General features: G+C 44.3%; 1 protein-coding gene across 3 annotated transcripts; it reads left to right on the top strand.

Moving 5' to 3' along the window:
• The first annotated feature begins 46,694 nt into the window (after positions 1-46,694).
• On the top strand, positions 46,695-64,575 carry PITX2 (paired like homeodomain 2). 3 transcript variants are annotated; one of them, XM_030948148.1, is made up of 5 exons: positions 50,024-50,152; positions 52,407-52,462; positions 59,980-60,243; positions 60,943-61,148; positions 62,991-64,573. In XM_030948148.1, exons 2-5 carry the CDS (start codon positions 52,417-52,419, stop codon positions 63,552-63,554), a joined length of 1,080 nt encoding a protein of 359 aa, XP_030804008.1. In that variant the 5' UTR covers positions 50,024-50,152; positions 52,407-52,416; the 3' UTR covers positions 63,555-64,573. The 3 variants fall into 3 exon arrangements, with proteins under 3 accessions (XP_030804011.1, XP_030804008.1, XP_030804009.1); XM_030948151.1 differs by lacking the exons at positions 50,024-50,152; positions 59,980-60,243 and adding an exon at positions 46,695-46,716 and having other exon boundaries at positions 62,991-64,575; XM_030948149.1 differs by lacking the exon at positions 59,980-60,243 and having other exon boundaries at positions 62,991-64,575.
• Positions 64,576-72,089: the final 7,514 nt, after the last annotated feature.

The raw sequence follows: 72,089 nt of genomic DNA, 5'->3' as shown, positions 1-72,089 counted from the left end.
CCTAACTTATTTTTCACACATAAATAAGATGACACTTAAATTATTTTTCACACATAAACCCCACTTAGCTTGTTTAAGCACTCAAGACAGAGAGAAAAGCCAGATAGACATATTTTGCTTTTGGAAGCAGCCTTAACAATGTATAACTTCATGGGAGTAGGGGGATATGGTTTCAATTCTAACCTGGATCAGACTCTAAATATTCTGACATGTATCAAGCAGAATTGCCAAAACATATTCTTCCCTTTCAAAACATTCCATTGGCTCTGGCTTCATTAGGCGGTTTAAATGCTATTTCATTTTTAAAAATTAAAAATACAATGTTAAAAGGTTACACTGAAATTAAAAAAAATATGTGGAACCATGGTACTTCATTTATTCTGCTTTTGCAGTCTTTGCAGTACCATAGTGTTAGCTATTAGATTAAATTTAGGCATTGCTCAAATGAATAGCCTTTACATTAACTAAGTCCATTTCTACCCGCTATTCTGGAACAACTAAAATTAAAGCCATTGTTTCTCTCTTATGTGACACATTAAGCATCTTGCTATAAGCACAGCTATGAGAAACACTTCAAGAACCACAGCTGGCTCTGCTTCAGAGTAGGATTGGACCACGTGACTTTCAGAGATCCTTTTCAACCTAGATTGCTCTACAACATCCTTAAACGTCTTTCTCCGTTTATTTTTCAAATTAATTTCTCAAGCATTTTCTTGGTTGCACTAACAAGCAGATTAGATTACATCACACAGCATTTCTGCTGGTGACATAATATGCTCATTCAATGTTTAGTGTCACCATGGTATCTCACTGTCCCATCTTACCTTTCCATTTGGTACTGAAGAAAGAAATCCAAATGTTATGTTTTAAAAAAGGTATATTATGTCTATAATTCCTTTAAACAAAGGTGCTAGAATGTTCTGGGGTAATAATACAACATAAGTGTCATCATAACCACATCTTCATCCACTTTCCTGTAATAATTTTTTAGATATACCAATTTCACATTTGCCTTTTTTGCAGACCTAAAAAGGAAAAATGTCCTTAAGGTCAATACCACCATGAACCCACCACATTGCTAATCTACATTTCTCTACCATGTGAAGGAACAGATTCCTGTCTGAATCAGCAGAGTCCTGTCCTCAATATCTTGTTATTCCACAATCTCACTATTAAATCCTAAGTTTACCTGTGTTTGCAATTTACCTCAATTAGAGCAGCTGTATCACGCTGAAGTGATTTAGACTGAAGAATGTAGCTAAAAGAGCACAGATTGATTGAAACAAAAAAAAATCTAAAACAAAACCAAAAAAACTTATCAGTGGCAGATTAACCTACTCACACATCTGCAGGTTAATTGTTCATATGCCACTCATACCCCGATTGTAACACCTGTTACATGATGCTCTGAAGAAGTCACCACACCTCACAGTCTGGATTTTTTTCTTTTCAAAAAATCAGGGGTAAGTAGTTTACTAATCAGCTTTTACTGTGGAATCCTAGAAGAATTTGTATAAAATGTTATGCACATTATATTAGTAAATAGCCCAAAAAACACTAAGCAGCAAAGTGGCAAAATAACATAGCTACTTCAAAACAAACTTTGCATTCATTATAATGATAATTATAATTATATTCAGAAAACTATATTCAGAAAGATCTGGGGGAACTTGTAGAACATTCACCCAAACATCAGCTGAAGAGTGAGAGCATGAGCTTAACTGGACAAATTATTAGCAAATTATTAGGAAACAAACAGAAGACTGTGGTATGTGCTCAAGGTACAGTTGCTGAGAAAGCAGGCAGGGTATATTTAATATTTATACTGTTACTTATGATTCTGCCTATCTACAGCTCAATAGGCTCAGAGACATCATAAAGTCCCAAATGTGGCTTTCATCTAGGCTACAGTGCCCATCCTTAAATCCCTGAAGAGTTCAACTACTAGCAGAATAAGATACTCGTCTGACTTATTTTAGCCAAGCCATATTGCAAATTGTAATGATGACCTTGATAAACTGCAGAAGTTATGTTTCCTTTTCCTTATAGCTGAACACATCAAACTAATCCCACAGTTACGTAATATTCAGTCACAACAGAAGCCACAGAGGTATGTTGAGAGATAAATGCAAAGGTATTAAATGAACAGATTGAAAGTTGTGACCAAAAAAGCCATCAAAATTTCACCCTTTTAATAAAAACACAGGCTTAAAATAAGAAAATAAGATGCAAAGAAAAACTCTTAGCTTAGAAAAATTTATTATACTTTAAATGGCTACTACATGAGCTTAAAAAAAAATCCAGTAGAGTAGTATAGGCTGGCAGAACTAATTCATCTAGTTAAATGACACCAAGATATGCCATTCATACAACTAATGAGGATTAGCATGCTGATGATATTCTAAAGATAGCATTGTTAAATAAGCCAAATATATCCCAGGAATCAAGCCTAATATATAATGCCAATCTATGTCCATCAATTAGGATGACACAGAGTGCTAAAAATATACAAATCTGTAACAACCATTGGTCCTCTGATCACAGTCCAGCTCACTAAACCTACGGGCTATGGACGCAGGCTGATAGAGGGGCCTGTAAAGTCCAGTAGCCTCTGTAGAAAGTAGGGCTCGGTTAGCACAATCTGCCTGAAGAACAATATTCTTTCATTATCTGTTTCTCTGTAAGGCACCTTGATCTACTAAACCACTGTACATAACTGTGTTAGTAGTTTTTCAAAGGCAATGATTTTACTTAACTTAGAATTCATAATGGCTAAAAAAAAATAGACATATCAACCCTCTAAATCAGCTTTTCACAAGAAAAAAAATCTGGGAAACTAGATGAACAAGCCTCTCATGAGAAGCCATTTGCAACAGGATGTTTCCTACAAGGAAACACATCCTGAGCTGCACAAGCAGTGCAAGTTCAACAACCTTGAACTGCATGTGTCCAAAATTGTCTATAATGGATGCAACCTGATGAGCTCCCTATCAAAGACATAGGAGACAGAGAATGAAAAGAAGTTAGGGGAGAGGAAAATCAAGCAAAACAACTCAGAAAAAAGCACCCCACATACTAGTTCAATACTTTCTAATACATTTTGTTTTCAGTCATTACACATGCAGAGGTGGACAGAGAGAGGAGAGGAAATGAATGCAACACACAATTTGTGTTTATAGAAGTCTGACTGACTTTGTTAGCGATGAGAGTACCATGGAGAGCCAATAGTAAAGATGGAAACATGCTGTTAAAAACTTCCTCATAGCTATTACTAGTATTGCTCTTCCTTCCAAAATCCAGCAAAGTGACCAATTCTAGTGAGAACAACATAAAAGAGATAAGCCATGAGCCACAGCTGAGTAGGAATACCTGGCGTGCTCCCACTTCTGGCATGGGAGGAATTTCCTTCTGGTTTCCATGAATCACAATGCTGTGGCAACCTTGACAACAGCTCATAAGGGAGTGCAAATGAGTGTTCTCCAGATCCTTTTTCACCCTTGCAAGGTTTGAGTAGGGATGCCAAGTGTATCTCTAGCAAATCCATTCTTTCTCTGACAGGCTGCAAAAACTTTGTTCTGCCATCCTCATTTGCAGAATAGAAGCCTCTAAAAAGTGTGCTCTCAAGAAATAAGCAAAAGGCTAAACATCCAGACATACGTGGTTTTTTCTTCTTTTCTAGCCTTGTAAGCAAATACAGCTCCAAAGAAATTGCTCCTCAAAGAATAATGTGTTTCAAAGAAAACTAATCTAGAGTTTCAGCTAAACAATTTATCAATCATCTCTAGCTGGTCACACACTCATTTTTATCACTTTGGGATCAGATAATACAGCATTCATCACTGAAAAAGCAGCGTTGTGCTCCTTCATAAGAAAATCAAGAAAATAGCTGTGCATAAAACTATCAAGATCTAGGGTGAGTAACAATTCTAAATACATATTTTGGACATCTATTGAGTATTTTGCTCCTCTTCTCCTTTTTGTGAGCTTTTTTCCTAATTTTCAAAGTGTTTCTCTAACATATCACTGGGTAAGATTTAAGTTTACCTTGGGCCCACAAATATATCACATCTTGCAATCTCTTGTTATAAAGACAAAAAAAAGAGAAGCAAAAACCTGGACTTTGTGGCTTCAGCCATCTGTGGAGCCAGCATTAGTCTTTTATCCAAGCCAATTATAAGCATACTGATGCAAATATGAGAAAGCAAGAGCAAATCAAATAAAGGCCTAGCAAGGCTTATAAAGAGGTGTATGACCAAGTAAAAAAAATTTTAAAAATGTTAATCTAATTTTCAAAAAAAAGCAACCTTTACCGCACATATCCCAGTGCCTTCAATGTTTTCAGGAGTATACAACACCTTTCATTCTAGCCACTGCATCCAATAGTTACCCAAGTTTCTAATTTTTATTGATGCATCAAATCTCTCTGAAGGCATCTCTCTTTCATAGTCCCATGACACAGAACTCCACAACTAAGTCATGTGCTGCCTTGCAGGACTGATCCGTCCTGTTACCTTTTCAGCCTGGTACTCCGTAATTCTACATTTTTTTGCTGTGAAAATTACATGGCCAAAACTAAAGGCTCTAATGTTAAAGTACATTTTTGGAAAAAAAGTGATTGCAAACACGAGGTATAGACTTGCCTGAATACAGCTGAACTCCAAAATCACTGAGACACTTCTGAAAACATTTTTACATGTACAGAGGATAACTAAGAATTGTTCTGGAAAATCCATGTGCCTCATGAAGTGATAGACAGAAGATGCCATAACTGAAACAGTCCTGTACACCCAAGTAGTGAAACTATTTGCTATGACAAGTACATATTTAACACATTCAGATTAAACTGTGATGCATATTTCCTTGCATACAACTCAAAAAAGAAATCTTGACCACCTGATTTTATTGTAATTCAAAAGCAGAATTTCTAAAGAGAACATTATCCCAACGCCCTCTCAAAAAAAAGAAATAAATACTCTGCTGCATTTATAGTCTGTAAAAGCTCTGAAGAACAAGTAACATTACTCCCTGTGTGTTCTGTAAATACTCTGATATTCAAAAAGCAAGAAGCAAGCAGACACCTCACAATGAAGGGGATGCCACCTGCACTTTGACATTTCTTTGGAAATAAGTCTTTGCATCTGCTTTGTTCTGCAGGAAGTTGTTTGGTTTTTTAATTTGTTGTACAGAAGTATTTAAATACACATCAATGCAACTCTGTAGCAGGGATCATGTTTGATATTTAAAAATGGAAGTCTAAAAATAAACTGAGATGATATAACTTCAGGTTCTGGGACAAGCACATGATTAAATAACTTCTCATCTGAGAGTTTTCTTCGTGATAGGAAAGAATGAGACTGCATACATTCTCATTTGCATTAATTCCTTAGATCCTGCTCACTTTTTCTTATATAACATATAAATGGTGTAGCTACCCTACTTGCTAATTTCAAGTTTGCTCACTAATTCTCAGTGCAAAAATCTTGTATGAAGAATGCTTAGTGCTTCTATATCTGCCTGTGGTGAGTGGTGGGACCTGAACCCCCATAGGAGTCGAGATTCTGTTTAGAAAGCCAGAATATCCATTGCCTCAAGCCAGCTCAAAAATACTTAAGGAAAAAGGGAGAATACTTTCAGCAGTAGAATTTTTAATTCTAAGAAAGGTTATTTTGAAATGAATGACTTACAAATTTTGATTTTTAGTGTTTGAAAATTAAGCAGGCTGCAGTTCTGCTCAGCTTTTTCTTAAAAGAAAGACTTCAGGCTGGAAGAATTCAGTAATTTTCTTCAATGTGCAGGCCTGAGAAGTGACAGAAAAAAAATTAGAATGTGCTAGAGATGTTGTGAGAAAGTGCCAAAACAAAAAAAAAGCCCTCAGCTTCTTTTGGAAATAACTTAATGTCTAGTAAACAAGCACAGAGAAATCTCCAATACTGGTTGCAAAGGTAAGGATGCCATTTTTCAGCTATTAAGATATGGAGTAGGCACACAATTCTGTAAGACCATTTAATTATGTAGAGACATACTACTTTAATACTTTATACAGGGGAAAAAAGTAAAGATTTGAGGCTATACCATAAGGCTCATGAAAAGCACATTGGAGAAGATACAGTCAAAACACAGAAATAAAGTGCTTTCTGAACATTTGCTGCAAATGTGTATCAGATTTAAAACCAGCAATCCATTCCTGCTCCTTCGTGGTGTATAGCTTTGCTGTGGACTGCTGAGTAGCTGTCATGCTATGCAGCCTGGCTGCTTTCCAGTCCTGGGTGAAGCAATCCCCACAGTATTTGCATGAAAGAAATGATGGGTTCCTTTGATGTGAATGATCTTGAGTGAATAAAAGGTGGGCTTGGGTTTTTCTGGCCTTTATAAGCATTTTTTGTCAATGCCTCTTGCTCACAAGTAAAAACCTGTGCCAGGTGTCCTAGAAAGTCATGTCAAAGGATTCTCTCTGAAGCCCCATGTAGAAAATATCCATTCCTCGCACCTTATGTTATAACTAGCCTTCACAGAAGGGATTGCCCTCAGCTTTTTCAATCACTGGGGTTTTTTTATATTTAGGAATTGTCATCTGCAGGTATGCTGCGAAAAAGACAATTCCTTTGATAGAACACAAGTGGTTTTTATCTAAATGCATTTGTTGGTTTAACTTTACAGCTTTATACAGTTTCTGCAAATAATTTCAGATAATTACTTAAATGTTTTTTCATATGAAAGTCATTACTACTAAAATCTACAGTATCCCACCAGCAAGAAAAAAAAAAGAAATGGGCAAAGTTGCAAGCACAGCTCTTCTATTGTTTCTGACTCAAGCAGGGTTGCAAATCCTGGAGACTGTTGGCATTTTGAACTGTCTGGAGACTCCTGCAGATTTCTAGAATTACATGTTATGGTTCTTGGTGTTCCACAGATACCACAGCTGATTTACTAAAGAAAAATTAAAAATGCATTTCTCAATAATATGTGTATGCTCCATGCCTTACTGAAAACAGGAAATCCATACACCCGTGGCTGCATAGTCCAGCCTGCAGAGCCACACAGTCACAGTGAGTTTAGATGAGGTATGAATTTTACACCCTAAACACCATATGGTGTTTAGGTGTGATGCATGATAAGATGCAAATGTTCTCTGGTCTACTCAAGTCCATCTCTACTCTGAAATTTACTTGTCTGTAACAGAAGTCCAATAGCATTAGCAGGTTTTAGAAGGAGAGGAATAGTATGCCTACCAGGAAAAGCAAGAAGAAAAACAGAATTCAAATCAATAATCTAGGAAATCATTAACCTGACTGGGAAGAATTCCCATCCTGTCAGTATATGTCCCCCACTAATTTCCTCCTCCCTGTAAGTGATGCTGGCAAACCCATACAGAAGTTTTTGAAAACAGAGGACCTTGAATGAATTACGTGTAGAAAGGTTTGGTAGTAAATCAAAATCAGTAAAGATTCTTATATCTGCGCAAGGCCCTTGGCCCTCACCACTGAGGTGGGAGGTAACAACAGCCCTATCCCTCCTTCATGCTGCCTAATGATTATACCAGCCTGTTTGTATCCTGACACCATTAGATTCACTTTGGGACTTCAAGACTTGCTCAATAACAACTTTAGTGTACTTTTGGCCTCCTCAGCCTTGGTCTTCTCTTCCATAGCTTGTTTTCTGCCCTCCCACTTTTTTGTCCCACCTCCATCTGCATCCAAGCTGTGTCAAGGTGTGCACCACACCATCTGCCCAAGTGGAAGGGATAGCAACAGCTGAAGCTGGTTGAAAGCTTCCTCTGCTTCTGTGCAGAGACCAAGCAGCCACAAGGTAATGCAACATTTAGGGAAGGCCTGGATTGCCATCATTATATCTAAGGTACTTTTCTAAATTTTTTTGCAGTGAGATGAAAAATAACCAGTGTAACTATGATGTTATTCTGGCAACAACTAGAAAACAAGCATGAACCCAAAGTATTAGAAAAATCCAGAAAAGGTGTTTCTCCCAGTTTCGGATCATGTGATTATTTTATAAGATGAGAAAAATACATTAGTTCCTAAGCCTTTCCCAGAAGTTTAGATCCAAACCCAGCAAAATATTTTGTCTAAGAACCAAGCATTATTTCAATAAAATTAATCTTCTGGTAGATACAGTAATTTCTTAAGACACAAAAATAAAACATTTGAACATAGATCTAATATTTGATATCTTGCAGTGATTGGAAAAATACATGATGGAAAGCAGATTGAATACTTTAAAGTTACGAACACTAAAGCTATATATAAGCTTGAAAATTCCCATCAAAGATAACAAACCTTTCTTTAGAGCAACCACCAAAAACTGGGAAACTTCAGACTTCCAGTTGTGTGACCAACACAAATATCCATCTCTTCAACAGGATCTACAGAGAAAACAGCGCTGATTACTCAGACATCGTAACAATTTTGGACTCTTCTGTCTTTAACAAGCTCATTTTAGTACAGGTTAAATCAACTGAGTTACTTTTAACTGCTACAAAATTATGAATTGGATGCCCAAGCAGAGCTTGCCTCGACTAATCTTCTTCTCAAACAACTTCAAATTTAACCAGGATACACTTTTGTTTAAACAAGACATACACACATTTCTGGGATAGCTTAACCATTCTCCATTATTTAACCTTTATGTTTTTAAATGCTGTAGTATAAAAAGTCTTCTTAAAACACAATGGGGCTGTTAAGTTCCTGTAAAGTGTTCACAGTATCTTGGCTCTTCCTTACTCCAAATAGAAAAGGCAGAAAGTCATTAGGAAATTTTTTGGGGGGTGGTCTTTTTGATTTTTTTCCACCATTTAAAATATATATTTACATAGCCTTACACTAGTACTCTGAGTCAGTTTTCTACAATATTGTTGCTAATACTCAGCCACAAATTACTTTCCAGTGTAGAAAAAATTACTACATACAAGTGCATTTTTGAAGCAAGCAAATACAGGGAAAAAAATGGTTTTCCACACTTATTCCTTCACACTGTTTACCTACATTACTCTTCTGAAATGCTACTGGGGACACAGAAGTGTTCTGTTGTATGAAACTTACATTCAAATGTTCTCAAACCTTCACCAATTTTCCCCTCCAAATCCCTTTCTAAAGCTCTCCTGTACCAAAACCTTAGCCAAAAAAAAAAATAACCAAAAAAAAACCCCAAAAAAACCCACACCCCAACTTTGAGGCCACCAGAAGTACAAATTTTACATTGGTGTCCGCTGTGGTCATTCACTGTATTTTCCTCGCAACCACTGAGACCTTTTTTTAAAACATATCTGTGAAGCATCTTGTGTAATAGAATCCATGGCTTCATAAAGTGCCATGACTGTGATGAAAAATATATTTAACCAATGATACTGTAACCAGTAGGAAAGAATCCAAAAAGGGGAAAATAAGGGAGACTGGAGGTAGAAATCAGCCAGATACTTCCACAAGAGGGTTGAAGGATTTCATGCACCAAGACTGTACTGTAAGTACCATTTCAGTGCTGAAGTCATCAAAAGGTTTTTCCTAATAAGCTCGGTTTTTATCGGCACCAAGCTATATCCTGGTCTTTAAATTATAAATTCAGTCAATTTTAATACTTTGTACAATGTATTCAATTTAATTGCTGGATAAAGAATGTGGTATTTCATTATGTACAGAGACAGCCTGGGTTTAACAAAACATCAAGTGTAATCCAGAAACTGGGAATGGTAGGTGACCAGTAGCATTTACATTTTCAATAATCATGGTCAAGTTTTCTTCCTGTAGAGCTCTAGGATAAATTCAAGAGATGATTACTGTAATTAAGGAATTTACAGATCTCTGTCTTCAGAGACAATCTATTTGGCAGAGATTTGCAGTCTCTTGAATGAATTCCCTCCAATCCTCTGACGTCATTATCTTGCGCTCATTAAGTTCCCAACTAGCAAGCCCATGCAGCTGATACTGGTGTCAGCCAAAGCCCTTTCTCAGTCAAATGGTTCTTGCAAATAGAGATATTTTCTGGCATCTGACTTCTCAAGGTACATGAGGGCATTTCCAGTCCCAGGGGAGGAGGCATACTCCAGTAAGAACCAACCCACCAGACGCTCTAACATTACACAGCCAATGGCTCCAGTTACAGTCCAATTACATCCAGAATCATACTAAGTAATATCTTTGAGAACAGAGGAGAAGAATCCAGACTTACACAGATATAACTGAAATCAGACTATTGCTTGTCACCAAAGAGGTTCCATCACTCCAGTTAGAGTCTGTGATTTATATGACACAACCAGATATACCACAGACATACAAAAGCAGGTTATCCACTCCTAGGAAAGATAGGTTAGAGACAGCACACAAACTTGCTTGATAAAATACCTCACTTGCTGGCAACTAAATCTAAGATTTCACCTGGGAATAAGAGCATCTAATCACAAGCCATAGACTTTAAAGCAATCTAAATATACAGCCCACTTATCCATCCATGACTGTTCCAAACAAGTATTAAAAATATCTGTTTTTGTTGTAATATAGCATCCAAGTCTAAAATAAAATTATATTCTGATTAAACCAATTCTCACTAGAGAAGTCACAGAAACTATGTGAAGTTTGCAAATTGGTTTGGGGTGCCAAATTTGAAATACTCAAGAAACAGGATCTTGAGAAGATGGGTGTGAGCCTCTCAAACTGTATGTACAGTCAGTAGTTAGGTAGCACCATATGTTGACTAATCTCAGTGAGAAAACATGGAGATAGTAGCTACCTTCTACATTGTTATTTACTTTGCAAACCACAATGTGGTGTGCAATACATTTGAGAAGACTGGTTCAAGAGGAAAGGGGACATTCTATTACATTCTATTACATGAGAAGAATTTATCTGATTTTATCACCATTCATGCCATTTATGCCACAAGTTTAAAAAAAACATAAACCCAAACACTACTATCCAAAGGCAAATCAGATCTGGACACAAATAAGAATATTTAGAGGAGTTAGAGTCACCAACCTAAAAAGACTGCTGGAAAGGATAAAAGCTTCTGCTTCAGTTTCAGCTCAATTTCTCATTAGAAGGGATTAGAAAGAAATTTTCATAGAAGCCTCTAATTCCTATGGGGTCTACCATCCTCATCTCAAGCATCTGGTATGGTCATCAGAGAAATGGTAGTACATTAGGCAGACCACAAGCACAATCCAATATGGCAATTACTACATGTTTTCTTCTGCTTGATAAAAAGTTAAACAGTCCATCTGATGCCGCTGTCAAAATGCAATCTTGGAAGAAAATAAAGCACCAAGTAAACACTTCTTTATGGACAAAAAAAAGACCAAATATGCCCACTAGCAATTTAAATTCAATTCCAGAGATGCAAGATTACCTGCCTAGACTACAGTCTATCCCACCAAACCCTTTGAATGCTCTTTTGAAAAGCTTCTATGTAAAATATTTCTTTAGATTGCAGAGAAAACGGGTATCATCATTGGGTTGGGAAAAGCCAGAGTTCACTGTTCTATTTTTTTAGATCAATGCGGGCATCTCAGTAGGATTTTGCTTCTCAGTGAGAAAGGGCAAAAGAACAGATTGTCTTCTAAATAGCTTTTCTGCTCCTTTTGGGGCAAGTGGTACAGTAACCATCTCTCAGAATTAAAAGAGAGAGACAAAGAATATAAATATCTTTAAGTTACTTGGAATATGTTACACTTAAACTCTCCATTAACCAAATACAGAAAAAGAGAAGGGAAGAAACTTATTTCTCACTGCTTTATCCAAAATCACTTTTAGTGATATCCTAATAAAGCAAAAAATACTATTCACATGACCTCTAATTTCTTTACAGGCCTGCACAACTGTGTAGGGATTACATCTTTTATTACCTTTTCTATCATTTTCATATAATTTAGCAAAAATACGAGAGAGGTCAAATACATTGTTCTTAGAATTTAAGCTTAAATTCATTCTCATACCCTGAGAAATACAGCCCAGCATCCTGTATCAACCCTCAGCAAATTCTCTTAAATGCAGATGCTGAAGTCACGATGACTTTGTCAGGTAAAAATATCACACATTTACTGACGTTAACACACAATACTACATTGTTGAAGTAGTCATAACAATAAACCAATTTTACAAAAGAAAATTAAAGAGAAAGCCTCTACACATACTGATTGCATATCATTCCTGACTGTACTTAGAGATTGAAATGAAATCACACTGAAAAAACAAAGAATGGGGTAAAATCCTATCAGTTGTCTTGGACAAGAAAACATGAGAGCCTTCTCTAGCTCCTTTTTACTGAGGACATGCTAAACCATGGAAAATGTAATGGCAGGAAGAACAATGTGAAGACACTATTTGCCAAGCAGATGAACTAACATTAATGGCTTAAACAGTACAAGCCAGTACCTATAAATGTGAAAAAGTCTCTCTGGATTTTGATACATGTGAAACAGGGACCATCATGCAAGAAAACACATTTGTAAATATTCTTTAATATTTCAAGTCAGTAAGAAGCAAAAACCAAAAGTGAAACACAGTCTTTCACAGCATCTTCCCTAATCAGAGTTTAGAGAATGGGACTCTACAATGAGAGCTCTAAAACAATCTCTTTAGTTTTATGCCTTCACTCCTCAGTCTAGCCATGAAAATTATACTTGCCCATCCTTAAGAAATTATTTGAAATCTACAGTTAAGAGGCAACTTTGAAATGTTGTTCTACAAGAATTGCCTTATTAGGTATAATACCTACAGAATTAATAAAAGATGTTATTTTCCTCTCACTTGGTTAATGGCTGTTTTCCCCTGATTTCTTTCTACCTATTCAGTGACCAATAATATTTCCCATCATTTTGCTTGTGTGTCTTATCTTCTGTTACTTGATAAGAAAAAAAGTCTTTTTTCTCCTGGCTCTCACCTCTGATCCTTTCCAGATACAGAGAGTTCAGTGCTTGGTAAAAGGAGACCTCAGCAGTAGGATGTCAGCATCCTACTGAAGCAGAACTAAAAGCAGAAACTTCCCCAACCCCGAACACACTGGAAAAGCACCTTCTGCACTGTTAATACCCTGCAATTTAGAAGGTGGTAACTCTGGTGGTAATGAAGGTACTTTAGAAACAATTTCAATCAGATTAACAGTTTTACTCTAAACAAAATAGGCAGGTAAGCTTGAAGACAGGGTTATGAAAAACTTAATACGTAGAATAATATAAAGCTAAAAGCACACTGGATATTTGCTTAGTCTTCCCTACAACAGATTCACTTCTACATCTGCCTGAAGTACTCTTGGAGGAAAAAACAAAACAAAATGAAAAAAAATTGTCTGGACAAGTTAAAAACACATTCCTACACTCCAGAAAGCATTCAGCTCTGAGAAGAGCTGGGAGAAACTAAAAATGGATAGCCTTTAGGAAAATATAGAGGAGCTGGAAGGAATATGATTAGTTCCATTTCTTGAAGAAAGGATTCAGCTTTCTAACATACGGGGAGAAATGGCTTGTGTCAGGGGAGGAAAAAGAACAGAAATCAGAGCTTCAGTCAATAGTCTGGTTCTTGATCTAAGGCTACCTTTTACGTGCATATTCTGTGGTAATCACCTAAAACTTTAATGTAACATAGACTTTACAAACCTAAAATGTAATTTATGTTTTTTATCTAGGATGATCCACAGGAATGAAATTGATAGCTAACACCATTATTTTTGATATCCATGAAATACTTAAACTGAAAGAAGTGAAAAGGGAGATTTTGTACCCACTAAGCTGATGGAGCTCTCCCTGAGAAATGTGAAATTATGTAAATGCGGACTTTAAGAGCAACAGAGGAACTTTCATCTATGCACGCACAATCATGAACAAGAGGTCACTCAGTGGTTAGCTAAGCTTCACAGCAAACAGCTTATTTAAGAACCATACATGGATATAATAAAAATTTGACATAAGTTATCAACAGCTACAGTAGTGATATAAATTTGTGACTTGTAGAGCTATGGGTAATTTTAGCTGATTTTAATAGAAATAAGCTGCTGTGTTGCCTGGATTAAGATGAGATAGGAAAAAGCAGCACAACCTGGACAAACCATGTGTAGCTCTAAAAAGACTATTTGTTTTTCAGGTTCAATGCAGGCATAAACATAGCACACATTTAATTAAGGTATCTGTCTTTCTCCATATTTAGTTATAACCAGAGCTCTCAGTTATAACCAGAGCTTTAGTGTCTATATTTTTTTTGTTTTTTAATCAGATTTTTCTGATGAGCAACACATGCATGTTGAAATTGTTTTTTATTAACCATTTGCTCACAAAATGAGTTAAAGGACAGTGAAATTCCACTAACTCTAGTTACAAAATCTGGGAATCTAGAACAAGCAAAAAGTAAAAAAAAAAAAAAAAAAACACAAAAAAAGTAGTTCAAAGTTCATGAAAAAAATTTATGTTCTCCACAAACTTATAGTTTTCTGAAGCATAGCTTTGCATTTTATTATTATGAAAATAAACCAAATAATCATTCACTGCCCATGTCCACCATTATGCAGTATAAAAAGACCAGTGGGTATTAATTTCCAGGGGAATTCCTCAAGAAATTTAAAATTAATGTTAACATGACATGTCAATTTCACCCATATGCATTTGAGATCACTGAGGCTTGTTCCCCTTTTGCAAAGAAACTTCCTTTGCACTGCACTATATCACACTTTTGGCTCAGAGGCTTTACCCCCAACAGGGTAGATATCTAGAATCACCATTTTTTTTTTAAGGATTCACAGATTGTATTCTTATAATTGTAGATTTTGTATGCATCCAAAGATGAAAACACAGTAGCTTATTAAGCATTCTGAAATCACTAGTTCTCATTACTTTTAAACACAGTCCAGTGTTGGTAGCATATTGACCTTTACAAGTGCCTTGAAATCACATAATTTTACTGCATTTAAATTACTACTAAAGATGCATTACATTTGCAAGAAATCCTAGATTTCATGCTGAAGAGTAAAAATAACAAGGTCTCTAAGAGAGAGATGGTGTCCTTAAGAGTGCACTGTACATCACAATACTGGAGCATAGTGTGGGATTTATTCATCCAGGTAATTAAGCATGAGTGTGAGTGTTTGAGCCAAATGTACAATATATATGAAAACTGACAAGTCTAATAGTTATGTTTTTCAAAATCCCCAAGCTGTAGCTTCACTAAAAAAGGTAAATTCATCTTTGCTAAACAGATTACTCTGGTAACTGTCCAAAGAGGGAAAAACTATTCTGCTTATTATGTTCTTAATCTAACCATTGCATTTTAAAATATTTTTAGTAAACATATAACGGATAAATTTTCCAAATCACATCATACAGCGTCTTTCTAGACTTTCACAAAATATAGTTGAGTTTTGGTTTTTTTTCAAGTCACGATCTTCTTTTTACCACAGCAATAGCAACCAGACATGCAGTATTAGGACATTAGGAAGATGAGAATACAAAAGGTAAGTTCACTTGCACCACTGGTCATCATGTCTTACAAGTCAGCCTGCAGCACGATATGTGTACTAGAAACACAATTACAGTTAAATCTGATGGAGCTTTGTGATAAATGCCCTAATTCATAAAGTAGATTAAGTATTTGAGATACCTAATATTATATTTCATCAATATATACAAGAAACTACCCCAATAAAATAAATTAATCAGAATATTTCTCAGCCCTGTAACTGCACTCATTTGAAGAATTCAATTGCCAGTTAAACATTTCCAAAAAGCCTCCCAACTAGAGAAAGTTTAAACACTAGAATAAGGGATTTATTGCTCTTATCAAAGCCCCAGTAGGTAGACAGGATGCAGAAACAGGAATTAGATCAGAAGTCTTTAAGCCTTATTGCTACCATTGTAGTCTGTCAAAGAGTAGTGTCTTTCTTGCTTGCTTTTCTCTGAACAGTCTCCTGCCTTTCACCAGCACTTTGCAGCATCACACATATCCTATCAGCTCTGCCCTCTAACCTGAAGTAATCTGCAGTTAGCTGACAGACCACAGTCAGCCCCTATCCTTTTAGAATAGCTGGATTTTTACCAATACTGTACCTTCCAGTATGTAAAATGAGTCAAGCTAGTTTCCTGCTAGGCAATACATTATCTCCAAACATATAAAGTGATTTAACACAGGAAATACCAGCCTGCAGAGGCAGCTCCCCTGTGCTATCCACATGCACGACTGTCAGTTTGCTGCGGAAATTACACTTCAGTGCATTGAGCTGGTTACATTTGCTTTGATTTTGCTAAACTGCAATCACTGCAAAGTTGCAATATGCAACTTTAAACAATGCATATAAATCTGGATTTCCCCTTGGGATTAGATCAACACCTAAGCTTTAATAAACACTTTTATTAAGCCTAAACTAATTTTTGGTTGGGCAACATGCTTAAAAGTTACAAGACCAAATCCCTGTAAATTCACCCCAGCAGCCTGTCTTTAATTCCAGTGGCTGAAGAACTGACCCTCAGTGATGATACAAACAATCCAGAAAAGTTTGAAAATTGGTTTCATTGGCACCAATATACCAATATCCAAGTTCCAACAATACTTCTGGTAATATACATGTACAGTGTTTTATCATAGAGAATTGACCACAGGCTTTTGAATATTGTCATAAGGGACATGAAGAGGTCATTTCTGTACCTTGCTTCAGGCATACTGTAAACCATGCTTCAGTAATTCTCCATAGGTACTTACTTATTTCCAGTGTTCTCCAAGAACAGACCAGGGTCTCCCAACAAGATATTTAAACATTTCAATTCTTTTTCTCAAGAGAATGTCACAAAAAACTACTACTAATCCATCTTTCTGAAGTTCAAGTTCATTACTACTTCTACTCACCACAGAGATAACAGTGCTATACTGGTTCCACAGCAGGCTTGGGGACCATCATGTCACCACCTCTGGTACTGCCTTCATCAGGTTAAAGATCAAAGTCAATTCAGCCTGTCTCATCCTCCTAGCATCAAAGATGCTTAGTGCTTTTCCGTCATTTCTCCACAATCAGTTCAGACCCAATTACCTTTATGATGGGACAACTAGCTTGATCAATGAGGGAAGAGCAGTGAATGTTGTCTACATGAAGTTCTACAAAGGCTTTTCATACTATTTCCCATGATGTTTTCATAGGCAAAACCAAAATCTGCAGGCTGGAAAAGTAGACAGTGAGGCGGACTGAGAACTGGCTGAATAGCAGGGCTCAGGGTTTTTATCAGCATCACAGCCTAGTTGAAGGCCTGTAACTAGTGGTGTCCCCCAGAGGATGATACTGGATCCAGTATTGCTTAGCTTATCCATCAACTGGATGAAGAGATAAGAGTGCCTCCTCTGCAAATTTGCTGAGGATACAAAGCTGAGAGGAGTTTCCAATACCCCAGAGAGCTGCACAGACTTTCAGAAGGATCTCATGCACTGGAGGGATGGGCAGAGCAGAAAACTTTGCAACTCAGCAAAGGCAGGTTCAGGGTCCTACACCTGGGAAGGAAGAGCCTGGTGCACCACTACAGGGTTGGGGCCAACCTGCGGGAAAGCAGCTCTGCTGAGAAGGACCTGGAGGACAGCAAGCTGTCCATGAACCAGCAATGTCCTTCTGGCCACAAAGGCTGATGGCATCCTGATGTGCATTAGGAAGAGCATTGCCAGCAGATTAAGAGAGGTGGTCCTGTCCCTCTATTCAGCCCTGGTGAAGCCACATCTGGAGTGCTGTGTCCAGGTCTGGGCTCCTCAGTACAGAAATGCCTGGAGATCCTAGGGCAAGACCCACAGTGAGCTACAAAGAGGGAAAAGGGACAGAAGCATGTCATGTATGGGGAAAGACTGAGGGAGCTTGACCTGTTCGGCCTCACAAAAAGACAATTGAGAGGGAGCCTCATTGATTTCTAAGTGTCTGGAAAGAGAGTGCCAAGGGCAGGAAGCTAGGTGGCCCTTTCAAGAGGCACTGGGCAGAAAAAAAAGCACAGAAAGTTAACTTCAGTATGAGGAAGAACCTTGCTGTGAGGATGACTGAACACTTAACAAATGCCCATAGATGTTGTGGAGGCTCCTTCCCTGGAGGTATTGAAAACCCATCTAGATGCAATCCTAAACAACATTCTCTAGGAATACCTGTTTGAGTAGGGTGGTTGGACTAAACCATCTCCAGTGGTTCTTTCCAGCCTCCCTGTTTTGCGAAGTCTTTCTCAAAGTAAGCTCAAAATGGGACATAGGATTCCAGCTGAAAGCTCACAATGGCAAGAAATAAATGTCCTTCCTGTTACAGTTCTGTTTAAGTCTTTATCAATAAAACAACACAGCTAAGTCATATGTCTCTTGTGACTTGGCATTGGATCTTTCTCCACAAACCTCTGCTTACTTCATTGCTTCTCATCCATACTTAAGCAAGCAATTACTACCCTCAAAAAGTCATTCAACCTACCTAAATTTTATCCTATACTTTTCAGATCACTTGACTTCTAATTTACCAAACTTATTTTGAATTCATTTTGAATTCTGATCCCACCCTCAGACAATTGCAGCTCACACCGGTTTGCTTCATTGCAGCCTCTAATAAAACAGCCAAGTTAGTAATGAAATCCTCAGACAGAATCACACTCCAAATAGACCTGTTTGTTACACCCTTTTATTTTTGGTACAAATAGCTCCTCTGTGGTGCAATAGCTGGTTGGGAGCCTACCTTACAACAATTCTTAAATTCATTACAAAAGTGTTGCATAAGACTGTTTTAAAAGATTTCCAGAATCCAGGATACAGAGGAATTTATTGCTTTGCCTCTATCCACATATATTTTGCCCCGTCATAGAAGGGGGTTATATCAGTTAGATATAATTTGATCTTGAGGTATTTCTGGCTGCTATTCATGCTCAATTTCCTAGATACGTCCAAACTGTACATTAATTTGTTACAGAATTTTGCCAAAGATTAAAACCTCTCTGGCTAGTCTAGAAGGTGCCATGCTTCTTTCCTCTCATCAACCCCTCACTATTTTAAAAAATAAGCAAGCACTGTCCTTTTCCTCAGTTTTTTTATTACCTTGTCCACTCTCCACAAATTCTAGAGGTACTTCTTGAACTAAATAAATCACTGTGGTCAAGGACAGACTCAAATGACATGGGAAAAATCCAAAGCTTACTTTCCTATCCATGGGGAAACATCACACCTTTTTCAGGGGTATTAACTGCACTAGCTAGCAGCATGCAACTGTCCCATTGAGTAACAACAGATATGAAAGAGTTAAAAAATCAGCTTTCTCAGCATCCATCCTCAGAGGCACAAGAGCAACTTTGTGTACTACATCCCAGAATTTTGCTCTCTTGAATTGAAAGCAGAACAATCCCTTTCAAGCAGCAAAATGGAGGAAGAAATCCTTCAAGCTTTCAGACCAGATTGATCACTCAAGAGACACAGCTAACTTGGGTAAACGTCCAAACTCGAGGTTGGTTTCTGAATTGATGCTTTTGAGGTTTGCTCATACCAATCATTAGTCACTACCATTTATTAGCTCGCAGATAAACTGAAATACATCCTGGGAAAGAGAGAAAAATATTCTCCCAGGACCTTGGTTATTGATTTTATTTATTAACTAAACTTAAGCTAAGGCTAAATTAATAACATTCTACATGTGTAGCAGAAACTTGGAGGAGAGACTGTGTGAAAGCAGGCCTCTCCCATTTGTATACCTCTGAAGAGGTCAGCTTCTATCCTAGGCCTCACAAATTCAGAACCATAAAGATGAGTGAGCATTAAACAGCAGCAGACAGAAGTGAGGCACGAACCAGGTTGTTTGGAGGCATACCAAAGGACTCCACCAGCACAGCCCTCAGAAATGACCCCTGCCACACTGATTCTTAGACCCTAAGCAAACAGGCATGCACGAAAAGACACTGAATTTCTCATGTCTGACAGATGGGAAATTTGGACCTGACTAAACACATGCCCAACCCCATACCCTCAGCCCAGATAGCAATTCATTGACCCCTGGCTGATGGAAATGCCAGAAGAGTATCATCTGAATGTGACCCCTTAATGTAGTCCATGTGTGAAAACCTTAAGAAACAGTTCTCTTTCCAGTGGAGGCCAGGAAACAAATGAAAAACGTTCACTGAAGTCAAGGGATTTACATTGGCATAAATCTGACACACAGAAAAATTAGGGATCCAAACTCCATCCTCCAAACTGAGGCCAAAAGGATCCCAGAGAAAGATCTTCTACAGCAGTTTCCATATTCATAGCCACACTATTCTGCTCAGAAACAAAATAGCTAGTGCCATATTCTGTAACACTAAAGACTACAAAATATTGTCCTGAAATAAGAAAGATTCCTTTGAAGAACTTGTTTTTTATGTAGACCCAAAGGCCTTTCCAAGTTAATTAAGTTTACTGAAAGGGCCTAGGGGCATAAAGTACTGAAATTGTATTGAAATTCAATAGGAAACTGGCCACTAAATCTTATTTTAAAAATCCTAGTGTCAACTAATTATTTGGAAAGAGTGGCTCTTCAGAAACATTTACTTCTCTAAATAGATATTCCAAATATGTATGATCCTTGCCTAAACAAATTTGTATTTTCTTCAGCACAAATCCATTTTTACACCAATATTTATAGATTGCACCACTGTGATTCATTAACAAATAAAGCCCATTTTCTGTACACACAAATGACTTCACATTAAAATAAATTCTTCCTTCCTTGTTGCTTGTGGAAGAGCATATTCTTATTGACATCTTTATTTTGCAAAAATGCTCTGAGAGATGTATTTGGCAAATAATATTGCTCTTTCAGATCTCTTTCAGACTACTTCAGGAACATGACTTCTCTGAGGAAACACTAGATCTTGTAACAGAAATATCTTTAAATCTTTTAGATAGCCAGTCCACAGGGAAAGGTTTAAGAAAGGATCAAAGCTTGTCCTTTCAGCTTGAATTATTCCATTACAGCTGAATGTGACATAATTACAAAAGATGTTGGATGTGGAATCTCATCAGGATTATCTGACACTCATCTTTGTTGAAAAAGTCTCCCCAGCTGTTGCTCTGATAGCACAAATGTGACAGGAGTGCAGAACACAAAAGTAGTTGCAAGTGACTGCTGCTTTGGGGCTGGTTTAGGCGCCACACAGCCCACTGTGACTTTTCAGCCACCTCAGACATTGAGGCTGTTTAGGACTGCCTTGCAGGTGAGAGGGAATACCAAGCATGCTATTGAGTTTCTAAATAAGAAAATTTGTTTGAAGCAGCCCGTAGACCAATATGGGCTCTGTGCTTTGTAGCTGATAGACACAAGGAATTAATCTTCTTTCTTATGCAAGGTCAACATAATTCAGTGAGTAGCTGCTCATTCCTTTTTTTCTCTGCTTTTAAAAAGCTTGCTATATTGTCTGAGCTTGTTTTCACTGAGATCAAAACACAGTGCTGGTTACAACATGTAAGATAAAGCACATCCTTTTAAAAATCTACACTTCTCTCTGCATTTGATGCATTCTAAACCAGTACATACAACCTCAAATAGGAAGGAGCACATTTCCTATAGTGCTACTATATTTGTATGTATGTATATTTTTTTATTCTGTGGAAGAAGCTCAGTTGTAAGCTATAATATCAAATCTTGAATAATTACCCATTCCAGAGGATTTGGTAGCTGTAAAAATACTTTTCTTTCCTTCCTTGTCATGGATTACATTTCCTTCATACATTATTAATGAAGTTAAACTACTAGTAACATGCCAAATGTGCTGCATAGGAGATTTGTGCCTAATCCAGCACAAAACAGGCCCAGTCACATAATGATAGAAAAAAAAGAACAAATGTCAACAGTTTCACACTGGGACTAGATTAAGCGGACCATACTTACTGATTCCTTACACAGGGATTATCTCACTTTTAGTACTATGAGAAGACGAGCCACACTTCTCCTATATTATTAACACAGAACTGCACCCCAAAAAGAAACATCAGTGTCCCCAAACTGGCTTATAGACACACACAGAGAAATTGCCACTTATTAAACATCAATCCAAACTCTTTTGAATAACAGATGTCAAACCAAGATATTAATAGCAATATATACCAAAAATGTCCTCCTCCTGCTTTAGATCTCAGTCCAACTTTCAATGGAATTTGTGCATGACCCTTAAGAGAATATTACTTACAATTAGGCTCCAACTGAATCCCAATTAAATTAAAATAGCTAGTGTCTGTGGTCTTTACCTTCTTATCATGGAAAACTTTCTTTGCTTAGGATCCAGATGCCAAGAGCTACCATGTTAATCTGGTAAGAAAAGCGCTCACTGAAGGCAACAAAACTGTACTAAACTCTTAAACATTCACAGGAACAGGCATTTGGCACAAAACTGTCTGACAACTAAGCAATAATAAAGTCCAAACAGAACTAGAATTTGTAGAGTTTAATCCCCTATCTAAAAGGTATATTCAAACTCCTTTGGGCACAGGCAGATGTTCAGTGAGATAACATAAGTGTGGTTTTGCAAGATGAAGAATATTGCTTTAAGATGCTGACTGCTGTATCAGGATCACTGAAGCCATGACACAGACTGCAGAGCTGATGAAAAATTGCTTGGTCATTTCAGATTTGTTAAAAATGTTCAAGGAGTAGCTGTCCCAGCAGACTGGGCAAGATCAGGTGTCATCTGTCTACACCACTCTTCACTTTATGCTGGATCAGGTATCATCTGTGCTGCTGCAGCTGGCATTGGGCTGGTAGCAACAGCACAGCTTGTGCTGCGCCTGGCTCAACACAGCACAACTGAGCTCACACACTGATCCATCCCTAATTAGTGTTAGCAGAGATCTGGCAGGAGGGATTGTTAAATCGCAAACTGAATCTGCAGCTCCAAGTTGCTCTTTTACAGGTAAACAGGCATTAAAGAGTTCTGTCTTCCAACTTCAGCCCAGTCCAGTCAGAGCTACCTAGTGTCCAGAAATTACCTTTGTTGAAAGTCAAAATATTACATATACTTTTGTGTGTTTTACAATTCCAGGCACTTCAGAAACCTAGACAGGAACCTACAAATGGCTCAGTGACAGCACAAGGGCAAGTTATTCCCAACAAAGCCATGCTTTAAGCCAGTTTCAACAGCACTTGTGGATAGATATCCTGTAATTGACCTGCCATGCAGTCTGTTCAGGGTCCCAAAAAATGCACTGGAATATACAGAGCAAATAATTAAAATCAAATGAGAATTTATTCCACACATTGTAAATTCATTCTGAGCACTCTTTCCCACAGGCAGGGGGAAATCAAGTGAACAAAAGGAAACTAGAATTTTACCTTGTGTAAGCTCCAAAATATTAGTAAGTCCAAATAATTATATAGTCACTAGCACATAAAAATTAATTTGCTTATTAAAAGCCTCTGCTTATACTCCCCTAGTGAGACCATGAATCATTACAGTCATGAGAACCCATGCCCTTAGCTTTCCACTGAAACCCATGAAGAAAACAGACTATTGTGTCTACCATACAACCTTTCTGCATTTCTTCTGCACACACACATCTCCCATGGCAGGAGCAGAGTGGGAAATACTAAAGGCAGAAGAGGAAGAAAATAACCAAGGTGTATGTTCAAGAGAGATGACTGGGATGTATCAATCTCTTTTTTATAAAGAAATAATCCACTGACTGCTAGGAAGTGCAGCAGACACTATCTCCATGGAGCCCCTCCACTCCATACCAGGCTTAACATTTGTTCCTCTCATAGCTCTCCAGACCGTGTAACTCTGTGGAGCTGTTCTGATGGAGCTTTCTGCAAATACCCCGTGAAATGCCGTTTCTCACTGCAGAAGGGGGCCCATGAGGAAAATGCTAGTCAGCATCAAATTCATTCCGCAGTCTATGGACATTTATTAATTCAGCCCTTTCCCTCCTGAGTCCGAAGCCTCAGATTTCCCTAAGCTCTGTTTGGACCCCACAGACAGCAAGAAATGATGTTCCTGAAGAGACTGAATATGAAGGTTAGGGAATATCCTAGCATAAAGATTTCCAGCTTTGCAAATCTCATTGCACTATGCGTGTTGTCTAAATAGGACATTAAGAAATAAAAACTGAGGTTCATGTGACCTTTTTGGCACACTTTCAGTTACTAAAATATTCATTTTTGACCCCATGAAATGTGTCAAGTATGAACTGTTGGGGTTCAAAGCAACATAACACCATGAATTGCATGCTCAGCTTCAGTAAATACTAATTCATAATTGCAGCCCACAGTTTATCCAGTTTCAAAGTAGTTACCAAGTCAGAAGATAGTCATTACATCTCATTCTGTGAAGAGCACAGCCCAAATGAGGCGTCTTTAAAGACAAGAAACAGGACAACTTGCACTGACAACACTTATCCTTTGTACTATGCCAAGCTCTCCTGATTCATCACCTACTCACCCGCCACAGCCACGTTACTGCCCTACATCTGTTTGCATCTTAAATCACAGCCCTACTGCAAACTCTCACCAGTTATGTGCCCTTGGCAAAGTACAAATACCATTCCAAAAAGATCTACTGGAAGGAAATCTGGGAACTATTGAAGAATTAGAGTATAAAAAAATTCTTTTTTTTTCTGTCTTAATTGCTATTTCCTTAACTCTGGTTATTTCTTTTAATCTGTTACATTTAATATTTTGTTTATTTGCTTAAGGCATTTCAGATCAGAAAGGCCCAAGAGCAGTGCATTTTTTAATGCAGAGAGACAGTTTCTAGTATTGCTCCATTCTGGAGGGGAACAGCTGAAGTTCAGAACACTAGCCTTATTCATACCTTGTTTTTGAACCCTAGCTTTCTCCCCCATATACTTAGGCCTGCCCCAGGCATCATGCAAAAATCTTGTAAGCATACACCTGTCAGTCATCAGGAGCATGTCAATCACAAGCTGAAGCAAAGGTAGAAATTTATGAGTAAAGCAATTTTTATCTGCTAATAAGGAAAAAACCTAGATGGTTCCTTACTGGAACGGGCCAAGACTGTCAACAGATGTACTGAACAACATCTAGGCTTTGGAGGCTGGTAGAATTTCATTATCATTCAGTTTTTAGGCCTTTAATCATTAATTTTGGTGCATTCAACAAGGTTTTTGACTACTCAAATGCTAAAAAATACATATACATATGTACCTAGTGATGTGCAAATATATTTCCCCAGGAAGAACAATAGGGAACACACAATCCTAAACCAGAGTACTCAATATTACCAGCCCATAAGGGGCTTCTGAAGATACAGCCTGTACTTTTATGTCACAGAGTTACAATGCCTTGACCCAAGAACTTTCCTGACAAATTATCTCCCTGTGCCATGTACTTGAACCATTCTCTTAAGTTACTCCAGAAGAGAGAGAGAACTGTCTCATTTTAGCCAGTTCAGTCCATACCCCTGAGATACGAGAAGCAATCTCCACATTTCCCCCAAACACTACAAGCAAGCCCACGTGTGCAATTAGACCAGAACAGGGAAATTTTTTTTCCTTGAAGGACTGCTAACAGCTCCATGATAGACAGAAAGAGCCCCACAAGTCTCATAGAAGAGTTTTCATTTGTGCTCCAGGTAAGATTTCCATATCAAAAAAGCCAGAAGGCTTGCAAAATTGGAGACCTGCAACAAAAGAACCTCTACTTGTTGATGTATGGTTTATGCTATACACAGCAAAATAAATGAGGCCAATGAATGTTTTACAAGTGTCATGTTAGTATTCTGTAAAGGATATTTCTCCATTAGAAAACCCTGATACTTAAAATGGATTCAGTGGGACTAATAAATTGGTCCAGTAGGTGTTAATCAATAATATAAATGAATAGCCAATGAAAAACTGCCACTAGTATGCCAAAGGGGAAATCATCCAAGAATGAAATTGGTGCAATAATACAAGTGTATTGTATCCTTCAACAAATACATGTAAAGCATACTGGATAGAGACCAATTCCTAGTATAAAACTATGTGTTCTTTTAGACAGCCTCAAAATACTTGATTTTATAAGGAAGTTTTTATAGGATATAATTTTTTTCTAATTGCAAGCATTGATGTCTTGAATTCAAAGATGTACATATGCTGTGCTTGCACACTGGATATTTTGTTTAAATTTTGTAGGGTTCTGCCCCCCCTTCCCCCCCCCATTTAATTATTCTTGCAGACAGCTTTTTGCCAGAGCTCTGAACCCTAGAGGAAAATCCCTGGAGATTTACATGAAAAAAGCTGGCATTCCCTCTTATTTGCCTATTGAACACACGCACAGTGACAGATTGTTTGGATGGGCAAAGCCTATCCTGTTTTAACATCTGAAACATCTGTCCAAGGTCTTCAGACAGTCTGCATGCATTCACAAAACTCTGACTTTGCTCAGGTTTATAATAATAGTTTTATAGCACTGCCCGCAGCTCCTGCAAGAGCTGAGCTTGACAATTTTTGCCACTCAAAATTCCCTCTCAGGCACAAACCACTAATCTGCCAAGTTCATTTGGCTTTCATTTGTTTGGGACTTTTGGCAAAAAACCACAGAATACCTGGCACACATTTTTATATTTAAAATTAAACCAGACACAAAATCTATAAATTAAATGCTTGAAATTATTGTAATTACTTCCTTTGATGACAGAGGAAGATGAGCTATATCTTTCATTTGCCAACACAGACAAATGGACTAACACCTCCTAGCATTATTTTTGTCCTTTCTATAAAACCTTCCCCCGCCAACACAAAACAACCACTGGCTCTTCTGACCAATCCCATTCCAAAACCTCTCATCCAACAGTACCAAAAGAATGGCTGCCATAAATCTGGCAGCAGGAATTTTGACTCAATATTGGCAATACTGATGCTGAGTATTTACATTATTATTATCAAAAGACAGGTCCAAAAATGCCTAAGACGTCCAGAAAAAATTTACATCTTGCAAGGCATGTGTACATCAATATTTGAAAGTTTTATCTTCCATGAAGCCTCAATGGCTACTTTTTCCTAACACTAGGGCAATAAAACCCACATTCAGTAAACCTGATCTTCCACAGCACCACAAAAACCATATCACCATTTAACTCAGTCAATGTTCAAACCTCAGATGATTTTTTTGCAGAGAAGTTGTGCCTTTACTGTTCATTCAGCAACTGGCATCACCTTTCTGCATGGTGATCTGAGGGCTTCTCTGCCTTGTATTAACACATTACTTTTTAAATCCTGTATTCCTTTGGATCAGATACGTGCGACAGATTATCTAAAAATAGGGAAGCAAATAATAAATGACAAAACAATAGTAACCAATTAATCCCTTACACACTGGACATTGGAACTAGGTATACCAAGGAGTTGATATAGAGGCCCCCACTCTTTTATTTCTCACTCATCCCCAACACATGAAATTATGTGGCAAAATCCCCACTGGAGAGAGTTTGGCCTCAACTCTGAGCTGAGTTTTTTATTGTGCCTCCTCAGAGGAGAAAAGTTGAAGCAGCAGCAGTTTTATATCACCTCCACATCACATTTTCACCCCTTTATCCCTGAGCTAGTCCCATGCGCAATAGTTCACACCTAGCTTCATATGGACTCAGAGTCCACTTCTGGCAGCCAGGAGTTCCCAGCACGTGGAAATGTTACAGGCTCCTCACTTTTGCTCAGGAAAGAGTGCTTACACTGAACAGGAAAGCAGAAGCCTTTTCAGGCAGCAGAAGTGCCATCCTGGTGACCTTCTGTCAACAGAGGAGTCTTTCAGCCATGGGTTAAGCCAACATTACAGATACTTCACACTACCTGGTAGCTGAGCAGAAGACCTGTCTGCCCATCTTGTCTGCAGGGTAGGGAAAAAAGAAAAAAGGGGAAGAAAAAGGAACAATAACAATAAATGGGAGACCTTTGACAGGCAGTACAAACAGACTATGTTTTGTCAGTAACGCCATGTAAATCTTGCAATAGATATGATATGTTGACAGATGCAATAATGTGCAGCAGGAGCACAAGTGTGTTTAGCCCTCCCACAGGTATCCACCAAGCTTTTCTTACTCAGATCTGCAGTAACTGGACACATGTGGCAGGTGCAAGAGGTTTTAAGATTACTCCCATATCCCTGCTCCTCACAGTGGCTTGCTGGCTTTATTTCAGGCATTTAGCAGGCTCTGTGAGCCCTTCTAGGCTTGGAATTGATAGCTGCCAGACTGCACAGAAGAAGATGCTCATTAGGGTTGATACTAAGAGAGCATCAGCACTCCATATTTTTTTAAATTCTGTTCTTTCCCCATCTCTGGATTTCGGAATAAAATTTTAAGCACTTTTTTGGAAACATTGGCTATTATGGCTTCTTAACAAAGCATACTATAACACACTCACAGGACACTTGAAATCTTGGATAACATCTTCCAAGTCAAAAAGAGACATTAAAGTATTACACAGGCTGAAAAAAGGTATTGTATTTAATAGCCCCCCCCCAATTCAACTCAAGGTTTGGGATGTTTCTTAATCAGCACTACAGAAACTTCCCCCATTCCCATTAAAGGTTAGAGCTCCCATGTCAACAGCTATTTTAATAAAAATGGTCTTGTGACAAAATATGCAGTAAAGAATATCAGCATATTAAACAACAAAAAAAGTTAGAATGTTCTAATCTGTATACACCTGTCAGACTAATACCTATCAATTTGCTACTAAATTTGCAGATGATACCCAAATATGCACACTATTTCTAGCCAGCTTTCGTAATCTTTAATAAAGCTTTAAACAAAATCCCTCTACGTTCAAGAAATTTCAACCTGTTCTTAAACAAATAGGCATTGATTATTCAGATTTTATGAAAGTTTTGGAGGTAAATCAAAATTTCAGTTGAACTGACATTTTTAGCTACTTATATGGCATTAATAACAGAAGCCACTAGTGGTGGCTTTTTAAATATCCATTATACCAATGTTCACTGTTCCTTCCAGGAGAAACATGCATAGTCTTGCTTCAGTTTCTATTTAGCAAATCTTTTACTCCAATTCAAGTTATTTTGCTCAAACACATACTGTATCCCAAAAAGCTGCAGTAGCAAATTTGATTAGTGTCAATTCCAGTCTTCCATAAAACTTTGAAGACTTCAGTGGCTTAGGCCTACTAGAAACATTTTCAGATGTTGTTAAAAAATATAATGTTATGGTTTGCAGAATTATTTCCTGCATTTATTTAGAAATGCCTAAATAAATTGTAAGAAATCATCAGTTTGTATCCTTCGGGAAATTAAACAATTCATAGTTAGAGTAAAACAGTCTCCCCAGCACATCCAGGACAACTGGTCTATAGTATCCCCATTATTCATCGTTTGAGCCTGCAACAGATAAATAACAGACCATGAACTCAAACATCTGGACAATCCAACACATACCTTTCCCAGGATCCCCTTATAAATACCCACATTCACATTCTGGGTTTTTAGCAAAGTTAGACATAATGTGACCACCACCGCCCTGCTTCCATTTTTACTAATTAACTTGACTTCATAAAGTTGATTAATGAAGCCCATCCATTATTTGAGATATGCTTTATGCTTTCTGTACTTGAATCTGTGTGCCTCTCTGGATATACATTTTTCTGAAGCAACGAACCACACATATTCTTCAAAAAGCACGTACATATCCAACTGCAATCTTGATTGCACTCTTGCCACCTTTGCAAGCCTTTCCCATCAGTTTTATTTGACACTTACTGTTCAGGTTTCAACTTCACCTGACATGCAGTTTTTCCCAGATAATTCCACTCACCAAAAAAAAAAAAAACCAAACAAACAAAAAAACAAAACAAAACAAAAAAAATGCAGGGGAAAGCAGGTGTGAAACAATTAATCAGCCAAATAGTCAACAGATTATTTACATCTGAAACCTATTAAACTGGTACAGTCATAAAGGATAAGGAACTCCAAGATTTGAGCAGACACAAACTCCTACAATGTGCATGTAGGAAATAACTAAATACACAAATTTCTGCCTTTAAATAAATTGATATTTTTGAATGAATTTGATTAAGTATCAACTATTACAAGGTCAATAACATTTTATCCTTAAAAACTGAGGGAAAAAATTAACAACAGCATTCTTAGACGCAGGGGGTTTTATATTCAGTGTATACACTGAATATACACCACCTATTAAGAGTCACTAATTTCCCCTTCTTTCCACTCACATACTTACCTCCCACAGACAGCTAGGTAACTCCTTCAGCCACTGCTTATTTGCTTTGCTGGGAGAAGTAGCAATATAATCAACTCTCCCTAAAATTTCCCCCTAATTTGGTAAGTGATTAATCACCAACAAGAATGATGGCAATGCCCGTCTCTTCAGTGGATTATGTTATCACTACAATAATTTACACTGCTAAATTTATGTGTGGTTCAACTCACACTTCACTTAAATATTTAGCTAATGAGAGTTTTCCCCTTGATATTCCTTGCTGTAACAACAGCCTTTCCAGATCACAGGAAATCTCTGCAACCACTATTTAACTCTACAGTAGCCTTAATGATTGAGGTTTTTAACCCTCCTGTATCATCCCAACTAAAGACAACTGAAAATAAAGTGACATTTGGACATGCATTGATCCCCTTATCTTTCATCCTTCCATGTCCCCCACAGCACACACACATCAAACTGAACTTCGCACTGAAAAGTAAGGTTCAGGCAATGACACTTGTTAGTTAAGTCTGTACTAAGAGCATCTATCTGAAAATAGATACAGAACATCCCACCACAACCAGAAACATTTGGGCCTACTTTTAGTTTACAGTCTGCGCCACACTGGTGGTGGTACAACCACAGCCACCCTGCCTCAGCCACACTGTGATTCTCTGAGCTACTTAAGGCACCAATTCCTGGCACTCCTTGAGGATGCAATCCAATGAAATTATTTAGCTGATTCAGTTACATTACTGAATTCATGCTCAGAGATCTGTGGCAGGTAACATGCTCTCCATTCTATATCATTTACAGCAACCAAAGGGAATAATTTCAATATCTTTTCTGCAAAAGACGTTGTCCACATTACCAAGGAAACAGATTATCCCTCAGAAATAGGACATCTAGCACTGCTTGAAGTCAAATTTGAAAAGAAAAAAACCTTTACTGCTCTACATGACAGAACTACGGTCACTACAAGACATCCAAGCAACACAGAATTGACCCCTAAAAGCCAGCATGACATTCTGACAGTGATGCATTGCTGTTCCTTATGTCAAGGGAGGGCACATCAGCAGCTGGCTGATGCAGGAATTGGACACACATCCTTTTGCTGGAATACAACCTCCTTACAGGCCTTGCCTTCATTCCAGCCTGTCAGGAGAATTTCTTCCACTGCACCCAAACATATTGCAAGTGTTTTGCCAGTTTGATGAAACAGCAACTCTTCATTTGTTTCCTCCCAGAGTACCGGAGGCAGCCCCAGGGAATCTTCCTTACACATCAAGCATTCATATATGAAAATGTAATTTAAGGCAACTATTTAAATAATAAGCAAAGCTGCAAGACTCTCTGTTAATAGGTGTGGTTTGTAAAAAGCTGACCTAACCTTATGGGACACTTTCCACTTCAAATATGAGAATCAAGATTCCATGTAGACTTTCTCCATGAATTTATTTTGATACATTTAAAATACGTAGTTTATGATAGCTCTATTATGAAAATGATGAAAGCACTTAAAAGTGTTGTTGAATATTGGAATGCAAATCTCAGAGCTCCTTATCTTATGAAGTAAGTCTTTTTGTGTGCATAGAACACAGTTCAAGTATTTCCTAGAAAACAGATGACAAATCCAGGTGTAATCTTCAGACAAAGTTATTTCAGACGCCTAATGCCTGTAAAATTATACCTGTGCTTGGTCCTCAATTTGATGGCCTTTCAACATATCCATTATAAAAACAGTTTTCAGGTTCTTATAATTCAGTAATAAAAATTTGATTCAGGATGCATCTTGGCATAAAAGTGTTTGGACCAGAATATACAAGCAAGTGCCTACAGGTAGAGGAGAATGCACTTTCCTCTGGGCATAGGGTCCAGGCTCTCTCCCTAAAAAAGTGATACTTGCATTTACAAAGTTCATAGTCACGTCATTCACATACATGGGATCAATTTCAAGAGAATAGCAAGCAACCTGCATTTTTACCTACCTGCCCTGTAAGTCTGCACTGGGCAACTGAGGAACAAAAACCCTTGCTTCCTACAGTAAAGTGAAAGGAATGTAGAAACTCAAACAGTATTTCAGCATGTTTAAAAGAGTAAAAATTAAAATGAGCTCTTAAAAAAGAACCTACCAAAAACCCCTAAAGTCTGAGAGACATTTTCCTGATATGTAATACTACTTTGAAGTTAAAATAAGAACCACTTAGCTACTGTACTAAATTCCCCAAATTACTATTTTTTAAACTTGATCTAGAAAAGAATAAGAGGACAGGCCACCCTGATGAGGCCTTCCTGCTGGGCTTGGGCAAAGGAATAATGTAAATTGAGAAGCCGGATCTGATCCTAAACTCTTTTCAACAACATGAGACTCTGGCAAAAGCAAAGGGAGAGGCTGGTTGGTTATTTTAGCCAATGCACATGTGCTACTGCCCGCAGCTCACAGCTGCTGAATTAGGCAGTGGGAGAAAAAAGACACATGGGCAGGCATCTTTAAGCAGAAAAAGATACAAGCAGCAACGTTTGGACTCATATTTCAAATGCACCAATGTCCAGCAGCTCTCCAATCACAGAAACAGGCACCACTTTTCTTTCATTGTGCCCAGCCACAAATTAAACAGAGAAGTGTTTGCCCACTCCACAGTATGGCACCCTAAGAGACTGCCAGTTAGATTAGGATTAGAGTTTCACTGGCTCTGAAAATCTGGGAGGAAGAGAAGCAGCTGTGGTTGAGAAGAACATGGGTAGACAAAAAACATTCATCCTCATTCCTGCTCTATTGTATGTTTTAAACTCAGTGAAAAGCCACCTTCCAGAGATTGGACTCATGGCATAGCAGAGAGAATGCTAATCTTTCCCACACTCCACGATTCAGGGTTTACAGCATAACTGAAGAGACAAAATACACACAAGTGTGACCAAAAAAATCCTCAAAGAGAAGAAATAGCAGAGATAATTATAAATACCCACATGTAATCCGACTATAGGAACAACTCAAGTAACAACCAAATCATATTAAAATCAGCAGGAGACCAGGAGGAGAAGGGAAGGCTCAGCTCAGCTATTTGGTGGTGTTTAACTTTTGCTAGTTTCAAGAACCCTTTACAGACATCCATCTTTCCTTTTACAACGGCCCATTTCTATTATTTTTGTGGTTCTGAAGAGGAGCACAGGGTCTGCCAAGAAGATTCCTGCTTGTTGCTATGTGCCAAACACAAGTCATAAACCAAATTATCTTTCTCCACTGTTTCTGGAGCTGTGCTCTAAACAGCAACACTCCCCCCAGCTATAATGCACACATACCTCAACCCTCACCTCAAGAACAATCACATATGACATGAGTTCTCTGTCCTTCTGTCTCTGCCAGGAGACTTCCATGACCTGAGATGTACTTGGGACACTGCCAGGTGGCTTGTCTCCTACCCTTTTATTTGTAGCTAGCAAAGGTATTCTAATAGAATGTACAGACTCTTTACTATTCACAGTTGGCATTTAGATCTCTGCCTTGATGAGCTGTGTATCAACAGCCAGGCACTGACTCACCAAAGAGTCCTAGCCTTTTTCAGAAACCAGCATGTTGTCACAAAAGGAAAAAAAATAAGAAACTCTGCTTGAAATTGCAACTCTAAATTTTGCTATTCGGAACTAGATGAAAATCCAAGTCAAAACAGTGACTGAATTGCCTACAGTAGAGTCAAGTGATGACACAGGCCCAGGTTTTCCTATGGCAGGTTGTTTGGAGTTCTTTTGGGGGTAGGGTGTGTTTTAATTTTTAGTAATATAATCAAAATGCCTGTTTTACAATAGAGAACCACTTAAAACCTAGTGGGCAGTCAAGATTCCTTTCATTTCTGTAGATAGCTGTCCAAGTTCTGCTTTCCCTCTTCTTCTGCCAGGTCCTTTTCATCATTACATTATTATGCTGTATCAGTTAACATAAATAATGCCACAACAGCTAAGTCTCCAGTAATTTATCAAATATCTCACTAATGAGAAAATTAAGATAAGCTGACATATTTTACTAAGAACAAGTTTAAGATACCATCTCAGTTGTTTTATATCCTTAAATGCATGTTTTACGTGAAAAAGCCTATCCCAGTGCTGTACAAGTGACTGCACCAGACCTGTGTGCCTACAGGACCTGTAGTAGTTGAGTACTGCATCTAATCAAGCATGAAGAAAGGCTTATGTGCCTGAAAGTTTGTCTTTTTTATCCTCCCCATCCTAGCTCAGACACCTGACTGTCAGGAAAGGCACATTTATTTGGGAGAAACAACATACCACCACTGCATATAATCAAGTCTAATGAGCAGCTCTTACTTCTTTATTCTTTTCTTTAACAGCTGCATTTTTTAATATGTGAGGTTCCTTCTTTAATTGAAAAATGTCTCTGTGCTGCAAAAGCAGAAGTCTGTAGATCTCTACATTTCTTAAAGTATCCTCTACACTTTCCCCATTAACTGACCACAATTAATCAATAATCAATTTACTTTTTTTTTCAGGCAAGCATGGATACTTGAATTCTACACTGTAGCAGCTGAATAAAACACAGGAACGTACTGAATCTAAAGAGTCTTATATTCCATGAATCTTCACAAATGCAAGTAAAGTGATAACTGGCCATGGTCAAAGACCACTCAACCTGAATATGGATTTATCCTTTGTATGATTAAAACCAGCAGTGCTTATAAAAACAACATCCTGCAAATACAAGGAAGTGAGATCAAAGAAAACATGGAAGTACAGAAGAGTATTAGTAAGTCAGAAAGAGCATGGGGTTCAAGTAGAATGAGCACCAGCAACAAACTAACAACAGAAATATGGTACCCTTAGAGGAATCATAGCATCACCTTCATGTTAAAAACCAAGCCTGAACACAAACACTCACACCACCACCAAAGACAGCCTAGGAAAGGCTCTGTAATGACACACTATTCAGGTTCACTACACTTTGAGCAGCAAAATTACTGCTGTTACTGTGAAACTGTTCATGCTGAACAGTTACTCTGAAACTGTTCAATTATCAAAGTCTGAAGAAACAAATAGCCTTAAAAATCACTACGGATGAAGATGCTCAGGACAGAACAAATAATGGCCTCACTGATCAAGAAGAGCCTCAAGATGCTCTGTGACAGGAAGCACAGAAGTCCAAACATCAAGATTATCCAAAGCTCTCAATTACATGCCTTGAAAACTACAAACAATAAGGGTTTTATTATAAATATGACATTCTTTCAGTATATTTTCACTTGAGAATCTGCTGCTTTCACAACCAATTCCACCATTACAGTTTGTGTGGGGCTTTTTTCAAAATATGTCAGTCATTTTCTGGTTTAATCTGCTCTATCCCCAGCATTTCAAACATTCACCAATCACTTGCTTTGCAGTGTACACATAATGTGCATATATATATATATTTCCATGTTTTTACATTGTATCTGGTGTCTCATAGAAATACTGGACTTAGAAAAACACATTTACATCACAGTGCCTACCAAACTAAAATTTGATAACTCACTTTTACATAGCATTTAGATAGCTTATAATAAAGTCAAGCACTCAGTTTTACATGCAAGTTCACAGAAAAATTTTAAGAACTCAAATTCAAGGTATCTGTTTAAGTTCTAAAGAAACTTGAGGGGGTTAAGTAAACCATTACAATGAGCAAAATCGGAGTATTCCTGGAAACTTTCATCTTTATCCAAAAGCACCAGTTTAGTAGAAGGTGGTTTTAATATATCAAAGTCAGTACATATTCTACTAACATGTTAAGATACATATACGCAGATATAAAACTCCAAAGATGAAACTATTTAGGACTGAACGCAGAAGTAACAAGAGCTTAAACTCTGCAGTTTTCAATTTTCAATTGGCGAAATTCAATTTTCATTTGCAGTATTTTCTATGAGAAAAAAAAATCCAAATTCAAGCCCATTTTTCAAGTAAAATCACAATAATTATTTTTTTTAAATACTCCCAGTATTCTTGGCTGCAGAACCTCTCCTGGCCAGAAGACAGACTAAAAGCAAACCAGAAAAGTCAATTATAAATATGTCTGCTATGATACCAAATTAAAGGGACTGCACTCTTTTGTTAGGAATTACCTAGAGTAACATGCATCTTTATTTTACTTTTGGCTTGAGTACCTTCACTAGCCTGCACTGCAACCCCCTTTTTTTCATTCAGCAATCTTAACACATTTTAAGCAGATGTATTGTCAAATGTATTACATGCCAATCTGTTTATCATTAAAACAAAAAATCAATGTCCAATTCAAGCATAAACAGGAGTTGAATGTTCAAGCTGTCATTGAAGATGACATACAATTATTGAATATGAATTGTACTTGGCAAATTATTATTTCCTGAAAAGAAAAACAGACAGTAGCAAGGAGCCTTTCGCAGCAAGTCAGTATAGTGCCACTTATGGCCAGGGAACTAATTTTATAAATGCAGAAAGATACCTATGCAGCCAAAAGAAGCAATGAGAAAACAATCACTGTTGAATTAATCATTATGTATGTTTAGATGATGAGAGAACATGTAGCTTTATGTTACTGGGCTGAGTCCAGACTTTTATTCAAAACAGGAGTACTGAAAAGAAGAACTTTAAAAAATACTATGAGGTTTCAGTTCCGGACCATTAATTTTTCAGTCAATTCAAACCATCATTTAATTGAATCCTGATGCTAAAACTTGAATACTACATGAAAAATTTGAAACTAAAGCACATAGAATAATTTGTAATGTTGGGCTATTCAGCCCAATATGTCTAGAAAAAAAAAGTAAGGCAAACTCAAAATAACATTAGTCTACTTTCTGTGATGATCCAGAACTAATAACAAAAGGAAACTAAGCTTTGTCCTGGCCAAGAAACTAAGTCCTTAACTACCATTACTTTAGAGCAGATGCTCAATTTTGAAACAAACTTGTAAAATGACAGAAAATTCTCAGCAGGAATACAATATCCATCAGTATGTTACTTGTGACACCCCGCCACCACCCCCTCAAAAAGAAAAAAAGAGGACATTTCACAGGCAGCTAGCAATTTTAGGAATCCTATTAGAGCCTGTACAAAAAAGTTTGCCTTTCAGGAGGAGTAGAACATTTTCTAAGCAAAGAAAATTCTCTCTAAAACAGTGTCCAATCAAATATTTAAACACTATGGAGATGGAGAAAAGGGCCACTTCAGTGGCATACTTTTAATTCTAGATCAAAAGAGAATGTCAATTCAGAAAAGGAAACAGGAGTTCTTCCTCTGGTTTTGAATTGCAATTTACAGAAACATTTGAATATGGCCTTTTAGCGAGGCTTAAATTGACATTTTGTCCCTTCTTGAATCTCATAATTCTTAATCTCTTCCACTACTGAGTCCCTAGTTAGCACCAGCTGCATAACGAAAGAAACAAGCCCCTCCACATCATTCAGCTAACCAGCTGTGAACTTTTTCAGGCAGACAAGGACATGCTGAAAGTATATGGCAGCCTGGCAGCCTTCAGCTGGGGAGCTGAAAGTATCCTGGTTCTGCTGAACAGTTGACAGCTTCTATTTGCACGTGAGCCAAAGCATCTCAGTCTTAAAATAGCCTTGGTACACGAGAAACCATCTAAGATTTCAAACAACAACGATAGAGAAGTCAGTATGCTGCCAGGTCATAAACATTAACAGAAACACAAAATCCCATTTATTCTTCCTAATAGCAATCCTATGGACAAGGACAAAAGGTAGAGTGGGTGTTGGGGAAGAGGGGTGAAGAAGAAGTCAGAAAAAAAAAAAAACATTCTGATTACAGTTAAATCATTTGAGTTCTTCACCAGTTACAGGGCTCACAGCTGCAGACTACCAAAAACATGTGGTATTTCTATTTTGCAGATAGAGCCTAATGTTTTCTCCTTTCTTCAACACTTTCCTATATAACAATCAGCTAGAATAAACTAAAGGTAGCACTGTTACCATAATTAGATTATCAGGAAGAGTAATTTTTACCACCCTTTCACTCCACAGTATCTTTATTTCATTAATACTAATAAGAGTGTCAAGCATTTAGCACATCTACAGATTGGACCAGGTATATCAGAAGTTAAGCACCTGAACACTAATTTTGACACTTCTAAACCTCCTCCCATTACATTTCCCTCCCCCACTCAGGTCAGACTTTTTACAAGACTGAAGGGTATGTTCTAACATCTACATTACAAGTACATTTAACAAACCCTCAAAGATGCAGCAGCCTCCTGATACTCAATTGGTATTCCACCCTACACAACAACAAAAATTATTTTCAAACAGTGTGTGTTGAATTAGTACAACCAGTTTCTTCCATTCAGCAAAAACACACAGATATGCTTCAACCTCAAAAAACATCTTTACATAATTGAAACAAAAGCTTTCATATAATATGACAGTTCAATGATGCAGAAATCAAAAGTTTGCTAATAATCTTTTAAATACTAACCTGCTAATACAAAGTTCCCTAATACATTAAAATTCAGTTTTACTTGGTCAAAAAACAGCATCTCTCATGTTACTGCTAAAACTGGAACTGTCTAACCTTTAATAAGGGAACAGTGAAGAGTTTGATGTATTTAAGACAGTAATAAAATAAGAAAGATAAAGCTAACTGATTTTTTCCGTTACTTGCTTATAAAAATAGGGCACAATTCTCTCGTGTACACATTTACACATATCCAATATATTAACACTATAAAGTCAGAAATGTAGCAAGCTGAACACACTCAGTACAGTATCAAAGAAACCAGTAAAAAAGCCAGAAAGGAGAAGAAAAGAAAAGGAGACTTAATTTGCCTTCCTTTTATAGGAGAAAAAAAATCACAAGACCAATGAGCAGAAACAGTTATCCAAATACTCTTAGCCCCACCTTCCCTTGAAAACCTTATGCTGGGTAAAGAGCTAGGGGAAGGATAGCTCAAACCAGGAAACACATTATCTCAGATATACAGAGGAATAACCAAATCTAGCACCAAAGGAAAGGGTGAGACTATAGAAAAGCAGAAGTTTCTATGCTTGGTTGAAGTATTTGCTTTCTAGTTTTGCTAGTAAGACCAGTCCTCAGGCTTTAATCAACCACATCAGCCACAGTTAAAATCCTCTTGACTGTAGGTCAGCCTAGTACACTACTAAATCATGGGTGCACTTCCTAACTCCCATTCTGTTATATTGGCCAGTCAGAAAACAGTTAGCATTCCACCAGCAAGGAAAGGCTGGTTTCCTCCAGTTTGTATAATGCAGTTTCTAGAAGACATAAACTAACTTGACCACCCTCACAACGAAGCCACCCGAGAAACAGAGAATTTAGGTAAAACACAAGCTCTGTGGATTTAAGGTGTTCACAGCATACCTTCTTGGCCTGAGCTACTTAGCTTTAAAGGCTTTTTCTGGATATAAACCCAAACCTCAGTTCTGCTTATTATCAGGATTTAGAACACCAAGCAACTAAACATTACCTCAGTAGAAGAGAAAAAATTTCCAGCAAAAATCAAATCCATCAAAAGATCCAGGAGTATCAGATTTTTCTGGTAAATATATATGCATACTTAGAGTAACCTTCAGGATAAGAAAGAGAGAGGCAGGTGGTGTAGAAGGAAAGCGGATGGAATTGCTGAAATCAACTCTTCCTCCATAATGAATTCTTGGGATAGAGCAAAAATTCTCTAAATCTTTAGCTTCCCAAGACAAAGAGGCCTTCAACCCCAGCAAAAATAGTCCTGCCAGAGCTGGTATTTAAAGTGCCAACACCTGACTGGAGTTAACAGGTGTTAGCAGTTATGAAACTGGTGCTGTTGATTGCTGCTCTCTGTTTTCCTTGCACTGCCTGTCCTAAGATCAATATTTTTGGTTGCCTGTAACAATGCTAAATTTTAACTGAGAGGGCAGCATTTTCTGTGTGGAAGCATCATTCTAGGAAAAAAAGTCACTCTTTGATAAGCCTGTAACCTATTAAAAGAAGAGAAAGATAATCTTTTTTTTTCTTAAAAATTTAGATGTTAAAATAAAAGCCTCTTTTTCAGTAATGTGCAGCATATGGGGCAAGGCACAGTTCTGCATTAGAGTGAGTTTTCTGTATCACTAGGAAAATGCATAAGGCTGAATTCTAATCCTTGTATAAATTGTATGTAAACATTTCCAGAATGAAAACTTGGAGTGAATGTGCAAGACCAAAAATCTGGAAAGCTGATGTAGGAGAGAGAGACCAGAGAAACAAGGAAAAATTCCAGAAAAAGTGGATCCTCTGGCAGAGTGATGGAATGGGAAGATCACAATCAGCTCTGTAGTTCATCCTTCCAAGGCCAAAAAAAGCACTCTTCAGGAACGCCTCAGTGATGTGAAGACGCCTTCCTTTCATGTTATCATATCACCTGCAAATACACGACTACTTATTGCTCGTACCACAGCTCAGCAGGCGTGACAAACAGCCCAAAAGTGAAGCGTGTTGTGTTTCATTGTGCTTCAGCGGATTAGGAAAACCCACGGACAGGTTTTCTAAAGAAACAGACTGTCATTTGACACCGTCTGGGTAGCCGCAGCCTCCACTCCATGTGAACTGACACTGACTGGCCTCTCCAGGTACCAGGCGGGACAGAGTCTGGCAGGCACTGACGCTGCTGCCCATCACGACCATTTCTGTGCCCATTGTGAAACTTCAGCCTGCACAGGCTCTACAGACAGAAATCCTTACCTGCTTGTTCACAGGAACACTTCTGCCATAGCAGCAGCTGCAACTCCTGCTTAAGTATGTGGAAATCTTTTTCTCTCACCCCCTGTCTGTGAAGTGCCAAGAAGGAGCCCAGCTGTTCAGCACTGCATTGCTGATTTCTTTGGAAAAGCTTAGAGAAGCAACAAGTGGGCTGCTTTCCTTTTCTGTGGGAGAAGAGGAGACTTTATAACTGGGGGTTGGGGGGAAGGGAAAAAAAAGAAAATGAGCTCAGGACTTTTCACTGGTCCCTTGCCCTGTGTGAACTCAAGAATCTTAAAATCTTCACACTCGCCGTATTTTGAGCCTTTCTCTGCCATCTTGCAGCTCTCAGAGCTGCAGAGGGAGTGTCTCTGCCTATCACTCACAGGGCTACATATGAGGGAAAGCCCATATTTCAGGCTTCTCATCTTTTTGCAGAGGAGTGCAGTCTGCTACTGAGCACACTCAAAAGAGATCTTATCATGACTTTTAAAAAGATTTTTCTCCCAAACCAAGCAAAGGGGGAGTGGCCAATGTCATCTATATTCTTGCCATGTTTTATAGCTCAAACATCAGATGGCTCATGCTGTAATGCTGTTTATAAAGTGTGTTTGGAGGGAATGAAAACAGAGCAAAAAATTTGGTGGTTTTTTTTTTTTACTGCTTGCAGATCAAAAGGCTTACATGCCATACTTTCACCACAAAGCAAATGTTTGTGCTAAGTAAACTCCCAACAATTGAGATTATAATGAAAGCACTAACAGCAATTTTTGTTGACCTACAGCTCACTTATAATCACAGGTATATTCAGTAGCTTTTAAAATCTGAGAAGACAGAAATAACTTCCAGGCTTTTCTTATAATGCAGTGTTTTCTGAGCCTCCCCGCTTTATTTAGGGCTTTCCTTTCATGGGAAGGTAATTGCCACAAAGTTTTCATGGCCCCTTGTGTTTCCAGTGCTCTAAGGCAAAAAGAAAAATCAGTTAAAGACAAATAGGCTGTGTGAAAGTGTTTGGTCTCAGAAATCAGGAGGGAAAACAATAACCAAAATGTGCTATAGCTACTCAGTAGCAGGCAGAGACAGATGAATCAGCTGCAGAAAGATCTCCTTCAGTCTCCACCAGTCTGCCAAATTTAAAAGGTCTCTTTATTTTCTCCCTGAAGTTTACATGGGGAATACATTCTTCTAAATAGTGTGATGCTAAACAGAGAAAGGCAGCACGACTCTTGTCCCCAGAACCCCTGCCCAGGATGGTAAAAGCTTGCAAATTAAGGCTGGTAGAGAGTAGACAGGGAAAAAGGTGAGATAAGCAGGTTTGTAAAGAGTTCAGTCATGAGATCAATGGCTGTAGATATCACAAGCAACTCCACAAACATGTGTACCATGAGGGTTCATGGAGCATCCCCAGTCAGAGTCAAAGATGAAGGGATGACCCAGCTGAATGGAGAACTGGTTTATGTGGCATCATCTCCTCAGGAGATTCTGTCAACACCACCCACCAGTGAAAGCAGCTGGGAAGAAGATTGCCTCCTGCTGCACCAAGCTGCCTCTGTGTTCGGCAGGGTGGTACAACCCTGGCAGAACTGGCTGACATTCTACTCTCCTGGTAAGCAAGATTGCTGAAAGCAGAGAAAAGTGGGGGAGAAACCTGCCAGCAAGCTCTCCTCTTCTGCTTTCTTGTCTGCTGGAGTGATTTGAATACACTCATTCCCAAAATCAAAAATTTCCCAAAATCAAAATTAATACCAAGAGCATTTTCCCTTTTCTTGTCAAGTTTGACCTCAAAGTGAGTGTTTCTTCTGCCTGGGGAATACTAAGACACTCCTACGGTGTACCTATAAACTTGTCCTCTAGCTTAGGTGTTGGACTTTTTGGGGTCATTTAACCTGATCATATTTCCAACTGTATTCTTTATTTGACTATACCCACATTCTGCTTCCAAACACTTTTCAGGAAGCTGTGCAAACATACCTAAAAATATGGCTTTTCATGATTGCCACAATGTCATCAGGAGCCTTTTTACCTAATCTGGCACATCAAGCTAACCATAAATTTGAATTACAGATCACATCATAAATTCCATCAGAACAAATATTTTTCTGAAAGCATTCAACATCTTCTCTGATGGAGGCGGGCAGAATAGCTCCATATAAAATTAGGGAAAGGGAAAATAAAAATAAAATAGGGAAGCAGCCTTCTGCTGGTGAGGAAAATTTAGCAAGTGAAATAGTTTTTAAATGCAATGTCTAATATAGAGCCAGCACTTGGACACAGTGTATTACAGTGAGTAAGAGAGCTTGGCCACGCTCCCAGACAGAGAACGACCCACCGGGTGCTGCCACCTTTGCCCTTCCTCAAGCGATTTTCCCAAATGCCACTTAATACTTTAACCTTCCTAAAGCATGGAGACTTTCCAAAGGCTGGGGCACAGCCTGGCCAGCCATTCTGACCACTCAGCAGCCACCCTGGGTTGGTGAGGGACTGGCACAGGGGCAGCAAGTCCTGCCCAGTGGGTCAGGGGCGTCAGGGCTGGAGCCTTCCCTCACAGTGACAGGGCTTCCCAGGCTGTCCCAGCCAAACAGCTGGGCTGCTGTTCAGCTCTGTTCCCTTTGCTTTCAGCCAGCTCCTCAGGCACTGAAGCCTGTCTTGACTCTGGCCACATCCCATCACCTCACACCATAGAGGAAGGCAGTGACAGGTCCCTTCCAACACAAGAGCGAGGTCTCCCTATGCTGGGAGGGATTTTGCCCTCCTTCTCCTCACCCCACTGCCAGCAGAGCTGGGGGTTTGTGATCCCCTGCACTCCTGGATGGGTTTGTACACGTGCCAGCCATGGTGAGGAGGCACAGCAGTGGCTGCAGTGAGGCAGCCGTGCAGGGGCCCCTCAGGCAGCCATGGGCCGCCCAGGGCCTGTCACAGCCAGCCCCAGCCGTCTCCAAAGGCCAGGGAGTGCAACAGTCCTGCCACCTACCAAAACCTGACTGTACATCCCAAAAAACTCACATCAGAACTTCTGAGCACACACAACACCCCTTCCCAAATATTCTTACCAAAAAAAAACCCCATCAGCCAGGACAGAAGATGCACTCCGCGGCCTTCCAGGGTGAGGGCGGCAATTGCGGTGAGGGACTGAGGGTGTGGGGGATCTGCACCAGGGCAGGGACAGCCCAGAGAAGGCAGAAAGGAGACAGAAAGGTTTGCTGTGAGGAGTGATGTGAGATCAGACACAGTATTTTCAGTGTGCATCTACCTTTTCAGCCACATGTAGCTCAGCAAAGATAGCAAGACCCAGGAACAGATCAATTGTGCATCATCACACTGAATGATCATGAAATCGTGTGTGAGAGGAGAGCAAAGTCCAAGTAATGCACATTTACTTCATCGGCTTCAATAAGCTTAATCACAACTGTGTTGTGCCCGAAGGAGGAAAGAGTATTGTTTTGTAACAAAACCACAATATAAAGATAATTTAGGGTCATTCTGGCATCATTTCTCCCCCTTCTCCTTCAGAAACATGCAAAGGCCACAGCCAGAGATCACACGTTTTAGGTGGAGCATTTTGCAGCTTGAGACATGGACTGGCAGCAACAAAGGCAAGTGAGACACAGGAGAAGCAGTCACTTGATGAACATGACAGAGGCTCCCTGAGGAGGGTGAGCACAAACACTGCCAGCATTCGTGGCATGAGGGATGGGTCCCTCCGTGTTGTGACACACAGAAGGTGTGACACCTTGCCTGCTTTCCAGATGAAAGTGACAGGGAGACTGTGACACTCCAACACTGGCAGCAATGTGGTAGTGTAGTACCTGTTTTTTGAAAAATGTGACATCCTCTTCAACCTACACCTGCAGCACTTACCAGAAGGTCTAATTTTACCAAGTATGGATGAAAATAAATTAAGCAGCTACACAGAGATCCTGGGTTTCCATGAGCTTTGGAAAAGATTTTCAAAGCAACATACAGAGTCATGTCAAAAAAATATCCAAGTGGCACCTCTTCTAGGGTTTGTCTACTAAACTCCCAAATCTTTTGAATTTGAATCCAGCTTCTGTAAAATAGCAAGGAGTGGTTTCACTCATTCCCTTTGCTACAACATGACACTGCTGAGAAGGAAGTTCAATGGCAGTATTGCAAAGTGTCAGGCATGTAGGGAGAAGACAGATGTGTTAAGCACACTGCACTGGATGCAGGATGTGAGCAAGCTATGAGCCGAAAATTTCTGTCACAAATGACTGAAGCCATACAATAAGGCTTGAAAAAGAATGCTAGGCTATGTAATTTCTACTAATGAGTGGTGCCATCCTATGAACCAGAATTTTGAGGAGCTGAGTCTCAACAGAGAGTATAAGACTCAGGTATTATTCGGGTATTATTATACAGTCCTGGTGGCCATACTTGAGCAGGTCACTCACTGGAAACGGGAAGGGGGAGCAGACACAGAAAACTTCATCAGCCTTACTTGATGGGCAGATGTGATCTGGTGGGACTGGTATTTGCTTGGAAAGGACAATGCCCCTTCAAAGCTAACAAGGGTACAAAATGCTAAGCAACAAACCTGCTGGGCTTTCACAGCCTGGGTCCAGCCACCGCCGTGAGGTGGACAGAATCAGATGCCAAAATAGCTGCTAATCCCAGCCCTCAGCTTTCTGATACTAAAATAAAGAACAACCACACATGAGATGGGGGAAGGGGGGAAACAGAACGAGAAAAGGAGGTGGGGGAAAATTACGCATATAAAAGATGGGTTTTCCTTCGTCCTGCAGAAACAGCAGGCAGAGTAGGAAGAAGGAATGTGCATGTGTGTGTACACCATGTGAGACAAAGGCAGTGTATTTCTCTTCAGCCAAGAGCATGCTGTCATCTGTCAGCCTTGTACGCCTGTGTACATGCAACACTAAACACTAGTTGCCTTGCACTGCCTTTGACAGTATGTTTTTCATGTTGATTTCCTCATCTGAATTTTCCTTTTTTTGCTCCCCTGCTTGGAGTGTATACATCTAGTTTTGATGGTACTCTTAGCAGCTGGCTGCAGACAAGTCGCAGGCTTGCATGTCTGGCTGAGTGTAACACACGCATATGCACACATACACACATACACACACACAGAGTTGTCTTGACCTCTCTCCCCATCTCCTCTGAGATCTGCTGCATTTGAAGTGTTTTCTTTAGTAACTCTCTTCCCAGGCTCGCCTCCCTGGCCCACGGAGGGCTGCTCCCCAGACCTGCTTTAGGTCTGGGGGAAAGGAAGGGGGCTTCGGGGGGTGGCGCATGGGCGGCCGGCAGGAAGAGCGGTTTCACTGCGCCGGCCCCTCCGCAGAGCCCCGCGGCTGCTCCGCGCCCGCGGGCTCGCTGGATCGCTGCGCCGGTGGGCCGACAGCTGGGGCCTGCGGGGAGCAGGGGCTGGGGCGGGCGGGGATGGGGTCATCTGGGTGCAGGACCGCGGCTGCAGCGGTGGGAGCAGGAGACACGGAGAGTTTCTGAGTGGTTAAAAAAGCTCGGATAAGCAAACTCCGGCGCTGTCTAATATCCCCCCCCCCCCCCCCCGCCGCTCTTCTCCCCCTCCCCCCTTTTTCCCCCCCCTTTTTTTTTTTTTTTATTATTTGAAGGCAGTTGATGTGGTAATTAAGAATTTGGTGAGAGCCTGGTCAGGTCACCTCGTTTCTCAGATCAGAGCCCCATCAGAAATTCTTTCAAGTGTCCTTCTGCGTCGCCAAAGATGACAACAGCAAATCAATAAGTGCTTGAAATGAAAGGGGTTGCTGGCTAGCCCCCGAGGCTACAGATTTTCGCACAGCCGGTCTTTTTTTTTTCTTTCTTTCTTTCTTTTTTTTTTTTTTTTTTTTTTTTTTTTTTCCTCTGAACTTCTCGCATTCCTTTGCACTGCCTCTCCTAGGAAGAGCTACCTTTTTATGCCTAGTTTCATGACGAAGGTAAGTGCCGTGTTAGCATCTCTTTGGCGGGACGGGCCTCGCCAGCTGTGATTGCTCTTCCCTGCTTCCAGCAGACGGTCGCTGCCGGCGAGATGCGAGCCGAGAGCGGCTCCGGCCGAGGGCATCCGCGCCCGCCCGGGAAGCGGCGACTGCAGGCTCGGAGCGCAGAGGCAGATATTTGCTCTTCTTCTTCTTTTTACTTCATTATTTTACAAAGTAAATAAAAAATAAAAAAGAGAAGGAGAGAAAGGGAGAAAGCGTAAATAAATTATTTTTAAAAAAGAAATAATAGAAGGGGGGTAAGAGATCAAAGCAAAGGAAAATAAATATGGGAATCACTGCTTATATTACTCTGTGTTAACAGAGGTTGCTTCGCTCCGGTTCGCACCGTCATCCCTACCTCTAATGTGACCCGATTTAACAATCTTGCTAACGAACGACGTCCTTGGGACGTTTTAATTAGGCAATTCATTAGTAAGTCAATACAGACATTTATATTTTCTTTCAGATCAAGTGGTTAAGCACTAATTTCGAAATGATTATAAAACACTAGAATTCGCGAGGTGTAATAATTTTAATTTATATGCAAATCAATGGGTTCATTTGAAATGCTTAATTTTTTAACAATTACTGTATTGTAGCATCGGAACGAACAGCCTGAATGAGCAATTTGAAACCAGATCTAGACAGGAAGAAAATATTCGAGCAGCCCAACAAATCAATAATGTTTGAGTGTGTTAAACATAGCCAGCTATAGGTATTTACATACTCGTTTGCTGACAGATAGGGAGCTCAGAGAGGTGGGAGGAGAGGCTGGGGGAGACGGGAGGGTTTGCTTGCAAGGGCTGAGATCATAATCCGGGAATGAAGAAAGTAAATGCTCGTGAATTGTCCCATCGCGCACTTCGGAGGATAACTCCCTTTTCCGCCGGTTCCCCAGCGCTGGCGGCCTGCGCCAGACACTGAGGGCTGCCCGAAACACGGCTGGGCTCTGCGCTCAGTCACCGCTACATACGCTTTGAGGTTTTTATGTTGGTTAGTTGGTTTGGATTTTAGGGTTTGGGGGTTTTTTTGTTTGGGTTTTTTTGGTTTTTGCCTTTTTGTTTTTTCCCTCGTCCCTGGGCAGCGGGAAGCTGATCGGACTCTCCTTTGCCTCACCCACTCTGTGACCCGGGATCACCCAAGGAAAAGCCCCACGGCAGTCGGTAGCACGGCTGGTGCGCCAGGTGCCTGCAAACGGATAGTCGCGATAGGTTTTAAGAAAACAACTTTTCCGTCTAGTGGGGCGATAAATAACTCCGACCTTCTCCCCAAGCTGTTCGGAAAGCCGGCTTGCCTGCCGGGGGTCGGCACGGAGGGCTCTCTGCGCGGCTCTTCGCGTCCCAGCCGGGCCGGGGCAGCTGCAAGCCCCCGCCACTGCCGCCTCACCCGCCGAGGAATGGCTCCGGAGCCTCCTCGGGGGTTTTAAAGCTGTTGTCACTGCGCTGGCGAAAGGGAGGAGATAGACTATAAATACAGCCGTCGCGCCCTTTGCTCGCCCTGAAATCTATTATTACATTTATTGCTTTGACAGAAGGGGAAAAAAAAATTGAAATCCTCGTATTAAGTCGGCTCCATAGTTTCCAGACACCCTGGAACCCCTCTTCCACGGCAGCATGTCTAATGTATTCCCTGGTGATTCTAGGCATTAATTAGTTGTTTAATAGGAGTATGACTAAAAATGTAAAAGAAGGATTAGGAGCGTGAAACGTATGTCCAGCTCCTTCCACACACTCGAGGAGGGAATGAAAATCATCCAGTATCTTATGTTTCTCCAGGAGCCATTTGCATTTCCCACCAGCTGCTCACTTTAGCCTCTCCGGAGCGGACGGAGATTGCTGCTGCCCGGCGCGGAGGCGGTCGATGAACGGCGGGCGGTCCCGCTCCGCGGCCGCGCTGCCAAGGCGGGAGTCCCAGCCTTCCCTGCCCAACACACAACGGGGCTGGGGGTGTGGGGAAGATGCGCACCAGCGCAAGCAGTTTGCTTCTCCCAGGTAAACAAAAGTGAGAGGTGGGAGCTGGGAGTCCCTCTCACTCCCGCTCTTTCTTCGGATGCGCGGAGAAACTGGATTTCACCTCGCAGAGCGCTCCCAGGGATAGAAACGCAGGTAGCCAAGGACGCAGTAAACTAATTTATTTCTCCCTAGATTTTCCCACAGGATTTCTCTTCTTGCGAGAGAAAGTCACCCCCTCCGCTTAGCGCGGCCACCGCTGCGGAGTCGCAATCAAAGGGCTTTTCTGAGCACACCGTGGAGCGGCGGTGCTGCCGGCTGCGGCTGGGCTGACTTAACGACCCGCGGAAAACTTGGCCTCTTCCAAGGGTTCGCTTTCCCCTCCAGCAATAACTGTCTAGCCCCCTGCTAACCGCTATAAATAACTAAAATTCACTCCAGGCTGAAATAATTTTAAAATAGCCACAAAGAGATCAGGTGTAGCCTCCGAGTTAGTAAAGCGCCTATTTTATTTTCTCGAGGTTCCTCTATAAACAAAGCCGCGGGAATGCTGTGAGAAAAAGCGATCGCTTTAGTTTGATCTGAATAGAGAAATCCGGCTTCGATATTTTCCTAAACACGGAAAACGCCGCAAAATCGAAAATAAATTTCCCCCTGGAGGCAGCTCGGCGTCCTTTGAGGAAAAGAGAGAGAAAGTAGCGTTTTCTCGCTATCGCGCGTAAATGATGCAGGGCGAGTAACAGAGAGGAGCGGCAGGATTTCGGCTATCCCGGCACCGCGCTACCGATACAGGGACGAACAAGAACACCCCGCAATAAAAAAAATACAAATATATATATATGTAAGAAGTAAGAAAAAAATTGGAAAAAAAAATTAAAAGTGAATTAAAACAGGAAACCGAGACCTCTCCCAATAGGTTGCCGATCCCTCTTCACACCTGATGCAAGGACAGCCACCAGCCCGGCTCGGGAAACTTCGGCCACAGTTACTTGTGCCCCCCTCCCCAGCCGGGCGGAGCAGGGCGCGCCCTGCGCGGGCGCGGAGAGGCCACGGCCGTCCTCGCTCACCTCGGTTTTCCTCTGGCTACCTAGCCCGCCGCCGCGCCGCCTCCGCCGACTTTTGTCCTTCCTCCTGCCCCCTGCCCCCTCCGCGGACGGGGGCTGCCACCGCCGCCGCTGCGCCCGTGCCCGCGGAGAGCCGCGGAGCCGCCCGCCCCGGCCCGGCCCGGCCCGCGGCGGCGGGGGGCGCTCGGCGGAGCCTGCGTGACGTCAGGGCCCGGGGAGGCGGGCGGGGCGGGGCGGGGCGCGGGAGGGGCCGGGGAAGGAGGGAGCCAGCGGCGGCTCCGCGGCCCCCAGCCAGCGCAGGAGCCCGGCGCGGCCCCGCCGCCCCCGCCAGCCACAGGCACCAGCAGCGAGAGAGCGGGGCGGGCAGCGCAACCGGCCCCGGTGAGTGCGGGAGGCTCGGGGGTACCGGCGGGACGGGCGCGGGGCTACGAACCCGGCAGGTCCAGGCTCCGCGCACCCCGGGACGAGCAGCGGGAGCGCGGGCCGGTTGGGCAGGGTCCTGCGGGCTCGGGTTGCTGATGTCCTCCCGGGCGACTGCGGCCCGTCCCGCAGCGCTGTCGGCGAGGGAAGCGGCGCTGCCCCCGCTCCGTTCGCCCGCCGTGCTGGTCCCGCTTCCCCGGCGGGGCGGGCGCCCAGGAACCGGCCGCGCAGGCAGCGCCTTCCTGGCGCGGAGACGCGGAGCCGGGCGGGGGGCGGCAGCGGCGGCGGCACGGGCTCGGGCTGCCCGAAAGCGATGCGGGCGGGTCTGCCCAGCCGGCTGTGGGGTCTTCCCCCGGCACCGCCCGCGAGAGAACGGCCGGGCACGGCTGCCCCGCGGGCACCGCGGAGGGGTAGGCCCCGCACGGAACCCCCCTTTCGTTTGAGAGCCCGCGGCCGCGGGCCTCTGGCGGAAAGCCTCCCGCCAAAATCACGGACCGCAGTATTTCGGGCGGTGAGATCCTTGCCAAGCGACTCCAGTTTTTGGGGATTGTGGATTTTTTTTCCTGGAAGGAACAGTGATAGATACCTATAAAGAAAAAAATAATCTCGCTTTCCTGTCCGCGCCCTGCAGTTGCTCCGTGCAGGTTGCTGCTGAGGGCCCGGCCGTGGAGAAAGGCAAGGTCGCACGGCTGGTGCTTTTGCTGGGACTGTGGGCGCGCAGAGGTGCGGAGGTATTTAAATCTGAGTACCCGGAGAAAGGGAAGTGGAAAAGCAAGTGGAGTTGCTTTCGTTTGTGTCGCCGGGCTGGAGACAATAGGAAAACGCTCCACTTGGCCCCGTGCTGCGATGTGCCTTGCAACGAAAATTAAGAGGATAAGGAGAGGAGAAAGGGAAGGAGCTATACGGGTGAGGAAGGAATAATAATAATCCGTTCGAGAAAGGCACTTTTCTCCAAAGAGAATGACATTTCAGTAGAGAGGAAAAACTTCCCCTCGGTGTCGGGGCGTGTGCGTGGGGGGAGCCGTGTGTCTCCACTCGTGAGACAAATCAGCCATAGAGGCAGGCCGCGGGGGAGGGCATTTGTCACGCAGGACTGATCTTGACGGAGACCGATCCCGAAATAAGGACCATCGGCGAAGAATTAAGGTTCTCTTAATCGCCTTCCCGATTAATTTAGGCGCTGCTCGTGCGCTAGGCCCGGCTGCTGGAGGGAGCGGAGTTCCTCCCTGGCGTCGTTCATCTGGGAATATAAATCGCCATGTCACGACACGACCACGAGGAGCCCGAATAACCGCACCTTCCCGTTTCCTTTTCCCCTTTTGTCTTTTTTTTCTTGTTTTTTTTTTTTTTTTAATTTATTATTTCCCCCCTTTCCTCCCCTTTTTCCACGGCCTTATCCTGCTTGCCCGGCGGAGGGTGGAAGGGCCGGAGCCTCGGGGCCCTTCTCGGTGGGTGCTGTGTCTGGCGCTGCCCATCCCAAACATGCCTCGGCTCCAGGCTGCCGGATTTCTAAGCACCAGCTAATAATGCGCCCGGTCCAGACATTAAAAAAGAAGCGAAGAAGAAGAAGAAAGATTACCGAAATGATGGTGACATGCAAATTTCCCTCGAAATTATCATAAGTAAACATTTGAAGCCTGGACTAATAAAATCCCATCTGTGTTACTTCATATCGAGTTAGTAGAGAGCTGTGATAATGAATTTTGTAATATCTCACGAACAGACATCTCAATCAGGCACTAATCCTGTGATTTTACTGCCCGACCTCTCAGATAGAGGGAGGCGGCGGTGGCGGCCGGGGAGCGCGGAGGCGCAGCAGCCGCTGCCGCGCAACTTCCGCCGCGGTGGAGGAGGGGCTGCTGGTACCCACTGTCCTACGGCACCCCTGCCACCGGGGTCGGCCTGTCCCGCGGCTGAGCACGGCGACGAGGTTAGGGGACTCTCCTACGCGTGCCCAAATAACTAGAGGTGCAGGGAGGCCGGAGGGTTCGACGGGCCGGGAAGCAGCCACGGGTGTTTCGCCTGTCCTGTGGTGTGACTTTAGTGGGGCCTGAGGCTGAGACAAGGAGAGGGGACACTGCGCGTATCACTGGAGAAATGTGCGCGATCCAGCCCGCGTCGTTGCGACGTAGCTCCCGGGGCGGCTGTGTTTCGGATTTTTGCCCGTATTTTTCAATCCCAAAGTAATTGTTTTAAAACCATTCATCTTTTGCAGATAACGGGTAATGGAGTCCAACTGCCGCAAACTTGTCTCCGCCTGTGTTCAGCTAGGTAAGAGACACCGCGGCCCGCCGGCCCGGAGGCCCCGCTGCCGTGCGAGCGCTGCGCGGGTGTGCAGCCAGGCGGGCCGGCCCCGGGGAAGCGGCGCCGCCTCCGCGAAGGGCTGCGCAGCGTCGGGCGCTGACACCCACCCACCCAGTTACCTCTCCCCTGCGCCGCCCCGCCGCGTCCCCGTCCCCAGGCGTGCAGCCCGCCGCCGTCGAGTGTCTCTATTCCGAAGGCGGACATCTAAGGGGGGAGATGAGCCGGAGGGCCGCACGGAGCCGGCCGGTGTCCGGGTCAGCACGGCGTCTGGGCGGCCGCCCCCAGCGCCAGTGACCCGCAGCGGCCCCTCCGCGCCGCTCCGCGGGCGCGCTGCGGGGCGGCGGCAGCGGCGGGTCGGGCCCGCCTGCGCGGCGCCAGGGCGCCCTCTGCTGTCCGCCCGCGGCGCGCCGGGCGCCGCTTGCGCCGGGAGGTGCGCGGCCGCGGGACAGGGAAGAGAAAGGGAAGTGGGAAAGGGGGTGCGCGCACCCCCGCGGCTGCGGGCGCGCAGCGGCTCCCGCCGCCAGCCCGCGTCCCCCAAAAAAAGCATCGCTGTCAGCGCGCCGTTTAGACACCCGCAGCGTCGCCCTCGTATTTATTTTTATTTTCTATTTTTTGACACCACCCCGCGCCCGTAAACAAGCCGCCAGCCCTCTCCTGCCCCCAGAGGTAGGCACCCCCACAACGCTCCGTCTGCAGCAGAGCGAGCTCCTGTCTCTCTTCCCTTGCCCTTTTCAGGGGGTCTGACAGGCGAGCCCGAGGGGTGGTAAAGAAAAACAGCAATGCAAACATATTACAAAGAAGAAAACAAGGGCTCTGTATTTCGAGAGACTGTTTAATCCAAGATAAACGTAATTTTGTTTAAATAAAATACATTAACCTGAATTAATAATACAGGAAACTAGAGTGAATTAATAATGCACGTATTCCTGGTCTCGTGGTTAAACACTTCCTTGTGAGAATACTGTATTAACCCTGTTTGGCCAAACAGCTCGCTATTTCTCAAATAACATCCAATGATTTCAGGAGAGGCCACGTCCCCTTCTCGAGTCCACCCACCCCCCGGGACTTTAGGCAGGATTTGCTAGCTGGACATCAAAACCCCTAGAAGAAGAAACGCTTAAGCTAAAGGAAGGTTAGCGAGCAAAATCCGGGGTAATTCCAAACGCCAAAGTATTACGAACCGATAATTTTTAATCCCGGAAACATACACGATATTAAATTGTGCACAAATAGGCTTTACCAGGGTCTGGCACTTTTTCCCTCGGCCAGTAATAAGTGTTAAATAATGTGGAAAGGAAGGGTGACATTGCTTTATATATGGTTTGCAAATAAGAAAGGCCTTTTTACCCTCCCCTGCCTTTTCTTCCCGATGAACAGGTGGTCTTAATCAAAGCCCTTAGCACAATCTAATGGGAAAGTGGGGACCTTTCTGATATAATAAATTTATGAGCCCTTCCAAGTCAGCTTTATTCGACTAAGTATTTATAAAAGTAATATCCACATATGCTCCCTGACACGGTAACTTTAACTTCCTCTGCCGAGAAACAAATGGTTATTTTCTTAAACATCAATTATGAACCTGGATTATTGTAGTACACGCAAAATTTCCTGCCTTGTTACCGTACCAGCCGGTCTGTTTTTCACTCTCCAGGCTTCAGGGGAAATTGCTATCTAAACACCTTTAATGCCATTAATTAAAACATACGTCCGAGTCCGAGAAGCAACGGCGGTGTTGCCTGACCATTAAAACGCTCCCATTTACGGGGAAGGGAAGCGCGACGACCTCGGATACGGATATATCCCTGCCGATATGGGAATATATTCCTGCAGATATGGGGATGAACCCTGTGTGCTGCCTCAGTCCCTGCCTCTGTGCGACGGATAATGGCAAGTCCCGAGACGCCCTGAGCTGCTCGGGTGACTTGCTGTAAATCGTAGAAATCACGGGTGTTTTCTCGTGATTCCGGAGGGATTTGCTGGGTCTTGGCTTTGATTTGCTTAAACCCGCGCGGTACTCGCTGATTTTTGTCTTACCTGACTGTAAGGACGTCATGCTTTTAGGATTTAGTTTGCAAAAAGTCTGACCCTTGGGGCAGCGAAGGAAGCAGGGGTGATTGGGGACCCCTCTCTGTCACATTTCAGCTTGGGAAATTACGAGGGCGGTGAGGTAATTTCGCCAGATAAGCACCGTCGGTGGCCACGAGGAGAATGGTGGCTAACTAGAACCACTGGCATTAACAGCAAAACATGCGACTGTTTTGTCAAATCGATGGTTCTGCGAAAGGAGGAAAGGAAATTCAGTAGGAGACCCTCCAAAACTACACGGCATGCCGGCTTCCCGCGGGGAATAGGGCGCAGAGGGGCAGGGATGTTCCAGAAGAAACGAGTCCGTGGCCATAGCGAGGAAAGGAAAATGGGAAAGTATGAAAATATTATTGCAGCCTAGGGTGTCAAACGCAACCCGGCGGGTGTCAGATTTCTTCAGAGAGACAAGAAAGTTGCTGCCGGGTGACCAGTCCCACAAAATTAGGAAAACTTCGGCACATGCTTCGGCAGATCCACGGCACTTGTAAACGGTTGTAGGTGGTGGGTTTGTTTGAGTAATTTTTATGCAGGGTGAAAGGATGCTTAAGGTATTTATGTGTACGTGTATATATATATATAATCTATACGATTTGTTAGGTCTGTGAATTCTACTTAAGGAATCCTTCCCTGTAATCGATAATCTGGGTATTGCTGAAACAGCAGCTTCCAGCATAAAATGTTGAAATTACATTCCGTCTTGTATCACCATTCAGCATTCCAAATTGATTGTTTGAACACTATCGAAAAAAAAAAAAAGGGAAAAAGAAGAAAAAAAATTGGTCTGACAATTCCGTAACTGAACATTCTTTTCAAAAACAAAAACTTAAAACCTAACGCTGATTCAGCTTTCATTCAGACCGGCTGAAGACACCGCAGCGTGCCAAGCAAAGGTCGCGGGTGCCTTTTTTGAGCCCCGGGCCGAGGTGGGCGCGCAGGCTCTGCCCCCGCGGGAGGGAGCGAGGGCGGGGGGGCTGAGGCGGAGCCGGAGCATCGCTGCCGCCGCTGGGCCGCCAGGCAGAGCCGAGGGCACCCTCTCCTCCACATAGCGTGGCCAAATTTGTCCCCGGAATTGTGACCCAAGCCGTGGAGCCGAGATGTTCCCTGCCCAGGGCGCAAGCCCTTCGCTGGTGCGCTGCCCCTGCGCGGCGCCTCGGAAGGTGCGCGCCCCGTCCCGCACCCCCCGCCAAGCGCAAATTAGAAGTTATTTATTGCGCTTCGCTTATAGAATTGGTTGGCGTCTGAGAATAATATATGCAGCAGTTGTTAGCCTCACTCCAGGGAAAACTAAATGTATAACGAAAGCTTTTTCGTGAGTAGGAATATACTAACGGAACAATCTGATGTCTTCTTAATCCTATGTAAAAAGCTCTGTAGTCTTCCTAATATTGACTGAATGGGTAATTAATGGCTCTTCATCGAGGAGAATACCCGGTAATCCGAGATAGGCGAAAGACAACAAGCCAAAGGTAAAAGACAACAGGACTAGTTGGAGGCTCTACATAAGAACCAATTTATCCATTTAGGGGAGTATTACGCCTAGAAACAAAGATCTCGTGAGGCGATAAAGGAAAAGTGGGAAAATAAATACCCGCAGTAGGTCTGGCCACCCTCCGGCATCCCCAGCAAAGCCGCTCAGCTCCCGGCCCTGCTCTCGGCCCTCACGCTTGCCGCACCGGGGCGGGCACCGGGCATTCCAAATAAACTCAAAAAACAGCGTGGAGAAACTAAAAAAAAAAAAAAAAAAAAAACACACAAAAAGCCCCAACCGATCAACGAACAAATCAAACAGGGAAAAAACCACACCAAAACTCCCATGAAATTAAAAAGGTGATGCGGAGCGGGGAGCATCCCCGATTCCGCATTTGTCGTAGATGGCGGACGTCTCCCAGTCCATCTGGGCGCGTCCCCGATGGGCCCTACAGCTCAGGGGGAAAAGGAAAGAGAGCAATTCCCAAAATAGTTTTGGGATTTTCTTTGATGATGGCAGCCGCACGCAGAAGGCGCGGAGAGTCGGTACGCGAGTGAGCTGGCGGGGGCAACTTCGTGGCCAGGACCCGAACCCGAGAGGGGATGGGAACTTCCACCAGAAAAAAAAAAAAAAAGGGGGGGAAAAAAAGAAAAAAAATTTAAAACACTTGACATTTTAATTGAAACCTTTACCGCTAATATATTACCTGGGTGACTACAATTAGGTTGTTTTTCGGTTGGCTGACAGCTTTTAAAATATTATTTCACTTGGGAAATAAAAGCTTCATCTCAGATTATAGGTGGGTATTTTTGGATTTACGTGATTTATGGTCACCATGACAACTAATGCTGTGTGGTAGCTCCCCTCCTGCCCGGGATGGGGGAGTTTTAATCAAAGGCACGTAAGGAAATGCCGACAGCCTCTCCCTCTGGGCTGCCGGGGCCCGGGCCACTGTTGTGCGTCTCTTTTCGGGATGCGGGGACGGCTGGAGAGTCTGTCACGCCCGTGGCTGTGGGACGCGCGGCTGGAGCTAGGGAAGATGCGATAGGGCGGTGCGGTGGCCGGGCCCTCCTCCTCTTTTCCCCGTTCTCTGGGGGAACGCGCCGGGAGCTGCCTGCCCCGTCAAATGTCCCGAGAGAGCGGGGCTGCGGCCGGCGGGCACGGCGGCCACCGGCGCTCGCCCTGCCGCGGCATAAAGCGCGTAACAAGCGCTCCGCGCCCCGCACGCGGGAGGGACTTTCCGCTTCGAGGTGCGGCGGCAGAAGCCAGCACTGCCCCAAAATGACTGAAAATAAATTAATGCAAAAAAAACCCAAAAAAATGGTGATGGGTGTCGTCCAAGACAGGGATGCTTTGATGCATTGCCCCGTCTGAAAAGAAAAAAGGGGGGGAGGAAGGAGGAGATACCTCCGTATCACCTCTCCCTCCGGCTCCCCCACCCCAGGGCTTTGCACACTTGTTTTCACCCCGACGTGGGGCTGGAGAGGGGCAGCGCCCCCTCCCAGGTGCCCCTCGCTGAGAGGCCGAGGCCGCGCCCGCTTGGCCAGGGCTGGGGCAGCGCCCTGACCGCGATGTTGGCACGGCCCCGCTATGGGGAAAGGCCGGGGGGGCGGTTCTAGATGCGGGACCACAGAGGTAGCGAGAGGTTAAGAAGAAACTGGGATATGATTGGTAAACAAATTGTGCAGAATGGAGCTGGATTCATATTGACTTAGTTATAGGTCATCTGCTGCCGGTGCAAAGGGAGGAAATATTTACTTTACACATATACTTTATGATCTTGGGGGAATTAGAGGAAATTCAATAAGAAAACGGCTAGAATCATTTTAAACCCCCTATTTAAAAGACTTAAGCAAATTAGAGTCTTATCAGATTAAAATCCACTACAAATGTAAGAGCATTGTCTCCATCGAAACGCTGTGGGGTCTGAGGAAAGAGATTCTTTGCCAAATCTCAGGGATAAAAACACGTCATTTAAACACCAGATAATGAGCAGAATGTAAATTAATTTAACCTTCTTTACTAACAGGCTGCGAAAGTAATATGTATAATTTAGCGATAACTAAGATTGCGATGGATGATACGTACCTCGAACGAGAATCAGCGAGTGAGGAAGACTCTTGAGGGAGGTGGGGGTGGGGTGTGGCGGACGGGATGGGCATGGGACACAGAAAAGTTTGGGCGCTGGGGTGTGAATGTGTAGGGCCACATCAAGGGGAAGCTTTCGCTAACTTTTCAGTACCAGTGACCAGTCAGATAAATTGAAGATAGAGACGCAAACCTGCGTTTTCCGCTCCTGGGCTACTTCGGAATCCCCATCCCTAAGATGGCCACAGCTCGGCTGGGCCAGGGTCGGCTCTGCGGGCTAGGGCTCGGGGACGGATTCCTCTGCCCCAGGAGGACCTGGCCAGCATGGTAGGGCAACCTGTCCCCGCCTTAGACGCGCGTGAAAAAGCCCCGCACCTCCTTCCTGCGAGACACGGGTCCACAGTAGCCCCATTCCGGCGCCATAAGCGGTCCCACGAGTGGGGATTGCGGGACAGCGTAGCCCGTCCCTCTACTGCCGCTGCCCGGGCGAGGGGTCCAATCCTGTCCCCAGACCTCGGAGAGGGGTTTGAGAAGTTTGTGCGCGGTTGTGCGGATCGGTGTGGGACTTGGCCAAATTCTGTGAACGGCTTGCTTGGGCTCGAGTTCGTGGGCTGCTCTGGGCGCCCCGGGGGGTGGGATGGTCCCTCCGGGTCCACGCCAAGAGGGAGGAATGGTCCCGCGGATTACTGTGCAAGTAAGTGGTAAAACCGGGGTGGGAAAGCCTCCTTGGGGGCTAACTTCTGGGAACCTGGTCGCAGGGAAGGGGCGGGAATGGCGGAACCAAGGAAAGGATTTTTCCCCCGCCTTTAGTGCGGGCAGAGAGGAAGGGCAGAAAGCCGGCGAGCGCGGGGACTAGAAGAGGTCGGGGACCTCCGAGCGCGGTGTGAAGCTTTCCGTAGCTGTGTCGCAGAGGGGAGGTTGTTGTCGTTTGCGTTTAATTGTCGCTGTTACCGGCACAAAGTCTGCTGTCTAACGGGCCGCGCCCCCCGTCCCGTTTATTTTCCACCCCCTCCACGAGGAGGGAATCGGGCTTTCCTCCACCCTCCTGCAGCGGCTCTGGCAGTGCCGAGCTCCCCGCTCCCCAGCCCCGCAGGTCCGGGAGCGCGGCGAGGCGCGGAGGGGACGCGCTCGGAGCCGCTCGGACGGGGTGCCCCGTGGGCCTGCGGCGGCGGCCGGGCTCTGCAGGCGCGGGTAGCCCCGGCGGGCACACCGGGCGCAGGTTTTCTCTGGGGGGCCGGGTGTGCCCATCCCCGGGAGAGCGCGGGGGGCGGTGCGGGGCGCGCAGGGCCGCGCGGGCAGGGCGGGGCGCGGGCGGGGCGGGGCGGGCGGAGAAGGGGCGGGGCGGGGGCGGGGCGGGGCGGGACGGGTGACGTGCGGCGCGGGGAAGGCCGCCGCCGGTTTAAGATGTCAGGCCAAGAGGGAAGCGGCTGAGCTGATGCGGTGCGGGGCCGGCCGCGGCGCGGGTCCATGCGCGGGCAGCGGAGAGGAGCGCCCCGCGGAGCGCCGCCGCGCCTCGCCGCCCCCGCCCCGCGGAGCCCCGCGGCGGGCCGGGGGCCGCCGGCCGGGGAGCTGCCGTGTCGCCGTGACGGCTCTTACAGGACCGGACTCGCCCGCTCTCCTGTCGCCGCCGCCTCGCCCCCCCGGGCGGCGGGGGCTTCGAGGCTCGCCGTGCCTCCCGGGCTCTAGTTGAACGTCGCTCGCCCCGGAGCGGCTCCCCGGCCGGCAGTCCTGACCCCCGGAGCCGCGGGGCTGCTCCGCGTCCGCGGAGGGGGCGCTGCGCGGACCCTCCTACACGTACCGACACCTACAGACACACGCACACCTTCTCCTATCGACCCCCCAGGCGCGCACGTAGACTTTGGCGTCCTTTTGCCGATGAACTGCATGAAGGACCCGTTAAGCCTGGAGCGCCTGGGAGCCGGGAATAAGCTGTGCTCCTCCTCACCTTCCTCCTCCTCCTCCTCTTCATCATCCTGCCATCACCACCAGCCCGCGCTGGCCATGGCGACGGCGCTGGCGCCGGGGCAGGCGCGTTCCTCCCTGGAGTCTGCCAAGCACCGGCTGGAGGTGCACACCATCTCCGACACCTCCAGCCCCGAGGCCGCAGGTAAGAGGGGGTGAGAGGCAGGGACCCCGGCCCGACGGGCGCCCCGCAGCCCTGTCCTGCTCCGGCCCGGCTGGCAGCCCTGCGGACCGCGATGCGCCGCCGCCCCTCTGCCCGGGAGCGCCCCGCACCCGAGCCGAGATGCGTTTCGTGGTTTTTCGCGTGCGGTGTCTGTGTGTCGGCGTAGAGGAGGATAATGACATGTGTAAGGATAGGCGAGTAGCATATGTACGGATATTCGAATTACATGGATACAGATCGGCAAATAACGTGGGATTTCATGGGCGAGTAATCCCGATACAGACGGACAAATAGGGGTATATACCGACAAAGAATATTGTTACAGGCGGGCGAATAACACGGGTGTAGGTAAGCAAATAAAACTAATTGCCTGTATGCAGACGGGAGAATAATACGGATGCACATAGGCAGAAAGCTTGCATACGGAGAGGCGGCTCCGTCCCGCTGCCCCGGCGGGGGCTGCTCCACCGGGAAGAGCCGCCCGTGGGTGCCCGCGGGGCGCGGAGGAGCCGCAGCGGCGGGAGGCCGGCGCGGGTTAATCATTACAGCAGCGAGTCGCGTTCGGGGCAGTCTGCGGGATCCAGCAGCGCTGGGGACACGCTTTTCCCCAGCCGCTGGAGAGGAGGCTGAGGCGCTCTCGTTTTCCGCCTTGTTTTGTTTTTTTGTTTCCCCCACTTACAGAAAAGGATAAGAGCCAACAGAGCAAGAATGAGGATGCGGGGCCCGAGGACCCCTCCAAGAAGAAGAGGCAGCGGCGGCAGCGGACTCACTTCACCAGCCAGCAGTTGCAGGAGCTGGAGGCCACCTTCCAGCGGAATCGCTACCCGGACATGTCCACCCGGGAAGAGATCGCCGTCTGGACCAATCTCACCGAGGCCAGGGTTAGGGTAAGTCCTGACACTGCACCCCGGCTCGGAGCAGCGGGGGTCAGGGTGGGCTGGGAATGGGAAGGAGGGCTGAAATATTTGCAGCTGCTTTCGATTTCGGCTTGTATGTAAACTCCAGAGCCTTCGCACAAAAGCAGGGCAGAGCGGGACATTTCTGTCAAAGCGAGACAGATTAGGATCTTTCTCTCTGTGTCTGAAATATGGTTTGCTGCACGTTTCGCCCTCACCGTGCAATACGTCCCTCTCCTTTTGATCGAAACGCTAATAAAAACATTAGCCAAGAAAGCAACTTGGAACAGGCTGCAACCTGCGCTGTCTCTAATGAGAAAAAGATGTAAAATACACAAGAGCTTTTGCTTCACTCCGAGGCACTCCCAACGTGCCCTTCCTTGCATTTTCTATTTCTTTGAGTTTCACAATTCGACGAGCGTCTCTCTCCACCCTCTACCCCCCTCTGAGATTTATGGGACCATCGCGGCGCTGCAGAGATACCGCAGCCGGATCCTGCTCGTCTGCAAACACCGCGCTCGGGGCGGAAAAGAAAAACGACAAACCCCAACACACACACATACAAAAAGAAGCCTCTAAACGGGCGAACCTTCAGATTTTCGGAAATCCCACACAAATCCTCTCCCCGAGGTGGCTTGAGGAAAGCGAAACAGTGAGAACCGGGGGCGGCAGCGAGCGGGGCCGGCTCTCAGCCGCGGGCCGGCGGTGTTGGCGCCGGGGCAGCCACGCGGCGGGAGCGGGGCCCGGCCGAGCCCGGTGTCCCTCCGGAGCACGGAGCGCTGTCGGTCGCGGTGCGGCTTCCGCGGAAGTTTTTGTATCGGTCCGCGCGGTGCCTCCAGACGGGCCCGTCCCCGCGGAGCACCCGGGCGGCCGCCTCCCAGCTCGACCAGGGTGGGGGTCACCACAGACACCCCTGGGTGGTTTCAATACACACGGTAAGGCGGCTGCTGGCGGCTGCCCGACGGGTCAGACACCCAGATGTGGATTGGGAAAGGGCACGCTTTTCCCATTGTCTGCGCGGGGAGGGTTCCTTAGATCTCATTTAGCACTTTGTTAAATGGTGATAATTTTTTCCCCCCTTCTTTTTTCCTTTTCTTCTTTTTCCCTTTTTTTCTTTTTCCAAAGAGCAGTGAAACGTGTTTGTTTAGAAAGTGGTTTTCGGTTCTGGAAGCTTTCACGCTAGAGGAACTTGTAGTTTTAACAAACTGAAGCCAGGATTTATTAGTTGCTGGCTTCCCTCTCCTTTCCTGTACCATTGTCTTAAATATTCCGCGGGCTTCCAGGCGTTTTACTCTCACTTTTGCACTTTTGTATTTTTCCTGGGTGGCTTCAGTACAGAAAAAGCCAAGAGAGAAGGGAAGGGGGAAAAAAAACCCAAAAGAAAAATGAAGGGATGGGGGGCAGGAGAAAAGGGAGAGAATTAGAAGGAAGTGTTGGCCTCTGTGGAGCGAATTAGAGCATCACAAATTATGTGGAGGGCTGCGGGGGGATGGGGGGGAGTGGGGGGGCCGTGGTGAGGGTGGAATTATGCGGCCACGAATCTGCCTTGCTAAACCCAAGTGGCCCCGAGGATGCTCGGCTGTCCCGGCAGTGTACTCCGGCCCAGGGCAGGCCTCCACAGAGGAGGAGGTGAACCTATACATGGAGATATAGTCACATATATATATAGATATATATAGATAGATAGATAGATTCGTACAAATTTTTATATATAACTTCTATACAGACAGGCTCGGCTGCTGTCCCGAGAACCTGCAAAGGGCTGCAGTGGTGGTAGTGGTGATTCCTGACTAACTTGCATCTCCCTCCCTCCCTCTCCTCCCGTTTCCAAAGGTTTGGTTCAAGAACCGCAGAGCCAAATGGAGAAAGAGAGAAAGGAACCAGCAAGCCGAGCTTTGCAAAAACGGCTTCGGCCCACAGTTTAACGGCCTCATGCAGCCCTACGATGACATGTACCCCGGCTACTCGTACAACAACTGGGCAGCCAAGGGCCTCACCTCCGCTTCCCTCTCCACCAAAAGCTTTCCTTTTTTCAACTCCATGAATGTCAACCCTCTGTCTTCTCAGAGCATGTTCTCCCCTCCAAACTCCATATCCTCCATGAGTATGTCTTCAAGCATGGTACCTTCTGCAGTCACCGGGGTGCCCGGCTCCAGCCTCAACAGCCTGAATAACTTGAACAACTTGAGCAATCCCTCCCTGAATTCTGCAGTGCCAACGCCAGCCTGTCCTTATGCTCCTCCAACACCTCCGTATGTTTATAGGGACACATGTAACTCGAGCTTGGCAAGTCTGAGACTTAAAGCCAAGCAGCACTCCAGTTTTGGCTATGCCAGTGTGCAGAACCCCGCTTCCAACCTGAGCGCCTGCCAGTACGCGGTGGACAGACCCGTGTGAAACATCCAAGTAGGAAACTGCGTGGGAATCCCTCCCCATTTCCCGCAGAGACTGAGAATTTCACTAGAAAGTAATGGGCACTAGAGAGAAAGAGAAAGGAGGAAAAATCAGAGGCAGAGAGGAAGAGAGAGAAAAAGAGAGAGAGAGGAGAAAAAAAAAAAGAGGAAACCACTGAAATAAGATAGTTCCTTTGTTTTCAAAGGACCTCCTACAGATTCGGAGATCTTTCTTTCACTAAGAGTATTTCAACAGTTACAAGGACATATATATATATATATATATATGGACAAATGTTTGACTGGATATGATATGACATTTTAATGTTACTATAAGCTTGTTATTTTTTAAGTTTAGCATTGTTAACATAAAAATGACTGAAAGGATGTATATATATCGAAATGTCAAATTAATTTTATAAAAGCAGTTGTTAGTAATATCACAACAGTGTTTTTAAAAGGTTAGGCTTTAAAATAAAGCATGTTACACAGAAGCGATTAGGATTTTTTCGCTTGCGAGCAAGGGAATGTATATACTAAATGCGGCACTGTATGTTTCTAACATATAATTATTAAAAAAAATTGTGTGAATATCAGTTTTAGAATAGTACCTCTGGTGGATGCAATGATGTTTCTGATATTGCAATGTAAAACATGCCCTGTGTATAACATTTCGTACAATATTATTGTTTTACTTTTCAGCAAACATGAAAAAAAATGTGTTTTATTTCATGGGAGTAAAATATACAGCATACAGTTCTGTCTGGATTTTTTTATTTACTGAGCCAAGCTGCGCAGTAGCAACTAGTCTGCAATGATTGACTGATAGTTGACACTGGATCTCGTTCTCTGGCAACGCGGGGTAGTACTTTTGCAATGCAAATAAATGCTGGCGCTTTTTTTTTTCCGCGTTAAAAAAAAAATCCCTCGCTCTAACGTTGCATACTAGAGAACCATGGGACGTGTACCCCTTGGGTCCTTTTATTTCCCCGCACAGCCCCGAGAAAATGGATTATTTGACATCGCTGGACTCGAGAATTACCTGCCACAAAGCTGCTGTATCTCGAGCCTAAATTTGTCCTGCTGTGAAAGAAGCTTTTATTACATTAAAGAAAAGGGAGTGGGGGAGAAAAAAATTTAAAAAGACAGCTTGCAAACAAACTGCTCCCGTTCAAAATAATTTGTCCCCTTTGCCGCCCCCTGCGCTCACCTCCTCTCCCTTCAGCGGGCAGATCCTTCATGTAATATTACATTTCTATTTCCAAATCCCCCTTTCAGACATGGAGAAACAAAGAGCAGCCCAAATAACTGCAACCCCGTGGAGCGCGGGGGGTGAGAGGTTAGCCCGAGTTTCCTGCGACTTCGTGCTGCAACACGTCGTTGAAGGGAAAGGTCGTGCTCTCGTGTGTTTTGTTTTAAATAATATTGACCCATTCATTCTCAACCTGCTTGTTCGTGAAATTATACAGGATTATAACTTTGCCATCGCCAGACAATTGAAACAAATCAAGATGAATTGCTGCTCGGCCCTCCCATCGGCTCACACCCCGGGCGGGCGAGGAGGGGCTGCCGAGAGGGTGGGCAGCCGCAGGATCCAGAGGGAATATCGAGACACGAAGAAATTCCGCAGGCGCGTAAACTGGCGAGGGGCGCAGGGGACGGCAGGGAGGAAACTCTACGCGGTGAGAGCGAGCTTAATCCTTGAGCGGCCTTTGCGCGCTCGTTGCGCGCCTTTGTGAGGTCGGGAGGAGCGGCCGAGGTAGCCCGGGGGCGGGCGGACACGGCGGAGAGGCTCCTTCCCCCCAGCGCATAGACGGGAAGAGGAGCAGAGAAGAGAGGGAGAGGGGAGAGGTCAGCGCCCTGCGCTTTCCCACGAGGAAAATGCTTCCCCCACACGAAATCAGGGTACTCTCCCGTGGGTCCATTTGCAGTGTGGGCAAAGCCCAGCCTCCACTTTTTCCCCCCTCATTTTTAAATTTTCTTTTAAGACCCCTCATTTTTATTTTCTTTATCCCCTTTTTTTCTTCCTCATCACATTTTTTATTAGATTCTTTCTTCTCTGTCTTATTTTGTTGTAAGGTTGTGGGTTTTAAAATTATTTTAATATTTTACGCGACTTTCTATTTTTTTTCCCTCTGTGTGTTCTTGCCAGGGGGTCGGTGGAGAGAAAGAACCTCGGTGCTTGGGACGGGGGGGAGGCGGGAGGCCCCCCCCGCTTGTCCGGCCTCGCCGCCTCCCCGACCCAACGCCGCCGCTCCCCTCGGTTTTTCCGCACCGTGTCAACACCTCACCCGGGTGAGTGCCAGGGACCGCCAAAAATGTCCCCTTCCTCCTCCTTCTCTTCCTCTTCCTCACCGGGCTGCGGGCGAAAGGTCTGAGGGTGCCGGCGGCGAAGGGCTGGCAGCCCGGGAGCCCCCTCGGGGATCAGGGGAGCCGGAGAAACGAGAGAGCTTTTCTGCCCAAACCCTCTCAGCGGGACGGGCTTGGAAATCAGCGAGCGGATCGCTGCGGGTATCGGCACGGTATTTTACACGCTTTTTTCGGCTCTCGTTTCTTCTCGGTGGCTTTGGTTATTTATAGTCCTCTTCTATAAATATAAATATAAATATATGTACATATAAAATATCGGTATATACGTGTGTAGAATCTGTGTGTGCATGGAGAAGTATTAGATATATAGCACATAGTATACGCATGTACATTTAGAAGAATAATATATACCGATTCCGGACCAAAAAAAAAAAAAATTGGATCAGAGTTTTTCGCTCTACTGTGTAATGGCTCAAACGATGAAAAATCAACGTGACCGCTCAGAGAGGACATAAATCACTCTGAGAGTAGTCTGAATTTCTTTCTCCCCCTAGCTGAAGCCTTGAGGGTCATCATTTTTCTGCGCCACTTGACCAAAGATATAATGTTTTGATTAGGTCGTAAATCAAAATCTTGGGTCGTGGTGGGGTTTCTTTTCTTTCATTTTTTTTTCCGGGGGCTTTCCTTCTCCTTATCGGCGGTGGCAGTGTGAACCTGGAACAATGGAGGCCGCCAAGAGGGGGAGAAAAATCCACAACGAAATGGTGAATTTGCAAAATAGCTATTTGCAGAAGCGGGGGGGAGAGTGGTTAGACAAGGGGTTCACACCCCCTCGCAGCCCCCTCGCCCCTCGGAAAGGCCGATTCAGGCCGCCTGCTGCGCAACCCCCCGCGCCGGGCGTGCGAGCGGGCAGCGCCGTCTGCCTCCCAATCCACATCCCAATCCACATCCCAATCCACAGTCCCGCTGTCCCGCGCAGCCCCCACCACCCCCCGATCGGAGCTGCGGCCGCGCAGCCGGGAGCGCGCCCCTTCCAGCCGGGACCGGGGGTGCCCGGGCTCCCTCTCCCCGCGCTGGCGCCCCGGGGCCCTGTCCCGGCCCGGCTCCGTTCTTTTGTTTTCGGACGGTGTCTTCCCGCACTTTGAACCCCGGCGGCGTGCCCGAGTCCCCGGCCGTCATAGGGGAGTGCCTCGCCCCGCAAAGGTCAAAATGACGCGCAGATATGGATGTATCTTCTTTTGGGTATTGTCTGTGCTTCCCTCTCCTTGCTTTGTTTCTAGTACGTGCGCGCTCATCCGCGTGTACTTTCCCAAACTAGCGAGATACCGATCTTTACATACCTGTACAGTTGTTTCTACCTATAAAATAAAAGAAGGTTTTTGTTTGGGTTTTTTTTTTCCTTTTCCCTTAGACATTCATTAGCATTTCTGGAGGGAAATAACTTCTTTTGGAAAATAGTTGACATCTGAGCCCGGGGAAGAGTTTGTTGTTTGGGGGTTTTTCCTTCAATAAAGCCGCGTTTCGAGGGCTTTTTTTTTTTTTTTTTTTTTTTTCAATAATGCTCCGTTTTGGAGCGGAGGCGACGGTATTTGCAGGTTTCCAGCCCTCCTTCCCCCGCCGCCGCGGACGGGGTTGCGGGGGGTGTGCGAGTGGCGTGGCGGGGGGGTCTCACATGCCGGCTTAAGACAAGGGAGGAGGACAGGGGATCGGCACACGGCACTGGCGCTAACACGCTTTTTCGGGACGTATAATTTACCTTGCTAAATGTCTGCTTTGGTACGCGTATTACATGTGTAGGTCTGGATATTAGGCACCCGATAGAGCGTAACAGTCAATAATCCAGAAACTTGGAAGGATTTACACCTTCGGAGCTCCATACAATGCCGGACTAATTGATTGCTAAATCTGAAGTTTTTTAAATGCGAACCCCTTTTGGAATTAATTTCTCCGGCCTCCTGCAACTACTTCTAGGAGAGGAAAAGAGGAGAAATAAAATAAACTCTAATGTGCAAATTTCAAGCTGTAAGGGAATTTTTTGTTGTTGTTTGGGGTGTTGTTGTTGTTTGTCGTGTGCGTATTTTGTTTTGTTGGGGGTTTTTAATGAAAAAAAAGAAAGGCATTTGAAGCTACTTTTCGGGGTCTCGGCCCCACTTGTGCCAGGCAGATCCGCGGGACGGGAGCGGGCAGAACGGAGCCGGTGCTCCGCGCCCCTGCGCAGGGAGTCAGCTCTCTGGCGGTGCTCGACGAACGTCCCTGTGGCGGATCCGTGATTTCGGGGATGGGGGTGGCTTGTTTGGTCGCTTTCTCCCTTGCGGCTGTGACCACCCCCCGCCCGCCCCGAAGCGCAGGGGGCAGTGGGGGTCTTTCCCCCCGCCGCGGAGCCAGGCGGGGCAGGGCAAACGCCGCCGCAGCCACAGAGGGATCCGAGCCGAGCCTGCCTTCTCGGAGGGCGGGCTGTGACGGCGGGGGGCACCGGCCCGACCCCGGCCCCGCCACCTCGTAGGGTCGCCACCAGCCCGTGCCCGGCAGTTCCGGCGGCGCAGCTCGGCGGTGGCAGCGTGCGAGCGGGGCCTCAGGGTCTGCAGCCCCACGGGAGGGAGGCAGCGTGACCCAGGTGGGGACAGGTCCCGCGGCGCCGCTTCGGCGAGAGCCGGGGCCGGACCCACGCGGGGAGGGGGCGGCTCGGCAGGCCCTGCGCGGCCGCGACTCTACCGTGGTAGAGTTTGGGGAGTTTGGGGCGAGAGGCGCAATTCGCGGGGCTGGGTTCCCATCGGGAGTGGGGTATGGACGCGGCTGATGGACAACCCAATACCAGGAGAAAAAGGAAATAAAAAGTATTAAAAAAAAAAGAAGCCACAAACTGCCCAGTAGCCCACTCGGGAGCAGGAGGCCACGAGTGCCTCGCTCCGGCAGTGACGAAGACCTGAGCACCCTTTGGAGTCAGCCGCCTGCCCAGGCGGCGCGGCACGGAGCTGAGGAAGGAGCCGTGTGAGCCCTGTGTGCGTGCGCAAGTGTGCAAAGAGCGTGCGAGAGTGTGGGAGACCCGGCCCCGGCCCAGCGTGGCTCCCCACCAAGCCGGATGCAGCGGGGAAGCGTCTCAGGTTCACTCCCGCGCACACACGCACACATACACGTGTAACACACGCAGACCTATCTATTGCGCACACGTGCGTATTTTACACACCGACACACAGACACATATGCGCACACACACACAGAGTGCTGTGCGGGCTGTGCTCGGTAGCCGCTGCCCGCAAATGAGAGGGATGCTCCAGAGGCTTTGGCAGGGAATGGCCATGCACAGACCCCGACGGTGAAACCCACGCCTGATCGGAATGGCGGGGCGTGATCGCCTTTCAGTCTCTCCTGCTGTTTGACATTTTTTTGAGGTTTCCCCCCGCAATTCCAGGGGCTGACGGGCCGTGGCGAGACCCATGGCCGCAGCCCCTTCCCTAGCCGTGGGCTTGCGCCCACCGCTCAGCCCGGCCCCCGTTGAACATTAACCGGCTGGAGCGGCCCCGCAGTGTAACAGGCTATGTATAAAAATGAATCATCTCCCAGGTTGTAGTAAAATGTCCTGTAAAGTCCACCTATAAATCCTGGTATGCACTTAGTGCTCTCGGCTTCACGTCTTACCGTTGCTACGCAGTATTTGCCATTCCCGCCTCTCCCCCCTTTTCTCTCCCCCTAAATCCCGCTGGCTGGCTGCGGTCCTAACTCTGGGTCTGCATGCCTTGGGATGCAGTCACACCTCCCCGTGAGGAGAGTGAAACCCCACAGGGAACCACCGAGGGTCGCCACCGTCGGGGCTCTGGGGCCGCCTCTCTCCCTCCAAACTATGGCGAGGAGAAAAAGAAGATGCACAGGCCCGGCCCCCAACCCTCCAGAGCGGCAGGAGCCCCCAACCCCCGGGGCCAGCCTAGGTGGGGCGGCTCGCAGCTGTCCCTGCTGCTCCCGCCCTTCCAGGGGTCTGTGTCTCTGTGCCTGTGATAAGAGCTACTCATACATTGCAGCAAGGCTCTATAAAACTCAACAAAGCTCCCCCCTGCAAATTCGTTACGTATTTTTCTCGGGATTAAAGGGAAAAGAGGAAGACTATCTAATCTGATTGGAGCACAGACTGCAAAACCTTGGTGGGCAGACGCGGGCAAGGATCAATGGGAGTATAGCCATCAATGCAGCCCTCGGCTCAAATCCGCAACTGGGATTTATGCAATTGGAAAGGAACCCAAGGAACAAGCCCCCTGGCTGGCTGGGTGTGTATGTGGAGAAGTGGCAGCGCTCGAAAAACACGAGGGTGGAGCTGAGCTCATCACTTGATGTGTATATTTAGTGTGGTGGTAGTCCCGCTGCCTCACGGGGACTACTTCCATGCTGAAAGTTATTCACATGCCTGAGTGATTTGCTGGATTGTGGCCATATGTAAAGCAATAAATATAAGTGGCTACTTCTGTGCAAGTAAGAGATCCAGAGGTCTCACAAGTAATTTTCCAGCATATCCAGACCTCATAGTTTTAAGATAAAAGTGAACTCCTTTGTTTCATTCAATTAAAAAAAAACAACCCCACCAACAATTAAGGTCACTGGGACAATAAAAGCATAAAGAAGCATTAAGCCTTTCCTTTATGTAAAAGCATAAAGGAGTATAAAGCCTTTCCTTTATGTAAAACCTTGATGGGCACTTTCAAGACTGCATTATCTGGAGAGGAGCAGGAATCTACAAGCCTGTGCTGATGCAGTTTTCAGCCTTCCGAGTCACAAACTCTTGCATCTGCTTTGGTGGATGCAGAACTAAGGAGTGAAGGAATTTCTTGCCCGGCTGGGGGACGATGTGTCGGTATGAGTGGGTGCCAGCCTGTTTGGTGCTCCTTTGAAGTCAGCAGACTCTGAGCTGGCAGTGCTCTGTGCAAGGGCAGTTCCCAGACAAGCAAAAACTCTCCCTATGAGGTTTGGGGTGGTTGAATTCTCATGATTTCTCCAGGGAAGGCCATGCGTGCTTCCCACCCTTCAGCTGGGATGGGAAGAGCAGTGGAGACCGAGGTGGCTTTTCTGCCCTCTTTCTTCTATATGCAGAGCCAAAGTCTCTGGTATTTCTCATTTTTTTTTAATTTTTTTTTTCATGCAAAGCAAAACAGAGTTTGAGCAAAATAATAGCATCCAGCTTTTGGCAATGGTTCCTATAAATTCATGGCTTTAGCCTGGACTCTCTCATGGCCAGACTGTAAATTTTCACGTTCTAACTCCCTGTGACAAATCTCTAGCCCCAGTCATTGTTATTTCCTTCAGCTTTCACATCCTTCTGGCAAAAACCTCCAACTCTGGCACTCTTTTCCCGAAACAGAAATTCCTACCACAAGGCCCGTCACTCTGAGAACATTTTTAATAAACATGTTTGGAAAATGAAAATAAGATACATAAAATATATGAATGCAAGAAACATCAAATGAAAACTTGGAAAGGGTTTCAAGTAGTATTACAAATAGGAAATAGCTTTCCAGAGATAAAAATACTCCATGTGTTTTGTTAACACCAACAGGCAGTTGGGCTTTATTCTCATGGTTTATTTGGAAGCTAAGGGACACCTTTGTCCTACTTGATGTACTTGTAGCTGTTGGCTGAGCCAGGAGGTCAGAGACTTCAGCTTGTAATCAGTGGGTGACCGGCAACATCCTTGACAAATAATGTTGGCGTGACACGATCAGGGCGACAGCCATTCTCTCATGTCAACAGCTGTAGCTCAGTAAGTAAAGGACTTGGGGAGGGATGTTTCATAGCACAGGTCAGTTTTTTAGTCCTGGACCATGCACCTGAGATGCTGTTTAAAACTTCCCCCCCTGATGCAGAGCAGAAACATTGGCTCTTACTGACAGGATGGTTTTGTTTTATTTTGGTTTGGGTTTTTTTTTTTTCAAAACAGAAAGGGATATTAATTACATCAAAGAGTGGTCTTATTGCTCATTAAGTGACAGTTGTACGTCCTCAGGAACTTAGGAGGTTTTTCCTTTGAATTATCTAGGGCACAGGACATGTTGCATTTTTCTGTCTTCTGAACAGAAAGCCTTCTGAAACTGGAGCACAGCTCTAACAATTCTTTCCAGGACAATGGAGTACTTAATTCTTGTTATGGCCAGGCACTGCTATTTGAGACCACTCAAATTCCCTCTGGTAGAGCTGGCAGCTCTGGGGACATAAATAACACAGCTTGGAGACCCAAGCAAGCATTGTTTAT

The sequence above is a fragment of the Camarhynchus parvulus genome, chromosome 4 (assembly GCF_901933205.1).
Source record: "Camarhynchus parvulus chromosome 4, STF_HiC, whole genome shotgun sequence".
Lineage (NCBI taxonomy): Eukaryota > Metazoa > Chordata > Aves > Passeriformes > Thraupidae > Camarhynchus > Camarhynchus parvulus.
This window is presented reverse-complemented; position numbering and strand designations above follow the sequence as displayed.

What these genes read in the sequence shown, in the direction of transcription:
- PITX2 (XM_030948148.1), top strand. Translation starts at nt 52,417, where the DNA reads ATGGAGTCCAACTGCCGCAAACTTGTCTCCGCCTGTGTTCAGCTAG. An exon ending in CTCCAGCCCCGAGGCCGCAG is followed by an intron (nt 60,244 to 60,942) that starts GTAAGAGGGGGT and finishes CCCCACTTACAG; the next exon opens with AAAAGGATAAGAGCCAACAG. An exon ending in TCACCGAGGCCAGGGTTAGG is followed by an intron (nt 61,149 to 62,990) that starts GTAAGTCCTGAC and finishes CCGTTTCCAAAG; the next exon opens with GTTTGGTTCAAGAACCGCAG.